At 42.8% G+C, this 72,089-nt stretch overlaps 1 protein-coding gene across 4 annotated transcripts; it reads left to right on the forward strand.

Moving 5' to 3' along the window:
* The first annotated feature begins 9,451 nt into the window (after positions 1 to 9,451).
* TRIM29 (tripartite motif containing 29) lies at positions 9,452 to 46,414 on the forward strand. 4 transcript variants are annotated; one of them, XM_087939166.1, is made up of 9 exons: positions 9,452 to 10,440; positions 25,745 to 25,840; positions 27,841 to 28,074; positions 28,729 to 28,927; positions 33,102 to 33,188; positions 33,976 to 34,104; positions 35,922 to 36,023; positions 37,144 to 37,220; positions 42,972 to 46,414. In XM_087939166.1, exons 1-9 carry the CDS (start codon positions 9,598 to 9,600, stop codon positions 43,032 to 43,034), a joined length of 1,830 nt encoding a protein of 609 aa, XP_087795292.1. In that variant the 5' UTR covers positions 9,452 to 9,597; the 3' UTR covers positions 43,035 to 46,414. The 4 variants fall into 4 exon arrangements, with proteins under 4 accessions (XP_087795292.1, XP_087795294.1, XP_087795293.1 ...); XM_087939167.1 differs by having other exon boundaries at positions 9,466 to 10,440; positions 34,000 to 34,104; positions 42,972 to 46,293; XM_087939168.1 differs by lacking the exon at positions 35,922 to 36,023.
* Positions 46,415 to 72,089: the final 25,675 nt, after the last annotated feature.

Raw genomic sequence — 72,089 nt, forward strand, 5'->3', positions numbered from 1 at the left:
ATGGACAACCTTCCTCCAGGCCTTCCTATCCTCTACCATCTTCTGAAGTCCATTTAAGTTCATGCCAACTGCTTCAGTGACTTCATCCAGCCCCCTCCTTCTCTACTGTCCCCTTCTTCTTCTTCTTTTGCCCTCCATCATTCCCAGAATTAAACTCTTCTCCAGTGAGTCCTTCCTTCTCATTAGGTGGCCAAAGAACCTCTACACAGTGCTAAACCCAAGGTTTGAAGGTCATTGTTCTCTCATACTGGTATTTCCTGAAAACTGGTATTCAGTGGTCTACTACTGCTGGAATCAGAGATTCTACCTAGCCATCGTGACCTGCTCTCCATCTCAAATCCCTGATTGCTATTGTTCTGACCTAGGCTTTCCCCAAAAGCACTAAGCAGACTTTTTGTTCCGGCAAAACCCCTTTTATTAAATGAACATGAATGTCTTGCATTCACCTTCAGCCAAGGGCCTGGCAAACAGTCTTTCAAGGGTCTAATTAGGAGCACAGACCTTATCTAGCTTGGACAGCTGCCAAGTAAATATTTTCAAAGGCAGTGCTGACAAGGAAGGACTCAGCACAGAGTCTCTGAGATGCACAGACAGATCTTCACCCTGCTGCAATGAATGGTTTCCTACAAAAGCCCCTCCCCTTTTGCTCCTCTTTTAATCCCTATGGGAGGGGCCATTCACCATCCACCTGTGGCTTTCCTCCCACATCGACCCTTAGTTTGTAATTGTTCTTTTCTTTTGGCAGCTCTGCACATGAGCAAGCTGGGAACAGGCTCCAGCTGCTCCCCTTCCTCACCGCTTTCCATTGGCAGCTGATGACTGCCAGACTGCCCTGACCCCATCTCGGCCTCTGATGCAGAGCCCTCATCCTAGCCTTCCTCAGCCTCCAGGACTGGCCCATGTTCCTCCCCAACCTCCTCACTGTCCGACTGTGCTGCCAGCTCTGCTAGCCGCTGCCGGGCCACAAAAGCTATCAATGCGATGACTTTGCTATCCTACAGCTTTGTTATCCTCTCATCTTTGGAAAGAGAAATCCACAAGCTAATGACAGGTTAGGAGAAAAAGCATTCTGAGTTCCGATTGTGCTGCCAGCCTGTTGCATTTGCACAACCAAGGAAGGAGAAGGAGGGAAGAATATCTTGACCCAACGCTAGATGAAGAGAGCGGGACTTCTTCTTTTTGCTGTACAAAGCAAGGCTGTTGAGAGAAATCCCGGTGGATTTTTATACCTGGCAGAGCAGGCTAAAAAAACCCTGGGGGAGACATATAGGGGGGGTCTGAGTGGATTCAGAAGCCAGTCCCTCCCTCGCCTTGATGTAGGCCAGGCATAGCCCTGCGGCCATCCTACTGAGCAAACTTTGGGCGTCAGCTAGTCCCATGATGCTTCATGGGGCTGAGTCTGAACTTGATGGAGTGTTTAAGTGATTTGTAATTAGCTGTAGAAAAAACAAAATAGGAATCCACTCCTCTTCACACAAATACAGCCAGGGGACGAGGGCCAAAGAAATAAATCATCGGGATAGTGGAAGATAAAGAGCAGATGATTTTTTTCTACCTTTCCTGCTAAACTTTTAAAGTTTTTTCTAAGTGTGAGATTCAGGGATGTTTTAGTGGAGTTTACTTCAACCTGGTGCCTCCCCCAGATATTGTAGGCCTTATTAGACAGCGGGGACTGCAAGAAGTGAAGCTGCGCTGTGAACATGTGAAGTAGTGAAGTTGCATTGGCACTGATGATGTTCCCTAGTTGGGTCATGAAATGTCTACAAGAAAACAACCAAGCTCAGACAGCACCAAGGACTCCACAGATCTCCATCTCCTCTTCCTCCTCTTCAACCCCACTCCCTTCTAGCACTGATGATGTTACCTAGATGGGTCATGAAATGTCTACAAGAAAACAACCAAGCTCAGAGAGCACCAAGGACTCCACAGATCTCCATCTCCTCTTCCTCCTCTTCAACCCCACTCCCTTCTAGCACTGATGATGTTACCTAGTTGGGTAATGAAACATCTGTAGGAAAAGCACCAAGCTCAGAGAGCACCAAGGACTCCACAGTTCAACTCTGAGCTACAAATATCCTCTTCTATAGGAACTGAAGTGCAAGGCAGGATGGGATGTGCTATATTCTGGGGAAAGCATGGGACATATCTCGGGTCACATTTTGCTCCCAAACCACATCCCAACCAATTACTGAAACTGGTGTGACCCAAAACTAGGTTGTTCTACTGTGAAACAGAGGACACAATGGCTTGTTTTCAAGCTGAATCTGTTTCGTCGTGTTTAGACTGTCCTGATCCGCTTTGACATCAGAACAATTTTGATATGTTTGGATTGGTCACCCCTGGTTGGTAGCAAGTTGAGTTGTTTGGACCTTGAAATGTTTTGAACACTTCTACAGGTTAGAAAGTGGGAGTCAGAAGGAATTTTGAGAGGAGGTCTTAAGCAGGATGATTCCTTTGAAGGAACTCCAAGCAGAAGGGTCACCCAAAAGTAGGGCCAATCATTCTGGATCCAAGAGTTTTCTTAGGGTCTTTAGTAGACATCTACAGAAGTTTGACCTGTTGAGGTTCTCCAAGATGAGAACACCTTGAGAGGGGTTTGGAATTGTTCTGCTAATGTACAAGGAATGGATGAGATAACACATTTGAACTATAGTAGTTGACGTCTCTCTTCCATCTTTAGATGACAATGGATCTTTGGATTGAGGAGTAAGAGGAGAGGAGACCAGAGTTTGATATCTCAGCATTGGAAGCCATTTGCTCCAAAACTGGTTCAAATCCTGGCTCTTTCTCTGGCCCTCATGTCTTTCATCGTCTTCTTTGAAGGACAAAAGGAAAACACTGTAGGTTGCTATGGTCTGCCTGGAAGAAAACTGGAAAATTTATGTAAATGCATGACATAAATAAATATATTTAAGAGGGCATGAGGGCACAGATTGGGATGAAATATGTGCATTTTAATTAATGGCAAAAAGTGCACATTTAGAAATAATTAGAATAATTGAAGCAGAAATAGAATAATGTCCCTGTAGCAGGGAAAACTATGACCTAGGTACTCACTCAATTGACTACCCAGGTGTTAATTCTGAAATAATGTTTTTGCACTTTTGTTATTAATGGGGAAGTTCAAAGCTTTCCCTCTGGAGGGGCCTTCACATGTAAAGAGACCTTCACTGGAAAGTCCTTTAAATAGAAGAAGGTGTCTAGAAGAATAAAGTACCCTAGAAATAAACATCATCATCTGAAATGGAGAGCAATCTCCTGCCATCTTTATACTAGATAAAGGAGACCCCCATGTCTACATCGGGAGTTGGACTAGATGACCTACAAGGTCCCTTCCAACTCTGTTAATCTGTATCTGTATCTTCCATCACCCTGGTCACTGAAGTGCTGCAGAGACAGCTAGGAGTTGGAGTCCAACAATATTGCAAAGACAGCAGACTGTTCTAACTTGGGTTTAGATACAACGAGGAGTTGGAGTCCAACAATATTGCAAAGACAGCAGACTGTTCTAACTTGGATTTAGATACAACGAGGAGTTCGAGTCCAACAATATTGCAAAGACAACAGACTGTTCTAATTTGGGTTTAAAGACACTGAAGCGTCCATAGCAAGTCTATTGTGCTCTCTTCCCCCATTCTTGTTACAACTTCCTGGGCCTTCTTGCTTGGTCTTCTGCATAGGTAGCTCAACATTATTTGCTGATCTAAGGGAAGGAGTTTCCTCCCCCCAGCTGGCTGCTAGAAGAGACCAGTAAGATTTGGGTGTTTTCATCTAAGGATGCTTCCTTGTTAGGAAGAAAGTCATCAGCCACATTTGCTTGCTCTTCTGCCAGGAGTTTTTGCCCGAACATGCTGTTTTCCTTTGATGAGTACTGTTCCCACTGGAAGTTGGCTTCTCGGGAGGCTTGCTCTTGGGAAATCTCTAAATAACTGAACATGTGGAATGAAGCCTGACACATCTGAGAATTAGGGAGGTTGGAGGATCTAACACTTCTAACTTGTATCAGAAAAGATTTGTGATGAACCAGGAAAAAGCAATGTCTTTTCGGCAGATGTTTGGTCTCTGAGCTGGGCGGTTGGCTTGCAGATGTTTCATGACCCAAAAGAGACAACAACTTCAGTGCTCTGATGATGTTCCCTAGTTGGGTAATGAAACATCTGCAAGAAAATCACCGAGCTCACACAGCTCCAAGGACTCCACAGTTCAACCCTGAGCTACAGATATTCTTTTCAATTGGAATGTCTGTTTTGCTACCTAGATAAATGCTTTTGTGGGTTTAAGTTGGTGCCAGCTTGGTTTGTCTTGGTTCATTGCATCCTGAGATCCTCAACCAGCCTTTTATTTATATATATTATTCTATATTCTATAGAGAAGCCTGATGATGGCAGATGTGATTCTGCCAAAACGTTGCTACAACTTTAAAAGCACAACTACAATGATGTGGGAAAATACCCGAACAAAGCTGAATGATATATCTATCTATCTATCTATCTATCTATCTATCTATCTATCTATCTATCTATCCTTTTTTTCTGCGCTCCCTCTCTTCCATGTCTCCTTCCCTTGACTACTTTCTCCCTCCGTTTCTCTTTCAGATGATCTGCTTTCTTTTTTCTTCCTCTGACATCTGCTGGCCTTCTGATCTTCAGCCTCAAGCTCCTGTCTAGTTCCCTTACTGAACTGCAACATCAAAAGAAGAAGAAGAAAAAGAAGAAAGAGAAATCACTTAGAGAGAGGAAGGGGTGGGTGCGGATCCTGGCGCTTTGACTCAGCTGTACTGAAGAAGAACCATCCTCTTGTCTGTACATGTTTTTCCCACGCATTCCCGCTCCTGAATGTTTCTTTCGGAGAGTGAAATTGCCCCAACGAAGGGCGTGGCCACCTCATTTCTTGCACTTCGTAGTCCTGTTTCTGCATCGTTTCATCAGCTACTCTTATACTTCTGAATGTTGCCCCCAAGCCAGCTCCAATAGCACTTGAAACCCAGTAGGATCGCAGGCTTTTCCACTTATTTTTAGCACTTTAATTGAGTCTGAGCTAATGGTCTCGCTTCCTTCCTGCTTCTCCATTCAGAGCATCCCCTTTAAAAAAGAATTTTTTTTTTCCTTGTGGGTAAGAGACACTCATTCTAGCACCCGGGCCAAGCACTGGTGGTGGATGGGATGGGGGTTAATGCGTTTGTATTGGGCCAGCTTAATACTCTGGTTAGCAGCGTTCTGCCTCGATCATCCGTGAAAGAAGAAAGAGCAATGAAAAAAAATCCATATATCTGCTTTCTTTTACAACTTCCCTTAATCTATGGAGATTCTCTATGCAATTTAACATAGGCAGTTTTCCCTATAAATTAGCTGAGAAGCTTCTAAATATGCAAACGACAACAGTCATTTTTTAAAATATATTTTTTTCCTGAAGCAAGCTTTAAACTTGGAGATACCTTCCTCCCTCCCTCCCTCCCTCTCCCTCCCCTTTCCCTCCCTCCCTCTTGTTCTTCTTTTCTCCCTTCCCCCTCCTGTCCTTCCTTCCTTTCTCCCCCCCTCCCTCCTTCCTTTCCTCCCTCTTCCCTCCCTTCTTCCATCCCCTTTGTCCTCCTCTCCCTCCCTTCCTTTTCCTGATTTCTTTCTTTCTTTCTTTCTTTCTTTCTTTCTTTTCTTTCTTTCTTTCTTTCTTTCTTTCTTTCTTTCTTTCTTTCTTTCTTTCTTTCTTTCTCTCTCTCTCTCTCTCTCTCTCTTCTTTCTTTCTTTCTTTCTTTCTTTCTCTCTCTCTCTCTCTCTCTCTCTCTCTCTCTCTCTCTTTCTTTCTTTCTTTCTTTCTTTCTTTCTTTCTTCTTTCCTTTTTTCTTCTTCCCTCCTTCCTTCCTTCTCCATATTGAAAGAAAGGAGCCACCATATAAGCATACATAGTCAGGATAAATATAAATGCAACTCTAAGTGCTGTAAAGATCAAAAGCCTCTTCTTTATATCTTTTTCCTTTTCCTCTTTCATTTAATACTTACGTCTTTTCTTCTTTAAACGTGTACTGTTTTGACCCCATAAAAAAGATGTCTTCTGTACTTAAAAAAATAAAATAAAATTCGGAAAACAAGCTAAAGGAAAGTGGAACTGGCCTAACGTGTTTGTGGGAACTGTTTTCACCCAGCCTTCAGCCTGGGTGGGTCTCATGGGGAATTCCAGTAAAGATTGCTGTGCATTTGTAATAAGTAAGACATCTCCAGATCCTTAGTTTTTCTAAGAGAGAGACAAACTTACGCAAAATCAGAACAACATTAAAGTACAGTATTGTAAAGCACAACAACGAGGCTCAGCAATAAAGGAAGAGTAATGGGTAACAATAGTAGCAATTGATGATCAAAACTTTCTGGAAGTTTTTTTTTTTTTTTAAAAAACAGAATAAAACAGAGGAACTTTGAAGAATTTCATCTTTGAACTTTCCAACTGAAGCCCCCTAAAGCAATGGGTTGGATTAGACTGGATTTATCCAATTTTGTATGTCCCAGGATGTAGTGATACAGTTCTTGAAACAAAAATGCTAAGAAATATATTTGGGACATAAAATGAATTTGAAAAATCCCTTTTTCTGCCCCAGACCAAAAAAAAAAAAAAAAAAACCTCTCTAAAAAAGAGAACCTCCAACTTGTTCCTTAAACAATGGGGCTACTCTGAAACCTGTTTGACATCCTTTGGCATTCCTCAAATAATCTAGAGATAGCTTTTAAGAAATATACAGTGCTGAGTTTAGATTTCGGCAAAATCTGGAGGCAACCTTGATTGAAGGTTACACAACCTTGAAAAACAACACCTCCCCTCGAATGCAGCACAACACAAAAAGTCACACAGGTTTCTTTCACGAACAGGAGAGCTACAAAACACCCTTTTAGGTGATTTTCCACACGCTTTCTTCTGGCTTGAAGCCTGGCGTGACTTGGCCCATGATGATAAATGGAATATTTGCCCGGTGATTATGGTAATGACAGTATTGCATTTAAGAGAGAAAGAGAGGGAGAGAGAGAAAAGAAGAAGAAGAAGAAGAAGAAGAAGAAGAAGAAGAAGAAGAAGAAGAAGAAGAAGAAGAAGAAGAAGAAGAAGAAGAAGAAGAAGAAGAAGAAGAAGAAGAAGAAGAAGAAGAAGAAGCTACTCTAGTGCCACAACCTGGAGGTGTTGACCGGGGCACTTTGTCACTCTCATTCCTAGCACTTCACTCCACCCCACAGTGTCTAGACATGTCTGGCATGGAAGGCAATGACAAGAAGTATCACAGTGCCAGCTGAGACATGAGCCACGGGGTCGCGGTTGACAAATGCCTGCTCTTGGCAACATTCGCAGGAAAGTCAAACACAACGAACCATGTTCCCTGCAGTGCTTTGGCCGATTGTTCAGAGAAGAAGCAGAAGTGTCTCTCTGAAAGCGTCCTCTAAATCTAGATGGTTTGCATACTTCACTGAGCCAGAAGATTAAGTATGACCTATAGACAATTCTCCACACTTCCCCCACACCCATGGAGTGGGATGACACAGTCGTTGCTAGCCTGGGCCATGGTGGTGCAGTGGTTAAGAGCGCAGTACTGCAGGCTACTTCTACTGACTGCAATTTGGTAGTTCGAATTTCACCAGGCTCAAGATTGACTCAGCTTTCTTTCCTTCCGAGGTGGGTAAAATGAGGACCCAGATTGTTGAGGGCTAGAGGCTGACTCTGTAAACTGCTTACAGAGGGCTGTAAAACACTGTGAAGTAGTAAGTTAGTCTAAGTGCTAGTGCTATTCCTTCCTTCCTTCCTTCCTTCCTTCCTTCCTTCCTTCCTTCCTTCCTTCCTTCCTTCCTTCCTTCCTGTTAGAATGCAATATTGCAGGCTAATTCTGTTGACTGCCAGGTGTTCAACCCTGACCAGCTCAAAGTTAACTCAGTCTTCAATCCTTCCCAGGTTGGTAAAATGAGAACCCAGATTGTTGGGGGCAAGAGGCTGACTCTATAAACTGCTGAGAGAGGGCTGTAAGGCACTGTGAAGCAGTATATAAGTGTAAGGGCTATTGCTAGTCCCTTCCTTCCTTCCTTCCTTCCTTCCTTCCTTCCTTCCTTCCTTCCTTCCTTCCTCCCTCCCTCCCTCCCTCCCTCCCTCCCTCCCTCCCTCCCTTTTTACAGGGCCTTTGAAGTTTGAATATCCACTAAACAAATAGCTATAGATTGAGGACTACCTGTGGATCTGAGAAGACAGAACTGAACCCAAGAATCTGAGAAGGTTCTATCATTGTCTTAATGTTACTGCAGGCTACTGTTGGGAGAAAGCAGGTCAACATACAGGGCAGCCCAAGACATCCAACTCTAACGCCCCAAGAGGTGTTTGTTTAAACAATAACTTAATAAGGTGCTCCTTTTCAGAAATTGGAGCATGCCTGATGATTCTGAAGTGGAGCTGGAGGAGATTATGGAGCACCCATGAGGAATTCTTGATGGCCAATTACAAACAAGGACATGCAAGATTCTTATTTACTGAAAAGCCTCACTAGGATGCTAAGTGGATGCTTGCATAAATTAAGGTATTATTTTCAGGAATAGATGAGTGTGTATATGTCACTCATGATGTTAGGGCAGTGGAAATGGAGAAGGTGAGAAGGATACTCTTCATTGTCTCTGGTCCACGAGATGAATTCTTCCAGATCTTCATGAATGTTCATGAAGCTGTATTTTGAACCCTGCTTGTCTGTTTCTGGCCCTTCCTCATTGATTTAAATAGAACTAGCATGAGAGTTTTCAATTATATTCTGGAAATAAAATAGATGAGGGTTAACGTTGAAAGTCTGAAAAGATAATACCTGAAGGAGAATTTCAAAGCCTGAGATGATAAACTTCTACTAAATCTTTGGTTGTCACGGAGAAGCCTGTTGGCATCTGGTGCTGAGGGTGCCATTCTCTCATTCTTGATACTTAGTAGCTGGTTTCTTATTCTCTTCATGTCTTTTAATTGAAAGCTAAATTGCTTATATTCATGCATCCTGCTTAATAAAACTTGCCTGGTGGATATTTTCACCTCTCTGGCTAATTCTACTTATGTATTCCTGCTGTCAAGAAGTAGTTATTTTTCAAAGCAGGTAGCAGGCCTGCTGGCAGCCTCATAATGAAAATAATTTTTGTAAGAGAAAATGAAGGAGGAGGAGGAGGAGAAGGAGAAGGGAGAAGAAGAGGAGGAGGCGGAGGAGGAAGAAGAAGAGAAGAAGAAGAAGAACAAGAAAAAGAAAGTAGTGTGACACATAAATAGCTTTTCACTCCCTAACCTGGTTAGACAGGTATATTTTTGGGTGTGGAGCACCTTCTATAATTAAGCAGGATTCCTTGATGCCTTTTGTAACATCTCTTTGCCTGTCTTCTCTCTGGCTCTACCTGTATAATCTAGGTGTTTCCCTTCTCCTCCCCATTTTCCAGGTGTGGCATTTAGGTAATGCTTTCCCTCTCTTCTTTTTTTCATTCCTCGCTGGGATCAAGGCCTGAGAACTTGGCTGTTTCTGTAAAGAAAGGAGCATATTAGCCTGCAATTTGATTCAATCCTTCACGGAGCGTGGCTGCAAAGAAGAGGCCAGAAAGCCAACGCAGGGGGATAAAGGACCACGAGATGGAAACGGCAAGGACCAACGGGACCACCGGCAAGCAAGAGGAAACCAAGGCCCCCCCTTCACCCAAGAAAGAGACAGAAGAAGGGAAGAAATCCAGCAGCCCAAAGAAAGCTGAGAAAGAAGCCAACAAAAACAATGTGGCGCCAAACCTAGAGACAACCCAACTCAAGAATTCTGTGTATGCCGGAGGTGACTGGAAGAGACCGATCATCCAATTTGTGGAGTCGTCTGATGAGAAGAGGTCAACCTACTTCAATATGGAGGTTGGGGAGTCCAAAAAGTCAGGTTTTCCTGCTGGAGGAGAAACTCGGAGGTCCCAGGTCACTTTTCCAGAGCGCGGAGATTTGAGGAAGCCCCTGTTTAACGTAGAGGCCAAGAAATCTTTTGGCAATGAAGGAGAAGGGAAGAAGTCAATGTTTTCCAGTGGGCAGATCTCAGATCTAAGAAAACCCATTATCACCTTAGGGGAAACTGGAGAGACCAAAAGGACCAACTTCAACCGGGCCAGTAGAGTACCTTCTGGAAGACCCCGGGTGGTTCTGGAAGAGGTCCTTTGTGACTCTTGCATTGACAACAAGCAGAAGGCCGTGAAGTCCTGCCTGGTGTGTCAAGCCAGCTTCTGTGAGCTTCACCTGAAGCCCCACTTTGAAGGGGCTGCTTTTCGAGATCACCAGCTTCTGGATCCCATCAAAGACTTTGAAGCCAGGAAATGCCCCATTCATGGCAAGACCATGGAGCTTTTCTGCCAGACCGACCAAGTCTGCATCTGTTACCTTTGCATGTTCCAAGAACACAAGAACCATACCACCGTGACGGTAGAGATAGAGAAATCCGGAAAGGAGGTATTGTAATTTTATTTTAATTTTTTTGGCATATTGTTGAACCCTTACTCTTTCTTTCCTCACCGGGATTTTTGCAAGGAAACATTTTCACCCAAATGGGACCAAATAACCTAGATTGAATGCTAAGTGGTATTTAGCTAATTAGGTTTTCTGTCTCTGGGCTATACGAAGAGTTAATTGACCTGGCCATATCCATCATTGAATTGCTCAAGGTGTGCTGATTTGTACCCCTGCATGGCTGCATTGCTTGCATTTAAAAGTATTTTCATTTGGCATGGGCAGAATCTGATAGACTAACTTTAGGAATGAAAAATAAGGGGGATTCAGAATATTACGACACTTGGAACAAGTTTTATCTGTGGCTGCAAAAAAGAGGGGAAGGTCAGGACAAAAACAGCTAGGAGGATTGGAAGCAAAATGTAAATATTGTACAAATAATAGAAATTCTTAGCACAAAGATTCTAACCTGAAGTTATGAACCAAAAGTTGAGATGGAGGGAGATGGGGTGGATTTTAGACAGCACTGAGTTTCTTAAAACTGGACCTCTTTGGAAAGATACCAGCAATGCTGGGGTGTGTTTATAAAGAAGTTGCTGGGGAAAAAAAAATCAACATCTGCCTTGGCTTGAAGAGATGAGTAGAGTTTTAGGAAGGACTGGAGCTTCCCCTGATAGACTACTGCAGAAGTGTGTGTAAAAGTCAGAATTGTATTGAGGGTTAGATCTTAGAATAGATATTCAAAAGTTGCTTTCTAAAACTTGGGTGAGGGATATTACTTCAGAAAAGTTGAGGAAAGAGAACAAGATGATCATCTCTGCTGACCATGTATTGAACTGTATGAATAGAATGAATAGAAAGTATTCTTTTCCAATATCCCATCCAATCCCAATCCTTTCCTTTCCTTTCCTTTCCTTTCCTTTCCTTTCCTTTCTTTTCCTTTCCTTTCCTTTCCTTTCCTTTCCTTTCCTTTCCTTTCTTTTTTTTCGTTTCGTTTCGTTTCGTTTCGTTTCCTTTCTTTTCTTTTCGTTTCCTTTCCTTTCCTTTCCTTTCCTTTCCTTTCCTTTCCTTTCCCATTTCTTTATTCCATTTCTTTCTTCCCTTCCCATTTTATTTCTTTCTTTCTTCCCTTCCCATTCCATGTCTTTCTTCCATTTTTTTCTTCCCTTCCCTTCCTTTCTCTTCCCCTCATCATCCTGAAGAATCCTCTCTCAAACACTGGGCTTAAAATGTGAAACATTCAACTTACATAGGACAGTGTAGTCATGCATGTAATATTTATTTATGAAAAGATGGTTAGGGGAAAAAAAATTATCATTCTTTCTTTAATCCCTGCAAAGATAATCTACTGTGAACCAATTACTTCACTGACCTCTTGGCCAAAATGCACTGCAGGAAAAATAATTCTAATTTATTTTAAAGTAACAATTGTGACCTGTATGGTCCTTATCACGAAATATCTGGTAACCTGCTTTTATTTATCCCCATATCCCTAACACCTCCCACACTGCCTGGTTGCAAGGCCTTTGCCCAAGAAGGCATGCAGGGACTCGATTCTAGCTGAATTGTTCTGGAAATCTATCGGCTGCTAATGCAGATACGGATGGGGAAGCATGGGCTGTTTTTCGCTTTATCCCATCTTGAAATCCACGTGAGAGATTTCAAGCTCCTTGAGTGAGAGGTGCTTGAGACAAAGAAATATTTTTTGGGTTTCAGTGCTTCTTTTAGGATGAGAGGCAAAACCCTGGAACCACTTGAAAACTATCGGAGTGTCGAATGATGGCTTTCCTTTTTCTATCCCCCACATTAAGTTTTCAGATTCTGCAGATTATCTGCGCATCCCACTTTTCTCTCTTCCCGGTTTATTCTTGCAACAGTTGATGAAGTTGAGAATGAGCCCACACAGATACATTTTGGGTGTGGGGTATATTGGGCTGTTTTAAGTAATACTTTTTTTAAAAAAAAAATTACTATATAAAGAAAGAGCCACAGTTTCAATGTCTATATGAACAGTGTGTTGTCTGGTTACAGTTAGAGCACTGGTCATCATCATCACCAAAGTAATAATGTTCATTGGTAGTGATCATATAATAACAGTATTTTCTCAACATAATATTAATGCTTACTATTAATACTAAATCATATTAATAATAAATATATCATAATAAACCCTCATAGTACAATTAATCCTTCTCTTATAATTTTAAATGTTCTAACTTCTGTTTCTGTTAGTTAACCACTGATAAAACGAATCCCATGCTTCAAAATATTCCGTATCCCCCTTCTCTTTAATTTCAAGTGTTAATCTATCCATTTCTGCACATTCTTGTATTTTTAAAATTATCTTCTCTTCTGTAGGGATCTCCACACCTTTCCAATGTTGTGCAAATACAATTCTGGGTGCTGTTAACACACGTAGCATTAGATACATAGTCCATTTATTATATTTTTCCGGTATGATACTCAACAGAAATATTTCTGGTTTTAAATCTATATGTACCTTTATTATTTTTTCTATCCAAATATGTATTTTTGTCCAGTATGCTTTCACTTTTGGGCATGTCCACCACATATGGTAGTACGAGCATGTTGGGCTGCTTTAAAAGGGTGTCATATATCTTAAAGCAGAGATGTCCAACTTTGGCAACTTTTAAGACTTGTGGACTTATTCTGGGAGTTGAAGTCCACAAGTCTTAAAAGTTGCCAAAGTTGGAGATCCTTGTTTTAAAGAATTCATTTCTCTAGGCTTTGGTTGGCTTTGCCTCAGACTTGGTTTGCCAACAGTTTATTTAGTAAACCACAGTTAAAGAAGCTGGTTTCAACTTAACTTAGAATAACAGAGTTGGAAGGGACCTTAGAGGTCTTCTAGTCCAATCCCTTGCTTAAGCAGGAAACCCTACACCACTTCAGACAAATGGTTATCCAATCGCTTCTTAAAAACTTCCAGTGTTGGTTTGTAGCACGATGCATGGACTCATTCGCCGACTTGTGAAAAACCAGTAAGCGTTTGCAATTCCACAAGACTTTTTTTTCTGTCTTGTCATCAGCGATGGATGCTTTAAGGATTAGCAGAGAGGCAAATTAGACCAATTTGCTGGAATCAGGCAGGATTACATGGATTTTGGAGCCTCGTGGATGGCAGAGGAAGCATTAAAAAAGCACCAAAGGGTCATATTACCAACCCAACTTACATTTCAAACTGTTGGTTTCTTGTTGTCTTGTTTTCCATTCTCATTGAACATCTAACCTCCTTTCAGTCTTGAAAACCTTTTAACTCCACTCAATTAAAGGGACATTGGCATGGAAGTTTTAAAAACTCCGTAGAGGCTCAATAAAATAAAATAAAATAAAATTTCTTTTTGCCTAAGGGTCCTTTCTCTTTAGGAATTGCAGGCGAAAAAGGTTGGCAAATGGGATTTGTCAAAGGCAAATATGGTTTTGTCTAAAAAAAAAACACCAATACTCCTTGACTTACAATAGTTCATTTAGTGACCGTTCCAAGTTACAACAGCATAGAAAAATGTGACTTAGGACCGTTTTTCACACTTACGACCGTTGAACTATCCTCACGGTCACATGTTCAAAATTCAGACGCTTGGTAACTAGTTTGTATTTATGACAGTCACAGTGTCCCGTGGTTACGTGATTCCACCCTTTTGCCACCATCCAAAGCAAGCTTCATCAATGGGAAAGCCGGATTCACTTAACAACCAAGTTACTAACTTAAGAACTGCAGCGATTCAGTTAACAACGGTGCCAAGAAAAGTCCTAAAAGAAGACAACCTTCACTTAAACAACTGTTTAACTTATCAAGATAAATTTTGGGCTCAAGTATGCTGATGAGTCAAGGGTTAGCTATATTTTTTCCTTCAATAGGCTATTGTGAAGGTTGTATCCTCTTATCGTTCCTCGTCCCCCTCGTCCTCCTCTTCCTCCTCCTCCTCTTCGTCTTCCTCCTTGTCTTCCTGCTCCTTCTCCTCTTCCTCCTAGTCCTCCTCTTCCTCCTTCTGCTCTTCCTCCTCCTCCTCCTTTCTCCTCCTGCTCGTCTTCCTCCTCCTCATCTTCTTCCTTGTCTTCCTGCTCCTCCTCCTCTCCCTCCTTCTCTTCCTCCTCCTCTTCCTCCTCCTCATCTTCTTCCTTGTCTCCCTCCCCCTCCTCCTCCTCCCCCCCCTCCTCCTCCTCCTCTTCTTCTTCCTTATCTCCCCCCTCCTCCTCCTCTTCGTCTTCCTCCTTGTCTTCCTGCTCCTTCTCCTCTTCCTCCTAGTCCTCCTCTTCCTCCTCCTGCTCTTCCTCTCCTCCTCATCTTCTTCCTTGTCTTCCTCCTCCTCCTCCTCTTCCACCTCCTCCTCTTCCTCCTCATCTTCTTCCTTGTCTTCCTGCTCCTCCTCCTCTCCCTCCTCCTCCCCCTCCTCCTCCTCCTCCTCCTCTTCTTCCTTGTCTTCCTCCTCCTCCTCCTCCTCTCCTCTTCTTCTTCCTTCTCCTCAGTTTTTTTTGACAAAATATGATAAATCCTTAAGGATGTCCTTAAGAACGCACCCCTGTTTCTCTAAATAGCAAAGAAATTGTTGTATAAATCTCATCAAATTTCATTCGACGGAGAAGTTAAGGATTTCTCCTCCTGCCCCTACATGCACACCTACTTTATTTAGCCATTCACATCTAAACAAATCAGGGCTCTCTACCTGCGGTGGAGAATCTTACGTGGCTGTGGGGCATGCTCAAGGGAGGGGAAGGCGTTGATCATGCTGGCTAGACCTACAATGTAAATATCTCACTCCCATCTAGGTTCGCCCAACATATTACTCATGGTTAATTGAACCTCAATTTGCTGAATTAATCCAAGATGCTGGGTTCACACACCACCCTGAACTTTCAGCTAGATACAAGGTTTGCCCAACCCCAGCTGGTTGGCTAGTTCTGACATGGATAGAGTCTGTTTCTAGCGGGACCGGGATTTCCTGTATTTTGAGGATTTGCGGGGGACAAGATTTGGGTGTTTTAAGATACCAATGGGTTCTCGCTGTAGCTATTTTAAGAACTACTCAACCTTTTTAGTCTGTCAGAACACCATGTCAATGATTTTACAGAATAACAGATCTGGAAGGGACTGTGGAGGTCTTCTAGTCCAACCCCCTGCCCAAGCAGGAGACCCAATACCATTTCAGATGTCCAATCTCTTCTTAAAAGCCTCCATAACTTTTGAAAGCAACCCATTGCATTAGTTAATTGTCCTCACCGTCAGGAAATATTTCCTTAGTTCCAGGTTGCTTCTCTCCTTGATTGTTTCCATCCATTGCTTCTTGCCTTGCCTTCAGATGCTTTGGAAAATAGGTTGACCGCTTCTTCTTTCTGGAAGCTCCTCAAATATTGGGAGACTGCTACCGTGTCACTCCTAATCCTTCTTTTCTCTAGGCTAAACAACCTAAACATCCCTTAACCATTCGTCATAATAACATTGAATTGAAACAAATAGAATAGCAGAGTTGGAAGAGATCTTGTAGGTCATCTAATCCAACCCTCTGCACAACCAGGAGACCCTATATTTTGAGACAAGCGGCTGTCCAGTCTCTTCTTGAATGCCTCCAGTGATGGAGCACTGGAGGCAAGCTGTTCCACTGGTTAATTGTTCTAATTGTTCTCACTGTTAGGAAGTTTCTCCTTAGTTCTAGGTTGGATCTCTCCTGGATTAGTGTCCATCCATTGCTTCTTGATTCTTTATAGGAGATTTGAACTTAGTTTCCATTGTGGTCCATCCTCAAGTCACCCAACTTTGGGATTCGTGCGTTGCATGAAGAATACCCCAATGTTTTGGTGATAAAAACTACCTGGAAATTTACTGGATGACCTTAGACGAGTAGTTTTTGTTCACCTGAGCAACATTCCCAAAGTTATTTTGAGAAAAGACGAGAAATTTCTATGCAAGCAGAAGGATCAACGGAGTTAACATGATATCTTCAATGGCACGATTGATGTTCTAATCCGTTTTTGTTTGTCACAATGTGTATAACAATATGGGAGGCTTCCATAGCATGGACATAGCTAGTATGCACAACATACACACTTTGGGTGCCACTTGTTTTTAGAGATGCTTTTGTGGGACGGATGGGGACAAATGTGAAGATAATGCTTATGGAAAAGGAAATCCAAGCAGCATCCTAAATTATGATTGAAGGCAAATACATGTGTCCCAAAACAATGTTGCAGGTTCTAAATTCTAATCAGTCACTAGAACTAGACCAGGGGCTTGCAACCTAAACACTCAAAGGGCCATTTGGACCCGTTTCCCACAGAAAAGAAAACACCGGGAGCCAATAATTTAACAACCAGTTTGACTGGGTGGATGTGGCCAACTCACTCCCACCCAGTCACCTCTTGCTTTGGAGTATGGAGCGAGTCTCCATCCCCCACCATCACCCTTACCTTCTCAGGCCAAGTGAGGAGTGATGGGAAGGGGAGGGGCCAGCCAGTGGTGGGATCAGCCATCAGGGAGCCACAACTGAAGGCCAAAAGAGCCGCCTGTGGCTCCAGAGCTGCAGCTTGCAGACCCCTGAACCAGACGTCTTTTGAACTTTCAGACGTTCCTCAGGGAACTTCTCTCTCTACAGATTGTTTTTTTTCTCCAGCTATCCTATGCATAGAATATGAAATGAAGAAGCTTCCTGGATCAGAAATGAAACATGTTCAAAGAAAAACAGTGTCAGCCTCGGAAGCCATACTACTTGGAAGTTTTGAGGCTACCACATTTAGTGCCTGGGGATTTGGGAGGGGGGATTTCATAGAGAGGTGGAAGATTAGACTCAACAACATCCTTTCTCAGAGAGTCAAGGACATGTTTCCCTATACCCGGAGAGGAGTTTCTGGAGGAAGGTCTCCAGTTGGGATAACATTTGATTGGTCCATGTGATGGGCTGATGGGTGCAGGGGATGGATATTTGAATTTCTTTGGGGAAGGGAAAACCCGGAACTCTCAGATTCAGGTTTTCCCAGATGTGCCAATATGACAACTTTAATAAAATGGAACTTTGAGGAAAGGCTTGTCTCGGAGTTAATTGGTTTGGAGTTGGTTAATTGGAACGCTGACAGGCAGAGAAAGTCCAGTTGACTTTTGAGAAAGCATCTTTGGGACTGACTGAAAATCTCCATAGCTCAAAACAGGCAATCTTGTGAGACAGAAGTTCCCCGAGGATGGACTTCAGAGTCCAAAAGCTCAGAAGACTAAACCTCTGGTTCCAGTGACCAACCCACATTGGATCCTGCATCATAAATTAGTCTGTTGACTCTCCATCCCCTCAAAAAACACTGTTCCTCAACTGGACTACTTTAAGATGGCTTGGGAATTCGGGGAATTGAAGTCCACCCATCTTAAAGTGGGCCAGTTTGAGAAACATTGCCAAGACTCTCCAATTTCTTGGCTGCAGAAGGGAGGACAAAGAGACAGAAGGACACAAAAAGGTTTTGAAAAGAGGGCCGAGGCGATGTGGGAATATGTAGGAGGGAGGCTGTTAGGGTAGCAATTAAAAAAGAATTAAGTAATTGCACAGAAGGGAGAGAGAAAGAGCCAGCTTGAATTTCTGGTTCCTTAACAACAAAAGGGAGGCCCTCTCTTGGTCCTCTTCTGAGGCCAGGAGCTGGTGACAATGACCTAGCAAAAGCAGCTGCTGAAGTTAAATTTTTAGGTAACTGGAGAAAATGATTCAAACATCCCAAAGGAGTTGAATGAATGAAATAGAAATGAAATAATATCCTTTTCTCTCCCGCCCATTTCTTCTTCCAAAACAACTAGCTCACCTTGATGGCTCCTTAAGAAAAGAGGATTTGGCCACTGGGGACCCTGGAAGGGAATTATGGTTGCTGTAGTCCAATGCCCATGTTAAACATTGGTAGACCGTCTAGTGGAGATAATAGAAATCCCCCCCGTGTGTGTGTGTGTGTGTGTGTGTGTGTGTTGGTGTAAATCTAGTGGGGCATGAGAGACCTGATTCCATGGGAGTTTCAGTTGTTCTTCAGGCAACAGATGTGACAATCTCCTGCTGAAGTCCCATCTCACTTGCCCTCCTTGGGTTCAAGTTGTTCACTCACCACGGGTCTGAGTTCAGAATGCTAACACCAGTGTCGAGTGAGGAAAACAAGGGCCACATACATTTGGCTCCAGTCTGTGACATTAACCTCAGCGGGCGTCTCCATCTCATCTTAATTCATCTCCTTGAATGAATCTACAGTTGGAGTGATCAGTGGTTCCCAGGTTCTCAGAGATCTGTGTTGGAAAGCAAGATGGAAATCTCAATAAATGGACAAGCTAGAAAGCAGCAATGTCTCAAACGGGGAATAAGTGGTGATGGTGAAGGACAATACAAGAAGGGAAGTGGTGTTTGGAAGTGGCTTAAACCATCATTTCTGGCTTAAAGTAATGGACGTTCTGGATCCATGATGGCTTTGTTGACTAAGTTGTGCTCATTAGTATAATGATGGCAATTCCCATGAGTTACGGACTCGCGATGCTAAGCTGCACATAGATGATGGCTGTATTTGTACTCATGGCACCATCTTGGCATCGTTGTGGTTTGCTCCAGACACTTTTATTGAACCAGATATTTTACTTATTGCAAGTGCTTTTTTGCTGTTTCGGAAAAAAAAGCATTAAAAATGAATCTAGGTGGCCTACAAGAACAGTTATATGAAATGTATGGATGCCTGTTGAACAAACCATGGTTAAAACAAACAGAATTATGTGATAGCTGAACTACTACTAGGTAAATGCTGAGACTGCTCACATGTTTGAACAGTTGCTTAATCTAGTGCATAACCAACGGTTGTGTCTACCATAAACCAAAATTAATCAAATGTGGCTTAGTGTGACATGTGAAGTCAATAAGATTTCGATTTGGCTAATTTATCTCCAATCTTTTTGATATATTCCACACTGTTGAACCAGGGAAAGGAGTGGGTTTCCACCCGCCCCCACTCACTTTAGTAATGTCCCATTTCTCCCTCATTAATCCTTTCTAATATCTCTGAATTTAGTTATAATCTTCATGGTAGTTGGAGTTGTACATTTTCCCAGCAAATATATCTGGTGAGCAATATGTTGTTTTAGTGCAAACTACTTTTGGGGTAAATTGGTTTCGAATAGTAAAATGGGAGTCATCAGTTTTCTGGAAAACAGGTTCCTTGTAGTGATGAAAATGTCTAATATTAGATTTCCTTGTTTTTGTCCTTCCTCAGTTTAAGAGGCTGAAATGGTTCCTACAAAAGTACACACACACACACACACACACATTAGAAAGTCCAACAGAGCAGAAATCTGAAGCTAAGTGCAATATTTTAGAGCAATTAAGAAAACAGAAAAATGAGCTTAAAAGCAATGACTAGAAGGGAATAAAAAATCCAAAACTAACAGAAAAATATTTTGATTCCTGTCTTATTTTGAGAATAAGAAGCTGTAGAATGCAGCTCCACTGATTATCTCATCCCATTTCAGAATATCTGAATATGACATGGAAAGATTTGGCTTTTAGACTCCTTTTTACCTCCATTCATTCATCCTGTCTTGATCAAGACGGAGATGAAATATGTGACAAAAGTAACCTTCATTTTCTTGAGATGTTCTGTCTCTTTATGATTCCTTATGCTCTTGTATATTATTTGCCGCTTCCATGCTCAAAGGCCACATATTCAGGAAGACACCTGTTGAAGCCCTCATGAACTTCATGTCAGATATCTCCTCGCTTGTCCTTCACCCACAGAGGACCTCTCTAAAGTTTGCGAACCGATACTATACACCAGAGTGTTGCCTAGCCTTTAAGAGAATGGTAAGTCAACAGCTGATATGCATGCCAAGGTTAGGTCACCTGATGTTCTCAAGAAGAATGAAGCTTCAGTTCCCACAAAGGTGCTGTGTGAACACACCCTGGGAATCTGGCTAGAAAGAAAGTCAATGCCCAGTGAATTGCTGGGAGGAATTTCCAAGGAGGTCATTTCTGCATCTCTTTAGGTTTCAGGAGACCTCACACGATCTTGCAGAAATCTCTTGCTAGGCATGATCATATATCCTTCCCGTTCTGAACATGGCAGCTTGGAGGAGGCACATTCAGAGCTTGTAGGCATTTGGGAACACACCAAGAACTTTTCTGAACACCAACCACTGAGCGTTGGCTGGCAGTCCGCATGGCTTCTTGGTTTCAGCATGTAGCAGATGTGCCTGTTTAATAAATCAAAGTGTTGCCTGACTTCTAATCTTGCCGGTCCTCCCTTCTAATATGTTCTAGATCTAATTATATGATAGTGTGGCCAAGTTTCACTGAGATGGCCAGACTGATTCTTACTCAGTTGCTCTTCTTTATTTCTGGAGATAAATCAACACGTAATTCTTGAAGAGGGTGAAGATGGACATTTCTGGGCCATTTGAGGCCCAGCCCTAGTTATTCCCTTAAACATTCTGCAGAAGGTCCATTTCCTTAGTCTTCTTCTACAATGGTCAGTATTTTGCCCAGGAGGCCAACTTGAGTTTGTCCGAGGTGGCAGTTGGATGGGTCCTGGTCCCAATTTTTCCTTCTCACCTTTGTTGTCTATGTTGGAAAAGGAAAAGACACCATCCAACAAGCTGCTGTGTGCAAAACATCTTCTCACATCATCTAGGGAGGACAGGAGAGGTGAAAGAAGGAGAGAAATCCCAGAAGCTGGGAAACTATTCATCCCACAAACCTTCAGAGACAAAGCTTCAAATCTATTTCCACAATAAGTCTTCTGAAGTAGGAAACCAACTATCTGGAAGCCAATTTTCCCTAACCTACATCATCTTGAATCTGTGCAACTGAATCTGTGCAACTTCTATGTGTAGATGAAGTTCAAAACCAAGGACATTGTTGGTAACTCCACAGAGCCAATAGTCAAACAAGACTGACTATGCAAAATTGTGACCTAGGGTGGAACTAATTGTATACCTCTTCCTGGTAAGACAAATACTTGGGTGCTGATAGGAATTCTGGCCTTTGGTCGTTTTGATGCTGCGTTTTGATTCCAGTTGAAGAAGGTTGTTCCTGAGTAAGCATTGGGCACACCCATGCAAATATCATAGATCAGGGTTTTCCAATCTTGGCAAATTGAAAGTGCGTGGACTTCAACTTCCAGAATTTTCAACAATGGCTTTGCATCCAGTTATATGAACTAGAAATTGTCAAGGTTGGGAAGCCCTAGATAGACCTTGTAGATATTTGAGAACAGGCAGATGCTGGAACAGTGGAGACACTCCTCATGCTTCCTGCCTTCTCCCCAATATCTACTTTTTGCACAGGTCAATCTGCAACCTGTAACAATGCAGTGGCAGAAAATCCATCATGTAGTTCCCAAGCTAGTGTGCCGTCAGATGCCATTGAATGTGTAAATAATATGTAATTAAATCAAGGGAGTGAATGAGAACATTGCTTGTGTTTGAAGGATGAATAATTCTTCTTTTACAGATGGAGTAAAGCAGTGTTTTGAGAGAGCTTTTGTTCAACTCAAGAGTGGTTCTACACAGGGGGAAAAAATCACTCTGTGATACTTGAAGAGCTTGATTTCCAAGAGAGTTTTTATTGTGCTCCAGAGAGTGTTTGGTAAATGAGTATTATTAAAAAATAACCTAAAGGACAATCTCGTTACTTCAACAGGTCTATTGGAGAAAGAGAGAGACATCTTCTTTATGTGGGAGTGTGATGAAAGAAGGCACCCAATTGTGTCGTTTCTCTTTTCCGTACTGATGTTGTTAAGAGAAGGTCATTTGATCAGAAAGAATTCTTTGGGAATGGTAGCCTGGGAGAAAGTTGTTAAAACTGGAATGACACAAGGCATCACCAATAGGACAGGCCTACGTCTCAACTTCTCCCTGCTGTGTGCCTCCAGCTATAATTAGGACTGCTCCAATTAATCCATTTCATTAGCAGCCACCCAGATCCCGGTGTCAGTAGAACTTCCACCTTCTAAGGCAGAAGTTAGAAGAGATTAATTATTTCTTGATTCTTCCTCAGAATCAAGGTGGGATTCCAAGTTTAGACTTCCACGGAGCTCACAGTACCCCCAAGTGTCCCTCTGTTTTTCTTTCTTTACATGTGGAAAGTATCAGGATTAGCTGGCAGGAAGACTCTACCTCTGTGTTAACACTTCCATTCTCTCCACAATTTGTTTGCACAGTTTTTAAAACAATCACTTCTTCTTATGTGCTTCATTGTTCTTTCTTGCTGGTCCACACATCTTACAAAGTTATATCACCAAGCTTGAGATTTTGGGCTTGGACAACCTTGAACTATGCCACCTAAGGTTAGACGTAAGTGTAGTACACAAAATTATCTGCTACAATGTCCTACCAGTCAATGACTACTTCAGCTTCAACTACAACAATACAAGAGGACACAACAGATACAAACTCAATGTAAACCGCTTCAAACTTGATTGCAGAAAGTACGACTTCAGCAACAGAGTGGTCAATGCCTGGAATGTGCTACCTGACTCTGTTGTTACATCCTCTAATCCCCACTCCTTTAACCTCAAACTAACCACTATTGACCTCACCCCATTCCTAAGACGTCTGTAAGGGGCGTGCATAAGTGCACCATAGTGCCTCCTGTCCCTGTCCTATTGTCCCCATTTATTCATACCTATTTCCTGTATTCTTACTCATGTTTATACTTAAATCTATTATCTTATAAGTGAATGACAAATCAAATAATAAATAAATAAATAAATAAAATAATGTTGGGTGAATAATCCCACTCATTACAGCATCCCATTATGGGAGAACAGGATTGTTACAATTTCCTCAGCAAACCTTCCTTTAAAACTTTCCTGCCCGGGTTGGAACGATGCCAGCCGGTTGCATTGTCTTTGTTGCGGGCTCCTATTGTGCATTATTTTGTATTTTACACCTCCTAGGAGAGGATAAGTTGTTTGACTGCTTTTACTCTTAATGAAATCGAACAGCTTGTAAGGTGATAAAGCACGGAAGAAGAAACGACCTTTTTCGAACCAAGCGTAGTCACTGCAACTCATTACATTAGCTATTAGTCTGTTCACCAACTCTCAAAAAACAAAAAAAGCATTTTGATTGTGTGTTTTTTTTTTGCAAACAGACAAGATGTGTGAGAAAAGCCACTCTCGTTAATGGTGTCGGGGTTGCTTCAGGCAGGCATAATTCTGCAAGTAGTCCAAATGAGTGAGAAACGTTTTTTCAACCCATCCCATCCCTATCTTAAGGGAGAAACTTACAAACATAGCCTTTTATCCTCCTGCCAAGAGGTAGTCTGATCCAAAATAGAAAAGAACTCCTGAGATGGTGTTTGGCTTAGAGATCTGAAATCTGGAAAGATCCCCCTTGTGAGCTGATCCAAGTTTTGAAGAGGGCCTTGAGCCACCTGCAGGCAGTGGGTTGGAGTCTACGAAAAGGAGGTTGTCCCCAGAACCAAGCAGAAGGCAGGTCAAGGCGCAGCATTAAATGGGCATGTAATTTAATTTCCATGCAAATGCAATGATATTAATTTCACACACTTCACATGATTACTCTTCATGCCTTTCATCTTATTCTCTTCTGCCAAATTAAAAATTACAATGAAACAACTTTTTGGAGTGGTTCCCCGGGGGCATGTGCAGCCTGGGGGACCCATTTAGCTGAAGCAAAAATAAGCTCTTCAGCAGAGCTGGGATGTTATCTGAGGCTGGAATGCTAATTTGCATAGAGGAGGTGAATGCAGTGAGTTAAACCTAAGAGCGAATGAATTAATTAGTTAGTTATCGCAATGAAAGGGCACCTCCTTATGTATACAAAGTGTATTCTGTACATCATTAACACGGCAGGTAGTTGGCCTTCAGATATTCAATTTGAGCTCCCTAGGAATCATCTCCAGGTGTCTCTATCCGGAGGCTGGAGTGTATTAACTTTGTTGGTGCAACTAGGTCATGTTGGCTTTGTGAATCCAGGGGCTCATTTGGATGTGAATACATAGAACTGACATGGGACTAACTGTTACCATGGTATATCCATCATACAGGTAAGGAACTGCATATGGTTGGATGCCAAATTCAGTTCCTCAGCTTGCATGAAATGTGAGCACAACCATGGATGCTATAAGGTCCGCTGTGGGCTCCTTAGTGCTGTCTGAGTTTGGCGGTTTGCTTGCAGACATTTCATTACCAAACTAGGTCACATCTTCAGTGCTAGAAGGAAGTGGGGTTTCTGGAGTGGAGGAGAAAGAGAAGGAGAAGGAGGAGGAAGAGGACTGGAGCTTGATTGTTTTCTTGCAGAAGTTTCATGACCAAACTAGGTAACATCATCAGTGCTAGAAGGGAGGGGTCATAGAATAATAGAGTTGGAAGGGACGTTGGAGGTCATCAAGTCCAACTCCCCCGCTTGAGCGAGAGGAGGAGGAGGAGGAGGAGGAGGAGGAGAATGATTGTGGGGTCCTTGGCGGTCTCTGAGCTTAGTGGTTTTCTTGCAGACCTTTTGAGAATGGGGTTTGCTCTCTGTTAATATGTACAGTATAACTTCATTCCCTTCTAACACTGATGAGGTTTCCTACTTAATGAAACATCTGTAAGTAAACAACCAAGCTCAGAGAGTACCAAGGAACCCCACAGTTCAACCCTGAGCCATAGATGCTCTCTACTAAGGTCCTGGGTGTGTTATCAAACTGGCAATTTGCTATGGGCTTGCCAAGGAACCCATCAAGGTGTCTCTAGCTCCCCTCTGCACAGATCACACCTTAAAATGGGGGGAAGGGGCAGCTACATGGATGGATTGAGGTCAAACTCCGCAACAGCCTCCCTCCCTCTCCTCCACCTTCCCTTGAACCCATGCCAAAGGGCCAGGCCCAAAGCCACAGTCATGTTGCAACCACATTTCTACCACAGGCATCTTCCGATCAATTGCAACATTAAGGTGACGTCATCCGGTAATTACCCGAAAAGCATTTCGAGTTGTAAAGGCGCACCCTGGGCACAGTTCTTTGATTCAAACCCAGCTGGGTTTTGAAATCTACCACTTCTCCTTGCCCCTCTTGATGAACAGGTTCACTTGTCCCACTCCCATTTCTTCCCAAGCAATTAATAAAAAATGGATCTGATGGCTTCTAAAGTTCTTTTATTCTTCACAGCTTTGCTTGGGGAGCTCAGAGCTTCGGGCTCTGCTGGAGAACAATCTTTTAATGTGGGTGGTTTCCAAGTCCAACTCAGAACTTGCCAAGAAGCGGTCGCTGGAGGCTCCATGATTCACTCCAGGGCCAAAGACATGAGAGTTGACTAGGCCTGTGTGGTTTTCATCACTCTCCTTCTCTCCCTCCTGTAGACCGAGCTCTCTTTGCAAAAAGAACAGCTGCAGCTGAAGATCGTGGAGCTTGATGATGAAGTGGACAAGTGGCACAAGGAGAGAGACCGTATCAAGGTGAGCACAGTGCCAATGTCCTTCCTCTTTGGTCTTCTCACGCTAGTCCTCGACGTCTCGTTTTTTGAGTTTGCTTAGTTTCAATCAAATCCTCCATGGCAACTGAGCCTTGACCCCTGTTGGTTGGACACCCATCCCATGTCAACGTGGCCCTTTGGGGATTTCACGATGCTGTGTCAAGCACTAGGGAGATCAGAAGATCAAATGGGTATAAATATTTATTGCAAGCTTAATCTCTCTTACAAGAATCTGAACTACTAACACTCCAAGAAAATTGGCAGTAGACAAGAGTCAATGGAATTCAGGGTAGGCTGGACTTAGATCTCTTGTGGGAGCAAAGGAACTCACGACTGATTCTGTGCTTGACTCCTCCCTCAGGCTTAGGTGGTCATCTCCTACATACTGCTTTCTGTTCATCACTCCATCAAGGTTTATCTGACTCAACTGGAGTTTATTGAGAATCGCTGCAAGTTTGGCTTGGATTTGCCGTGCCGGAGTTCCATGGAACTTGGCGTGGTTCATTTTCTCTTTGCTAGAAATACCCACCTCTTCACTCCTTAGTCTCCTCTTTCACCCTAGAGGTGGTGAGTGACATCATGCAGGGATGCTACCAGTCCACATTTTAATTTGTGCCACGTTGGCTTTTCTCAATGTAGCAACAGGACATAACTGGCTTTGTTGATCATAACATTTTGATAGGATTTCCCCACCCCAAGTCATAATCTGGTGCCCTGTAGCTAAAATCCATTTTTTTTCCCCAAATGATTCACCCCAGAACAATGAAGATTAAATGTTAATCTTTTGCTTTGCAGGTATTTAATCTCGCCTCTACTCAAATTTCTCTTTATGTTTCCATTTCCTTTAATCTTTTTGGTGGGATGTCATTGCTACGTCTTTGACTGCTCTGTTCCATACTTGTTCCAGTTTTCTAGGTCCTTCTTAAGGCATGGTGCCCAGAACATACTTCTTTCCATGACATGAGATCTAATCAAAGCAGAATCAATCCAGATCTCTTATTATGATTATTTCCTGTTAATTTTACAATAGTGATATCTCTAGTTTGGGGCTATACACACATACCTAAGAATCCTGAATTCACTCATACCCAAACCTACTCCCAGAATTTCACAACATCATTTACGTATGATCTTCTTGCTGTGACCACAAAGAAACCCTCTGCGTTTTGGGCAAAATTTAGCAGAGAATTTTTATGTGAGAAGAAAAAAGTTCTCAGCAGAAACCAATGGCTTGACATGAATGGGCGATGAGAAGCATTATGAATGAACGAGGAAGCCAGAAGGAGAGAATTCATTAGATCTTGGCTGCATGTCGTAGCATGATATTTGCAGACAACTTCTGTGGTTTCTCCTTGCTTAGCAAATTAAAAATTAAAATACACGGTTGGTTCTTAGGTAGGAGGGTTCCTCCTCTGGGATTCTAAGCTGCTCAGAAGTTTAGTTGCTACAATGAAAGCATTTCTAATGTGAATGACAAAATCAAAATGACCACCTCTGGATTCTTTGTTTATCCCATATTTAAATACATGACTAGGAAAATGAAATTTTGCTGAACTTATTACTGGGAAAAAAAAGCCAAGAGATATTCCTTTATCTCTAAGCCATACTCCAAAAAGTTGCACTCATTTACTATTAAGATTACATCTAGTTAAAGTTTATGCCCCAGTCCTGTGTTTAATAACTTCTCCTGTATGAATACTTTGAAATTACAATTTAATAGCTACTTTTGGAGATCTCTGGCAGTTATGCCCCAAGTCTTCAGGGACTTTGATTTATGGCGAGAATTTTCAGAAAGATTTAAAAATCCCTTGGTTTAAAAGTAAGGATTTTCATAAAAAAGAGAGCTTCACATCCTTACAAAATAGACAAGAGTCCTGTCCTGAAGGAAGATCTTAAAATTAATTTTTTTCCTGTGACCTGGCTGTTTTGGATTTTGAATGGGAAATTGGTTTTTCTCTTCTCCCTTTCGGGGTTTCCATTTAGAATTTTACAGCCAACGAAAAAGCCACGGTAGACCAGCATTTCAAAGAGCTGATCCGTGACATGGAGAAACAGCGTGAAGAGGTGAAAGCTGGTCTGGATCACCGGGAGAAGGTGGCGGTGGAGAACATCAAGGAGATTGTGGAGGAACTGGAAGACAGAGTCAAACTGTTGCAGGAGGATAAGGAAACCAGGGAACAGATTGGTCTAATCAGCGACTCTGTGCTCTTCCTACAGGTACAATATTCTCAGGTGTTTGGGACAACCAAGTCCATCCACAAACATGATTTAAGCCCGATCAATTGCTAATGCATTGACTCCATGATATCATCTCCCTAGACTAAGAAAAGCTTCTATTTCCATGTCAATGTGTCTAGGCTTATCTGGTAGCGATGTTGCCCTCCTACTATTCAAATTGTGAATACATATTAATGGAGATGGTGCATGTTTATTCTGCCTGGCAGTAGGGCAGGATCCACCTGGGATAGCTTGAATAAGTTTAATTAGCCAAGGGAGAATTTAATTTGGTTTACATTAGGGGCAAACCTATCCCATTAAGTATGTGTTGAAATTGGCAGCCTCTTATATTTTTGCAATATAGATTGACATTGGAAAATTTATTTTGTTGTCTCCTCCTCCTCCTCCTCCTCCTCTTCCTCTTCTTCTTTTTCCTCTTTTCTTTCTCTTCTTCTTCCTCTTCCTCCTCTTCTTCCTCTTCTTCCTTTTCCTCTTCTTCCTTTTCCTCTTCTTCCTCTTCTTTTCCTCTTCTTCTTTTTCCTTCTCCTCCTGCTCTTCTTCCTCCTCTCCTTTCCCCCTCTTCCTCCTCCTCCTCCCACTCCCCATTTCCTTCCTTCTCTTCTTTTTTCTTTCTCTTGTCTTCTCTCTTCCTAGGAATTTGGAGCAATGATGAGAAGCTATGTTATCCCTCCATCTCTTCCAACATACAGCATCTTGCTTGAAGGAGAGAACATGAGTCCAGCCATGGGAATACTCAGAGATGACCTCCTGAATGTATGCATGAGGCACGTTGAGAAAATCTGCAAGGCAGACCTTAGCAGGAATTTCATTGAGAGAAACCACATGGAAAACGGTAGGTGTCCATTCAACTGTGGAAAGGGGCCACCTTGGGCCACACAGGTTGGGAGGGGAAAGTAGTTATGGTGAGATGCAGGTGGAGACATTTGTACCATGTTGATCCATTGTTCCCCATAACCGGGAGAACATTGTTGTAGTTGTACAAGTTACAAGTGCCTCAGGCAAGCTGGGGATGATATCATGGGTGGCATCGCATCCGTTGCTTTTTGTAATGTAGATCTAGTAACAATATTTCATTGCTGAGTCTTACTGTTTTTACCTGTGTTGTGCAATCACTCATAATCCCAGCTAATATTTAATATAATTCTTAGTTAGATTGCTATCCTGAGAATCACAATTATGAAGAAGAAGAAAAATGCTGAATGCAATTTTGATCTCTCATTTCTGAGATACTTATCTCTAAAAGAGAGGTAGATATTCACCACCTTCTAGGAGGCAATGAAAACAAAAATGGATTCCTCCAGATACAGGGATAAGAAATCTTGGTAGATGCTTAGCCCAGGGCAAGGGGAGGCTGGGGCAGGTGACCAACGCATGATTTTTATTGACTTTTCATTTGGGAAGGAGATAGGAGGAGACAACTTGTTGAAAAAGTCTTCGATCCATTACTTGTTGAAAGTCATTGTGGAAACTTCTACCCTAATTCTTTGATTAAGATTTTCATCAAAACTACCTTGAGTTATTACTTGGCCAAAAGAAAGGTCTCCAAAGTCCCTCTAACTTCAGGTGCCTCTAAAATGATGGTGATTTGGAGACCCCCCAATGCATCTGGAGAAACGATAGATAGATAGATAGATAGATAGATAGATAGATAGACAGACAGATAAATAGATAGATAGATAGATAATAATAATAATAATAATAGATGATAGTTGGATTGATAAGTAGATGACAGATGATAGATGATATAGATAGATAGATAGATAGATAGATAGATAGATAGATAGATATAGATAGATAGATAGATAGATAGATAGATAGATAGACAGATAAATAGATGATAATAATAATAATAATAATAATAGATGATAGTTGGATTGATGACAGATGATAGATGATATAGATAGATAGATAGATAGATAGGCAATAGATAGTAGTTAGTTGGATTGATGAGTAGATAGATGATAGATAGATAGATAGATAGATAGATAGATAGATAGATAGACAGATAAATAGATGATAATAATAATAATAATAATAATAATAATAATAATAATAATAATAGATGATAGTTGGATTGATGACAGATGATAGATGATATAGATAGATAGATAGATAGGCAATAGATAGTAGTTAGTTGGATTGATGAGTAGATAGATGATAGATAGATAGATAGATAGATAGATAGATAGATAGATAGTAGTTAGATAGATAGTAGTTAGATATGGATAAATGATAGATATAATAGATATGTAGATAGACAGAGAGACAGACACATAAATGTAGATAGATATATGGATATATAAGGGAATATATGAAGGAACAGTGGTGAATGCAATTCCAGGTATCATTTGTTTGCTGGTTTGCTAAGCCAACATTCAGCCACACCAGCAGTTTATACATCAGTATCCTGAGAATGACCATATTGGAGAAAAGTTGGGTTGAAACAGTATGTGTGTCTCCACAATTCACTATAGCCTTCTTCACACTACCTAGAGGAAAGAACTGGAGCTTGCAGTAATAATTATCATCCTGGCGTCTTCCCAGCTTCACCTCTTTTGTCTCTAAACTGGGGGAAATGCTTCTTTGAGCCTACATTACAAGGCTGTTGCACCGTGAGTTGAGATAATGTATGCAGAGCACTGGAAATACATCTTTTTCAAAACATGGAAGCTATTAGGGATGAAGAGACAGATGGTGGGAGTATTCAGATGTGCATCATTAAATAGCTCCCAGCATATATTACATTCCTCAAAGTGTTGTTCTTAAATAAACCAAATCCTCCCAGTTTTGACTGGAAGGGATATAGTTACATTACGCAGGGAAGGGAAAGTAACCTGATATTTGTACTGTGTATTTCTTCATCTGTTTGGCTAATAATTTTGTGAGTTTCTGCCAAGAGGTCAACATCTGCACAATGGCAGGTGCAACACTGCAACAGAATCTCCTCCACTCCTTTGTCCCTGTGTGCGATGTTGCTGCGTAAACAAAAACCAGGGTTCTAAACACAACACTGTGTTTAGCATTTAGTAAATTTCAAATCTCTCCATCCCTGGACACCACTGCTTTTGTGCATGCGTAGCAATTTCAACAATGAAAATGACCTTGACATTTTCATCCCTAACAACGAGGACAAAACCAAGAACTGTAGAAGATAATATTTGCAGCTAAGGGTTGAACTGTGGGGTCCTTGGTGCTCTCTGAGCTAGATTGTTTTCTTACAGATGTTTCACGACCCAACTAGAGAACATCATCATTGCTAGAGGGAAGTGGGTGCAGGGAGGAGGAGGAGGAAGAGGAGGAGGAGGAGGAGGAGGAGGAGGAGGAGGAGGAGGAGGAGGAGGAGGAGGAGGAGGAGGAGGAGGAGGAGGAAGAAAAGAAAGAATTGTGGGGTCCTTGGTGCTCTCTGAATCTGGTTGTTTTCTTGCAGATGTTTTACGACCCAACTAGGGAATATCATCAGTACAGGAGAGAGTGGGGTTTTCTCTTTGTTTATATATGTGGCTTCCCCTGTCAGTGTTGGTGGGAGTGTTCTTGTTGGTTTCTTAATTAGGCTGTAATTTACTGTTTGAGTCGGTATTTCCTTGATTGGTTTATTGTTTACTGTTTATTTGTTGGCCTAGTATTAATCTTGGTGTTAATCCATGCCTATGTGGATGTTGATTCCTGCTGAGGAGTTGGCTTTTTGGGGTCTTTTGGTTTCCTTTTCAGCATTTTGATTGTCTTTTTTGAATGGTGTAGAGAGCAAACCCCACTTCCTTCTAGCGCTGACAATGTGACCTAGTTGGGTCATGAAACATTTGCAAGAAAACGCCAAAGCTCAGAAAGCACCAAGGATCCCACCGTTCAACCCTAAGCTACAAATATTCTCTTCCAAATTAATATTTGCCACACCTAGCTAGCACAACACCCTGCTTACCTCACCTGCTTTTGCCCATAAAAGGACCTTAATATTCATCTCTTTAATTGGCATCTCATTTAAAGACAACTACATAGCAATTTTCATGCTGGATGAATTCAATGGGCGATGCCCAAAGTGATAACTTCCTACCATCTGAGCTGCAACAGCAGGAAAGGCACAGGAAGGAGGCATCTGTTGGGGTTGGTTGATTGATCACAAAGACAGGTCAAACTATAAAATGGCAGCTTCCAATGAGTTTTCTGCAGTCTCATGAATCCATGCAGAGTGCCAACTTCTGCACGCTGAAGTTTGAACAAGTAATATTCTTGGTTCTCTTCATGTTTAAGTTGCCACCTTTGCCCTACTGATTGGGATGCTGGACTAAACAGTTAGAATAACAGAATAACAGAGATGTCTTGGAAGTCTTCTGTCATAGATCTACCTATACCATCCCAGACAAGTGGCTGTCCAGTCTTTTCTTAAAAGCGTCCATTGATGGATCACTCATAGGTTCTGAAGGCAGTCCACACCCATCTTGTCTGGTGATGATCAACCACAACTGTTGACCTTAGATTTCCATGTGCAGGAGGAACTCTGTCTTAGCTAAGAAATATAGATTGCCCTGCTTTTAAAATGCTAATGTCAGCATTCCAACTAACCAACTCCAAACCAATAAACTCCAAGACAAACATTTTCTCAAAGTTCCATTTTACTAGAGTTGTCATATTGGCACATCTGGGAAAACCTGAATCTGAGAGTTCTGGGTTTTCCCTTCCCAAAAGAGAAATCAAAGATCCCTCCCCTGCATCCACCAGTCCATCACATGGCCCAATCAATTCTTCATCCCCACTGGAGACATCCCTCCAGGTGCAGGGCAACATGTCCTTGACTCTCTGAGAAGAATGTTGTTGTGTCTAAATGTTTACCTCACTATGAAGTCCCCCCTCCCAAATTTGCAGGCACTGAATGTGGCAGCCTCAAAGCTTCCAAGTTAAAAAAAAAAAGGCTTCCAAGACTGACAGTTACACTTAATCCTTCCCATTTTGTGGTTGCTGTGTACTTATCTCCTGACAACTACAATTCTTTCTTTGGTGTCCTCATTTTGTAGGTGATCACCGTTACATGATGAACAACTTTTCTGAATGGAACCAGCCAGATAATCTGAAGAGGTTTTCCATGTTCCTGGCTCCAAAAGGTAACAAAGACCATCCCTTCTACACAACCTAGCCCACTGTTCACTTTGGGTGTTTGGAGATGGTTTTCTTCTTCCTTACTTTGATCTGAAGCAAACCCTTGCTCCAGTTTCCCCAGACTAAGAACCAGGAGAGGAGAATGTGAATCTCCTCGCTCCTCGTCCTGGGCAACCCTTTTTTTTGTTTGAACTATTACCATCTGGCAGATGGTACAGGATAATAAAAATGAAGACATATAGGCTGAAAAACAGCTTCTATCCCAGGGCAGTAACTCTGTTGAATTCTACTGTAGAGTGCAATATTAATGCAATATCAGAGGTTTTCAATTCAATGTATAGAATGTGAAGGATGTTTATTTGTGTTCATTTTCATAGTCGTAATGTATGCTGAAGATGGTATTTAATTTCGTTGTACAAGATTCAATGACAATAAAGTAAAGTAAACTAAACTAGACTTCTGCAAGCCACGATTAAATAGACAGGCTAAATATTTTAAATAGAGACAATTCTTCCATTTCTTTATCTGGCTCACCTAGCGCATCTTGACTTGTCTATTTCTCTCTTCCACAATGTAAGTGCCCACCTAACTGGACCAAGGCATAAACCGCGAGTGAGTCATTAAATGTCCACTCAGAGGAACCCATTATGGAAAAAAATGTTTCTGAACAAAATTCCTTCCCCAAAGGGTCAATTATCTCCTTCCAATCTCCTGCTTACCATTGTTTCAATGATGACTCCAGAAGAACCTCACTCATCTTGCTGTCTGGTCTGAATTCTTCTTTTTTTTTAGGAGGAAATTTAGGAGGAAATTTAGGAGGAAATTTAGGAGGAAATTACAACGCTCGAGCTTGGGAGTTTTCTTCCATGCAAACTGCCGAAGAGACACTTACAAGCGGGAACTCAGCATACTCCCTGAAAGGTAATTTGTCCTGCCTCACCTCGAATTTGTCCATCCTTTTGAAAGGCTTCCACCTTTCCTTCAACTTTTGCTTATTGTTCCTTGCCTCAGCTCCTGCCCACCTATTAGTTTGAAAGCATGCAAACGTGAGTAGTTAAATAGGTACCACTTTGGTGGGAAGGTAGCAGCATTCCATGTGCCTTTGGCAGATAGCCATGCTGGCCACATGACCACATTGTCTTCGGACAATGCAGGCTTTGTTAGCTGGGAGAGCTTTCGTATCTTCCTTGGCTAAGAAATGGAGATCAGCAGACCCTACTGGACAGTGAAAACCTTAACTCTCACCTGTGCTCTTTCAAACATTTTGCTAAACCTGCCTTGGGTCAAATGAGAGGCTGTGCTCCTATCAGTGGATTCAGATTAGTTTGATGCTCTATGCATATGTTGATGCTTGGCGGAGCAGCAGTTTAGGTCCAATGGTGTCCCGACTTTAGTCAAGGAGTTCCTCTGTGTTACTGTTTCATTGCTTAGCAAGAAAACAAATTGCTCTGTGCTCTGGAAGGTGACAAAGAGATGTTGCAGTTGAATAGAGCCCCAGGACACCTAGGTCTGGCTGTTATGTATGAATGCCTTCACAAACACAATTCAGTTGGAGTCAAAAAAGGTGAAAGACAGAGAGAGACAGAGAGAGACAGAGACAGAGATTGAGAGAGAGAGACAGAGACAGAGAGATAGAGACAGAGATTGAGAGAGAGAGAGAGAGAGAGAGAGAGACAGAGAGAGACAGAGAGAGACAAGAGAGATACACACAGAGAGAGATGGAGACAGAGGCACATACACAAAGAGATACACACATACAGAGACACACGCACACACACAGAGAGACAGACAGACACAGAGACAGAGAGAGACAGTGGGAGAAATAGAGACACACACAAAGAGACAGAGGGAAAAAGAGAGAAACACACTGAAAGAAACAGAGAGAGAGAGAGAAAGAGAGACCACTTCAGCACAATTTCACATTCAACTTTGCACCAAAGTTTGCTGGAGTGTAGGCTTTCTTATCAAAATTTCAACCAGAAGAGCCAGCCAGGGCAAGTCGGGCACAATCAAGAGAGAAACATTGTTCGTACCCTGCCTAAGACCTTTCAACGGACGGCTAAATATGTATTTCTGAAAAACAGCCTGTTTTGAGATGATGGATACCTTTGTAGCAGCTGTTTTTCCTCTCCAAAAGAAAAGGGATCATGGCCTTTTTTAGAAGATTACAATATGGTGTTAATTATTATTAAGAGACCAAAATGCAAATAAGGAAGAACACCATTATGCACGATTAGATGGTAGATTTCTTTTCTTTTCTTAAAATATCAGCTAATGTGATATTTATTAGTTGACGTCTTTGCAAGAAAAATGTGTACAAATTTAGGGACCCTGGAAAATTTGAGGAGAACTTGGCATCTGGGTTTATGCCAATGGAAACCCCAACATTTCGAAGTGCTGGATATTCCCCCCCACGGTTTCCTGATCTCTATGGAGCTCAGGTGTTCAATTTTTCTCTTCCTGATGTAGCAGGTTAAGATCTTCAGTGCTTCTGTGCAGAAAACCCAACCTGCGTCCTTACATGGTGGTCCTCATGCTAGACTTGACCATTTTTGATCTTCTCCTGATGAAGATTCTGGGGTTTGTCAGCCCAAATTGATGGGCGGCCTACCAATTGAATCCATCAACCAACCAATCAGTCTTCTTTGTTTGGCACTTTGCGGATTGTGCCCAATGGGTTGGAAAGCTTGGAGGGGTCCTACCCATCTCACCATCATGTTGCTTCTTCTATTTTCCAGTTGGCAATGGAACCAAGATGCCATATCAATTTCCCTCAATTGGCCAGAGTTCACCCGGGGATTTCAGCAAGCAGTCTGACGGCAGCCTCTATACTAAGAATGGTATTTCGGGGCTTCTACTTCCTTTGGCCCCTTCCTTCCTATCGTGTCTTTTCCTCTCTGTTTGTTCCTAATAGGTACTCCTCGACTTACGACCACAATTGTCTTAGGGAACAGCAGGGGTTGAGTATGTCCAGTTTAATGAAAAGAAGAAGTAGGGGTGATATGATAGCAGCCTTCCAATATCTCAGGGGCTGCCCCAAAGAAGAGGGAGTCAAGCTATTCTCCAAAGCATTTGAAGGCAGGAGAAGAAGCAACGGATGGAAACTCATCAAGGAGAGAAGCAACTTAGAACTTAGGAGAAATTTCCTGAAAATGAGAACAATTAAACTTGCCTCCAGAAGTTGTGACTGCTCCAACACTGGAAGTTTTTAAGAAGAGACTGGACAACCATTTGTCTGAAGTGGTATAGGGCTTCCTGGTTGAGCAAGGGGTTGGACTAGAAGACCTTCATGGTCCCTCCCAACTCAGTTATGCTGAACAATTCTCAGCCAAAATGGTGGCTACCTAGACTCCATCCGTGTGCTTTTGCATGTTGGAAGGCCTGCTTGTTTGAGTTTCAGGCTAGAGAAATGAGAATTACAAATCATTTATGATCACAGTGGGGAAGCAGAATTTCCACCTCTAAGCAAGGCAGTTGAGAAGTGAGCCGCGCCTGATTCTACGACCTCTCTTTCCCCTGGTTGTTAAGCGAATCACTGCGGCTTTTAAGTGAATCGGGCAGTCATTCAACCAATCCAGCTTCCCCCGTTTATCGGAAGCTGGTTGGGAAGGTCATGAATGGCGATCGTGTGACGGAGAGATGCTGAAATGGTCGTAAGGGCGAGGAGTGTTAAATAAACACGCGCTGGCTGCTAAGCCCATGAATGTTGAGCATGTGGCTGTAGGGATACTGCGGTGCTGTTGCAAGTGCGAGGAGCGGTTTTAAGTCACTTTTTTCAGGTTGCCACTTCGAATGGCCACTCAATGAATGGTTGTAAAAGGAGTACCTGGGTACCAGTCTGCTCGAAAGCTCCTGTGTTGTGGGATTGCTTGACTTTGCTAACTTCCGTGAAGCATACCAGTGCGAGCGAGAAAGCCCATTTTTGGAAGTAACCAAAGCTGCCTTGTGTTTCCTTCGCAGCTTATCCTTCCATCGTGAGGCACCAGACGGCCAAGGCACAGCCACAGACATGGAAATCTTCCAAGCAAAGCATGCTGGTAAATCCCTGTGGTTGTTCAAGGAACCATCCGTTCGTTAAGCGAATCCGGGCTTCCCTCCTTGACTTCTTCATCATTCTTTTGTTTATTTATATCCCGCCTTTATTATATTTACCAATAACGTGGTGAACATATCCAACCACACCTTCCTCCTCCTATTTTCCCCACCACAACAACAACTCTGTTGAGGTGGGTTGGGCTGAGAGAAAACGACTGGCCCAAAGTCACCCAGTTGGCTTTCGTGGATAAAATGGAACTAGAATTCCCGGTCTCCTTGTGATTGGCTCAAAGTCACCCAGTGGCAGGACTAGAACTCCCAGTCTCCTGGTGATCGGCCCAAAGTCACCCAGTTGGCTTTCATGGCTAATGCGGGACTAGAAGTCCTGGTCTCCTTGTGATTGGCTCAAAATCACCCAGTGGCAGGACTAGAACTGCCAGTCTCGTAGTGATCGGTCCAAAGTCACCCAGTTGGCTTTCATGGCTAAGGTAGGACTAGAACTCCTGGTCTCCCGATGATTGGCCCAAAGCCACCCAGTTGGTTTTCATGGCTAAGGCAGAACTAGAACTCCCAGTCTCCTGATCGATCCAAAGTCACCCAGTTGGCTTTCATGGCTAAGGTGGGACTAGAACTCACCATCTCCTGATGAGTGGCTCAAAGTCACCCAGTTGGCTTTCATGGCTAAAATGGAACTAGACTTCCCAGTCTCCTTGTGATCGGCCCAAAATCACCCAGTTGGCTTTCATGGCTAAGGTAGGACTTGAACTCACAGTCTCCTACTTTCTAGCCTAATACCTTAACCTCTAGGCCAAACTGGCTCTCTTAATTTGTGAGAAGCCAGCTGCAAACCCACATGGCCCCGGGGATGGTGCCACGGTGTAAAGGCCAGTCAGAATTCCCTACTTTCAGCGCTGTCTTAACTTTGAACAGTCGCTGAGTGAATCTTTGTAAGTCAAGGACAGCCTATACTTTGGAAACACCCACCTAATATCCCAGCAGTTCCCGGCCCTGAGATTGATTCTCCAATGCATTTTACTCACCAGTCTCTAAGGAAGAAATTGTAGTCAGAGAGGGCTTAGGATTTCCAGAAAACGATTAACGAGGATCAAGGACAAGATACGGTCTAAGCTCTGTTCTTGGAGGAAAATATTGACACTGAAAATAATTAACTGCACAGCATCCCCAGAAACAGCAGAAAATACTAAAGGGATTTAAAAATTTTACATTACACAGTGACTCTAATGCTGAGTTTCTCCATCTCAGCTGCTTTAATCTGTGTGGACTTCAAACCGGAGGTAATATTCAGCAGGTTCTGACCAGTTCTGGAGAACCGGTAGCGGACTGGCCCCACCAACTCCATCTCTTCTCTGTGTCCCATTGAGTCCCAGCTCATTGGCTGGGTCTTCTTTGGTTGCCCTGCACAGAGAGAACGGAGCTGGAAAGCAGGTTAGTGGGGTGGGGAGGGAATGGAGATTTTACATCATCCTTCCCCTGCCACGCCCACCAAGCCACACCCACAGAACCAGTAGTAAAAAAAATTGAATCCCACCACTACTTTGAACTCCTAGAATTCTGGGAATTGAAGTCCACATAGCTTAAAATGGCAGGAGTCGAGAAATACTGCCCTAATATATTCTGAGCTTGGGCATATCTGACCTGTGCAATATGCAGAAAAAGGGTTTTTATTCTGCTGGAAACTTACCTGCTCAGGTGGGTGGCAAATCAAACCAAGAGCAACTTCTTGTGGTAGGAAGTGCCTGTTCTTCCCATACCTCACGTCCTGTTCTGCATTCCAGCATTTTTCCAACCAACTTTACCTTGTTCCTATAGAGGACAGACAAAATAGCAATAGCACTTAGATTTATATACCACTTTATAGTGCTTTACAGCTCTCTCTAAGCAGTTTAGAGAGAGTCAACATATTGCCCTGAACAATCTGGGTCCTCATTTTACCCACCTCGGAAGGACAGAAGGCTGAGTCAACCTTGAGCCTGGTGAGATTCAAACTGCCAAATTGCAGGCAGCTGGCAATCCGCAGAAGTAGCTGCAATACTGCACTCTAACCATTGCACCACTGAGGGAATAACTATTTCAGTATTCTGAAGGGCTACTCTGTCTTTGAAAAGTTCATTTATATTCCCCAGTTAGACACCACAGCAAACAATTGGATGGATAAATAAACAACATTAACTATTCATAGACAAAATATACTTGAACTGGATTTTTCATAGCCGGCAATAGCTTTGGTGGAGTTTTCAAATCACTGGGCTTTTCAAACCACTTGAAAGTAGGCACAGCGTTGAGTAATCTCTATTCTTAAGGTAAGATCTGTAAATGTGAATTCCAGTGGTCCAGCCAGAGAGAAATTATGCCCATTAAGGGTTATTAAAAAGTAGTTTGTTTTACCCATTTGTCAACTAGTTACAAAACTTTCTGGAGCTTTTAGCCAAGGTGAGGAATTAGCGTTTGGAAGGAGTGTTCAAAAAGGCAGGTTCACTAGAGGAAAAGATAATTAAGAAGATACTACTGGACTGTGCAGATACTACTGGACAGGCTTACATTCAAGATTAAACAGAAAGAAGATATAGAATACTACCAAACATGGAATTTATTTTATCAATGGCTGGAAAAAAAGGAGTAAAGATTGGGAACATAATTTGTATTGTTAAACAAACAAAACAACACGACAACATGATGTTTGTTAAGCACTGATTAAATTTAATCGTAGAAAATTAATGAAACTTTATATCTATAAAAAAGGTAGGTTAGGGTAGGTAAAACCTATCAGAACCATTCTCATGGCTCTAAGACAGGGGTCTCCAAATCTTGCAACATTAAAATTTGTGGGCTTCAACTCCCAAAATTGATGGCCGGTTAGGAATTCTGGGAGCTGAAGTCCACAAGGCTTAAAAGTTGCCAGATTTGGAAACCCGTGCTATGAGGGAATAGGAGATAAGGCCTAACAGATTCTAGATCCCTCAAGGTGTCTAGAACCCATTGGATGGTGCTGGAGGAAGAGAGGAAACATCAGTGCAAGTAAAGCTGTCTCTTCAGCACTTCAGGATAGAGAATGAGATAAAGGCGTGTTGGGTGTGGTGATGTCCATAAGAGTTCACCATTTTGTCATCATGAGATGTCCCAATCCATGTAGAAACAGGGAGGGGTCATACTGGGGTGCTGCAATATTGCTGATGGCACAAAAACATGTATTTAAGGGACAAAATTGTGCCACTGTCGTGTATAATTGAGGGCAGGGCCTCCATTTCTTTGAGCTGACATCATATTCCTGGGTTCTTGATGCTCTTCCAAGCTTGCGTGTTTCCTTGTGGACGTTTCTTTACCCACACTAGGTAACAACATGAAAGCATTGATGATGTTACCTAGTTTGGGTGATGAAATGTCTGCAAACCCCACCCTCCCCGCCAAAAAACCAAACCAAACCAAATTCAAACCCCACTCATTTCAACCCTGGGTTACAAATATCCTCCTTTAATGACAGGATATTCCTTGGTTTGAGCCATGTTCCCCAGAAAGAATGGTTTGCATCGGCTCAGAGTTGTGAAAAGAAATAAATTGGGGGCCAAATGTAATTTAAATTTTTAATGTAACCCTCTCGGAATTGATTTGTTGGAGCCTAGCATTAGAAATAACAATAGTATTAATTTTAAAATGTACGAAGCTCTTCCCAGCATCTATCATCTCTTTGCTCTACAAGAAGCTGCCTCAACTCAATTTTTTTTAGGGGCAGACAGGGAGTTGCTGGAGTGTAGGTTTTCTTGGGCCTGGGGATGGAAGGAAATCAAGACAAAAATGAAATGGACTTCATTTCCCTGACATTTAAATTTAATTAAAAATAATACAGTCCATGTGATTACTCTCCAGTCAAGCATTTAATAACTCCCTCCTCCTCCTCCTCCTCTCTCATTCACATTTACAATTTGGAATCTGCCACTGGGAGATTTCTGGAGACTGTGATCGGCCTTTTGAGTGGCCACAGGAAGCATTGAGGATTTAGGCGATGCCTCTTGGATTTGCAGGGCCCCCCAAAGGGCTCTTAGAAAACCCAAATGGAAAGTGAGGCTAGACCAGAGCTTCATTTGGAAGTAGGTCCATTTTCCTGGAAGGACATAAAAAGTTCTGCATGGCTAAAGAGAGTGGGAGATAGCACTTAACCACGGTGGTTTGTCTCTAGGTAATTTAATGTTTTGTGACTGGGCACAATTGTTACATTTAGGTGAGAAGTTCCAAAAGTGGTCTATCTTAAGGGGACCCAGGACTTCTTCTCAGGCCAAGTTGCTCCTCAAATGTTCATTGAGCCAGTTTGGTGTAGTGGTTAAAAGTGGTAGGGTAGAAACCAGGAGGGGGTGAGTTGTAATCCTGCCTTAGGCATGAATACCATCTGGGTGACTCTGAGCCAGTCCTTCTCTCTAAGCCCCATCCACCTCACCAGGGGAAACAGGGGGAGGAAGGAATATTAGATATGGCCACTGCATTAAGTTCTAAAAATAATAAAGGAAGGATAAAAATTGAATTAAATGATAGATAGATGATAGATAGATAGATAGATAGATAGATAGATAGATAGATAGATAGATAGATAGATAGATAGATAGATAGATAGAAAGAAAGAAATAGATGATAGTAGATAAGTTAGATAGAAATAGATATAGATGATGATGATAGATAGAAATGGATATAGAAGATAGATAAATAGATGATAGATGATGGATAGATAAAGATGATAGATAGATAGATAGATAGATAGATAGATAGATAGATAGATAGATAGATAGATAGAAATAGATGATAGTAGATAAGTTAGATAGAAATAGATCTAGATGATGATAGATAGATAGAAATGGATATAGATGATAGATAAATAGATGATAGATGATGGATAGATAAAGATGATAGATAGATAGATAGATAGATAGATAGATAGATAGTAGATAGATAGATAGATAGATAGAAAGAAAGAAAGAAAGAAAGAAAGAAAGAAAGAAAGAAAGAAATAGATGATAGTAGATGTTAGATAGAAATAGATATAGATGATGATGATGATAGAAATGGATATTGATGATAGATAAATAGATGATAGATGATGGATAGATAAAGATGATAGATAGATAGATAGATAGATAGATAGATAGATAGATTGATTGATAGATAGATAGAAATAGATGATAGTAGATAGATGGAAATAGATCTAGATGATGATAGATAGATAGAAATGGATATAGATGATAGATAAATAGATGATAGATGATGGATAGATAAAGATGATAGATAGATAGATAGAGAGATAGATAGATAAGAGATAGATAGATAGATAGATAGATAGATAGATAGAGAGAGAGAGAGAGAGAGAGAGAGAGAGAGAGAGAGAACAAGAGATAATAGGCAAAAAATAATAATTTTTACATGAAAAGAGTAAAATGGCTTTCTTGGTTTGACAGAAGAAATGTGTTTAGCTAATATTATTCAAGCAGTAGAGGAACAAAATTGGGGTCGCCAATGGTGAAGGCCAGGCCATTCAAAAACAAGATACGATGTCAGTTTGTTCTTACCACAAAATTGCTCCAACTACAGCACTGTACTTTTAATGCTTTCACATTTTGCACAGAGTCTCTACCATTCTAGTCCACCAGCAGGCAGGCAGGCAGGCAGGCAGGCAGGCAGGCCAAAGATCAGTTGATGGAGCTCAATGAAGACCATCCCACTCACTGCTGTTTTTCTCTGCTTTCTCCATCCAGTCTCATTACCGCCCCTTCTACGTCAACAAGGGCAACGGTGTCACTTCCAATGAAGCCCCCTGAAAAAAGATGGTGGCGGAAGAGGAAGACAACTAACTAGAATGTCCATGGACATTCCCGCTATTGTATTAATCAAAGCGTCCTAATTCTTTCTTTCTTTCTTTTTTTTTTAAGTGGGGTTGGGGTGGGTGGATGCTCTAAAGGAAAGGGTGTACGTCTCATTCTGGGTAGAAATGAGTCCCACCCTGCTCGTTTCGATCCATGCTTTGCAGCCCTTGAGAAGTAAGTTCACTCCAAATAGATGTTGGTTGACTAATGAATCCCCCTTTCCTCGTGTAACTGCTTTGCTCTTACTAATGCCTTGCCAGTGTTTACTCAGCGTGTTCCCAAGATATGTTGGGTTTAAGCAAACAAGCTGCTGCTTAAAACTGTGACTTGAGCAGCCCACTTCTAGCTGCAGGTCCAACTGTTGTTGACAATTAATGGAGACTTGGTTGGCCGACACCGTTCCAAGGCCATCTGCTTGAACCTAGCAATCAGAATAACAGAATAACAGAATTGGAAGGGATCTTGGAGGTCTTCTAATCCAATCTTCTGCTCAAGCAAGACACCCTATGCTATTTTTGACAAATGGTTGTCCAATCCCTTTTTAAAAACCCTCCAGTGATGCAGCACCCATAACTTCTGAAGGCCAGTTGTTCCACTGGTTGATTGTTCTCACTGTCAGGAAGTCTCTTCTTCATTCCAGGTTGCTTCTCTCTTTGTTCAAGTTTCCATCCATTGCCTCTCATCCTGCCTCCAGGTGTTTTGGAATCAAAGAATCAAAGAAGTGCGCTAAAAATTAATGGCTTCCCTCTGGCCGCTTGTCAGGTGATGGTGGTGGACCTGTAGCTAAAAGGCTCTGTGAATTGCCCATCACCCCAATTTCTCCTCCTCCTGCTGGTTGTTCAAATTGCAGAAGAAAAAGAGGAGGGGGAAATTCCATAGAAGATTGATTAAATGTCATAGCTCTGCTCTTCTCCTCCACTGATGATGCTGGCTGATGTGCTTTGGTTCAGCGGTTCAGTTTACATTTGAGGGGAATTGTTTTTAAAAGTGTGTGCATGTGGGTGCATCTTCCCTCTGGTTTCTTTCGCGTTGGACGCTAAGAATCAGACCAAGGATGATTGGAAGCCTGTGCAAAGTTCCCGATGGAAAGAATGTCTTAGCGTTGCCAGGGGAACCAGATTGGTCCCGAAATTGGTATCTAAACTTCAACATCTACAAGATTGACAGGATCTTAACTGTCTCCAAACTTAGAAGAGCTGGAGATGGTTGGGTGCATCAAGAATTTCTTCCAAGGATAAACTTTTTAAGAAGGGGACAGGGTTGAGAAGTGTATGCTATTCTAGATTACTTCTTTTTTGTTTGTTTGTTTGTTCATGGCAAGGTTTGTTGTCCATTCCAGTTTGTGTTTCTGCAATGAACACAAACCCACATCAGCACCCTTTGATCTGTCAGAGTGAGAGGGAACTGTTTAAAATGACTTGAAGGAATATCTCCTTCCTTCCTTCCCTCCTTCCCTCCTCGCTCCCTCCCTCCCTCTCTCCTTCCTTCCTTCCTTCCTTCCTTCCTTCCTTCCTTCCTTCCTTCCTTCCTTTCCTCCCTCCCTCCCTCCCTCCTTCCTTCCTTCCTTCCTTCCTTCCTTCCTTCCTTCCTTCCTTCCTTCCTTCCTTCCTTCCTTCCTTCCTTCTTTCCTTCCTTCCTTCACTTACTCACTCTCTTTCTCTTTGTCTTTCTCTTTTCATTTCTCTCTTCCTTCCTCTCTTTGTCTTTTCTTCTTCCTCTTCCTCTCTTCTTTTCTCTCTTTCTCTCTTCCTTCCTTCTTGAGCTTTTTGGGTTGGACTCTGCTGTAGAAAAAAACAAACAAAAATAAAACCAGCCTCTTGCAGGTCCCTCCAAGCAAGGGAAAAAGAAAAGGAAAGGTGGCAGGATTGTTCAATTTCTGTTCAATTCCTTCCAAAAAGAAGTCTGACAAGGGTAGAGACAGGATCCTTCCATTGCCAATTTAATCTCGACTGTCAAAAGCAACTGTCTTAGCAATGAACGAAGCCATTTTCAAAAGGCAAGCACACTATCACTTCTTGGCTTGTGTGAACAAAACGATCAAAGACAACATTAGGACTACCCAGTTAGATCCTGACCTAGGAGCTCCGCTGGCCTTATTTGTAAGTAAACTGCACACCAAACCTTGCACTGGAATATCTATTTGCATAATTGAAACGCAAGGAAGATCACGATTCTTAAGATTGTCATCCTCTCCTTTCTGAAAGCTCAAAGACATTTGCAATGTTGAGTTTTCTCTGGGCCGTTTGTTATTATTTTGCTTAAGCGTGGTGGATTAGCCTGCTAGAAAGCGAACCCTTGGAAGGTCAGCCCAGGGCAGCAGTTAAAGTTCCTGCAAAGCTTACCTTTTTTTATTGCAAAAAGGAAAAAAAAAATCCCACAAAATGTTTTTCTTTTTCTTCTTCTTTTTTTAAACGATCCTTTTCCGGCAAGAAATGAAAAAGGAAAGTGTTTTGTAATGTTTCAGGGATAATTAGAGAAAAAGAGAGGGGGGAGGGAAGGTGGGAAAGAAGAGCAGCTGTGCCAAAATAATTCTGACTTGGTTGAGAAATACATTTTCAAGGTTATCTGGCCACCCAAAGTGGAAATATTTTAAAGGTTTCTTTTTTAAATCTCCCCGTGTCTGAATATCGGAGAAATGGAATAATGGCGTGTAACAATACCGTAACCCTCCACTTACAACCATTGGATTCGTAGCCATTCAAAGTTACAATGGCCCTAAAAAAAAGTGACTTACAATGGGTCCTCGCACTTATGACTGTGGCAGCATCCGCACGGTTGTGTGTCCTGGTCATGTAATCGGGGCCGTGCGATCTCTATTTGCAAACTTTCTAGCTGGTTTCTGACAAGTCGAGACAATGGTGAAAACCAGATTTGCTTAATGACTGGCTGGTTCACTTAATAACCGTGGCAAAAAAAACCAACCCCACACACAACTCACTTAACAACAACCTTGCTTGGCACCAGAAATTCTGGTTGTAAGTCGAGGATGACCTTGTAACATGTTCCTCCTTCGTAAGTGCTGAGTCTAGATTTATTCTGGTTCTAACAAAACCCGCATTCTGGTTCCTGCCTTTTCCCAGTTAAAACTGGATCTGCTTCTAAAACCATTGATTTGACTGCTTCCCTTCCCATATCTGAGGCAGGAACGTTGCGATATTCCATTTTCTGACTGTAAATCGCAGGTAGAAACGTTTCTCCGTTTTTTTTTGTTTTTTTTTAAAGAAAAAGATTCAAAACCATTTGCTGTCAGTTGCCTGACACCAGATTGGATCACCAAAAATGCTTCGTTAAAAGGATTCTGGAAAATAAAATGTTGGAATGACCAAGAAACCAGATTTGCATGTGTGTGTGTGTTTATTTTTTCCTTATTATTTTCACGAGGCGTCAAACTGTGCCAAAGGCCATTCCTTTAACAAACGTTAAATTCACCGACGATACAGGGAAGGAGATAGCAACAGCGCTTAGACTTATAATCAGGGCTGGGATGCTGGGGGTTCGCGGGGGTTCAGGGGAGCCCCTAGCTAAGATTCTGTGCAGTTTGGAGAACCCCCAAATCCCATTCCTGGCTGGCCCCACCCATCATGCCCCTCCCTTCCCAGAAGTCCCCCACATAGCCCGTTTTGGATGCAGGATAATGCAGAACGCGCACAGAGGCTCAGGGCGGGTGAAAAATAGGCCTCCCGTAAGTTCGGGAAGGTCAGAAATGGGCCTGTTTCTGGCTTCCAGCCAGCCTTTGGAGACCAGGGAGGCAGTTTTCACCCTCCCGGAGGCTTGAGAAAAGCCCTGGAGCCCAGGAAGGGCAAAAACGCCCCGCCACCATGGTTCAGAAGGCCGATGGTAGGCCATGCCCACCACGGTCACGTCCACTCAGCAACCAGGCAGAAAACCCATGGCTAAAATTTTTGAAGCCCACCCCTGCTTATATCCCGCTTCAACAGTGCTTTACAGCCCTCTCTAAATGGTTTACAGAGTCAGCCTCTTGCTCTCCAACAATCTGGGTCCTCATTTCACCCACCTCAGAAGGATGGAAGGCTGAGTCAACCTTGAGCCAGTCAGGATCGAACTGCTGACAGTCGGCAGAATTAGCAGCCTGAAATACTGCATTCTAACCACCAGGCCACCGGATGGCGAGCAAGCCCTCTTGTCACTGATTTCCATCAGTGCTTTTCATCCCCTGCTTTTTACTTCCCTGCAAAGAAAGAGATAGAAAACACAGATAAGGATGCTGTGTGTCATGCGTCTGTCTATCTGTGTGTCTGTCTTCTGTCAACCTTGAACCTGGTCTGACAGAGGCCATCTTGAGACTTCACTGCTGACACACAGGAGAAGCGGGCTAGGAAGGGGGGAAATAGAGATAGTTGGGGTGTTGCAGTCCAAAATGAAACACTTTGTCGTGGGAACCAAGGACATTCCTGCAGGTGCTCAGAAGGAGGGGACTGGAGTCACCTAGCAACTGGACAGCGTCCTGATTGGACCATGTGATGAATTGTTTTGAGAAAGGGACAAACTTCCACTCTTAATCAGGTGAAAACCGCAGGAATATTCAGAGTCGGTTTTCACCAGCCTGTGCCAATATAACATATCCAATCAATCTACTCTTGGAGGAAGTTGCCTGCCTCAGAGTTTTGCTTGCTATAGGCGTGTTACTTGGAACCCTGAAACTGTCTTTCTGTCTTTCTTTCTGTCTGTCTATCTTTCTGTCTGCTTGCCTGTCTGTCTCTCTGTGTAGGAGGGACAGAAATATGGGTGAGCGCCATTGATCCCCGAAGGTCAGGGACCACTTACTGTAGAAACAAAACTTCCCACCCAGGATTGTAGAAATCTTAGTTTGGAAGAATATGATAAGCCCAGAGAATTTATTTCTTTGAAAAAAGAAAACGCACACCATCTTCCTTTAGAAGCCAGGTTGCCAACTATTTTGTGTGCTCCTGCTTGCTGTGTCTTTGAACAAGAGGTCCCACCAACAGATCAATTCCCAGGGAATCCCGTTGATTGTTCAGTTGTGAAAAGGCTCAGCTGTTGTTTTGGGGGAAACAAAGCTGGTGGCAGGGACGAGGGGATGAGTGGGCTGCCATTTTCTCCCCAGGAAGCAGTTGGGATTCTTCTACCCAGCAGCCCATGTGGGAGGTGGGAGATTTGAGATGCTGGAGGCTGTGAAAATAAAGAAAAGACAACACTCAAAGGAGGGGTGGATTATTCCATGTGATGCAACATAATTTTTATTAAAAAAAAGAGCGATCCTTAGCAGGGAGTCCTTAACTTATGACCACAGTTGAGTCCAAACCCTCTCTCTGCTCAGTGAGACAGTTGCTAAGTGAATTTCGTCCCAGCTGTTAACGTGAATCACTGCAGTTAAGTTAGTTAATATGGTGGTTAAGCTGCGACGGTCATAAATATGAGTCAGTTTTCCAACGGTCCGAATTTTGACCACAGTGTACATGGGGGTGAAAAACGGTCCTAAGTTGCTTTTTTTTTTCCAGTGATGCTGTGACTTTGAACAATCACTAAATGAATTGTTGCAAGACGCTGAACTTGTCGATCAGAAAGGTCGCGTCAGCCTTCGAGACTCCTTTCCTTTCGCTCGCATCTTTCGGCTGCCATAGTAATGGGGGGAGGGTGAAATAATTGGGCTTTGGGGGGTGGTTGGAAGTGTTCTGGAGGTTTTAGAGAATGAACTGCATAACTTTACTTGCTTGTTTCCTGCACAACTGCAGCTCTTTATCAAACCAGGCCAAGGTCAATGGCCAGATGTCTGCATCACCACCTGAAGATGCCCCAAATGACATTATACACAACTTTGATTGGATGGGGTGTTTGAACTATGGTGGGTGGGAACGTTGCCATCACTTTGTATATGTGTTTTTCGTGCATAAATCCTCAAATCTAGAATTCCTTTGATGCTACTACTTGATCTCCAGTCAAAGTTCCTTTTCTCTTTAACATGGAGACTAAGAGTGTCTTTCTTGGATATTGACCGGAGCGCCATCTTGACAGGTCGGCAGTTTGTCCGTTCGAATCCCTAGCGCCGCATAACAGAGTGAGCTCCCATTACTTCTCCCCAGCTTCTGCCAACCTAGCAGTTCGAAAGCACGTAAAACCGCAAATAGAAAAATAGGGACCCCTTTGGTGGGAAGGGAACAGCGTTCCTCCGTGTGTCTTTGGCATTTAGTTATGCTAGCCACATGACCACAGAGATGTCTTCAGACAATGCTGGCTCTTCGGCTTTGTAACGGAGATGAGCAGCGCCCCCTAGAGCTGGAAATGGCTAGCACGGATGTATGAGGGGAACCTTTACCTTCAAGCCAAATACTGCCTGTGCTTGCTTGCATTCGAGACAGAATATTCTTTTAATACAGAAAGAAGACTTTCAAAAGGCAAGCATTTGTTAGAAGAGGAAGAGGGCCTTGCAAACTTGCATCTCCATGTTTGAGCATCTCTTCTTGCAAACAAAGAGTCTTGAAGATAAAAAAATCTTCACCCTGGGAAGCCGATTAACTGAAATCGCTGTAAAATATGCCTCCCCCCCGCAAAAAAACCACCCCCTACTGCTTGAGCTACTGCCCCAAAGCCCCTCAAACCAGGAACATTGAGACAGTCTGGCTAGCAGGCTCTAAGACATTTACCCATTTCCTCCTAAAAATTGGCTGCGTTATTGAAAGCCTGGTTTATTATTTACTAACTTCCCAGGGAAGAAAACAAAATAAATGGATTTTTCAACTCTTTCCCCATACTGGTATTGGCCTTACAACTGTTCATTCAGAGGCTGTTAAAAGTGGCAGCATAATGGGGGGGAAAAGCTACTTATGACTCGCACTTACAATGGTTGCAAGCATCTTCATGGTCACAGGATCAAAATTTGGGTGCTTGGCAACCAGCATTTATTTAAGATGGTTGCAGTGTCCTGGGGTTACGTGACCCTCATTTGCAAACTTCCGAGCCAGTTTCCAACAAGCAAAGTCATAGAGGGAAATTGGATTGGAACAGAACAGAATAAAATATGGAGAAGGGAAGGGAAGGGAAGAATGAAGGGAAGGGAAGAATGAAGAGAAGGGAAAGGAAGAATGAAGGGAAAGGAAGGGAAGGGAAGAGAAGAATGAAGGGAAGGGAAGAATGAAAGAAAGGGAAAGGAAGAGAAGAATGAAGGGAAGGGAATAATGAAGGGAAGGGAGGGGAAGAATGAAGGGAAGGGAAAGGAAAGGAAGAGAAGAATGAAGGGAAGGGAGGGAAAAGAATGAAGGGAAGGGAAGAATGAAGGAAAGGGAAAGGAAGAGAAGAAGGAAGGGAAGGGAAGGGGAGGGAAGAGAGAAGACGAGAGAAGAGAATGGAATATTTGGTCAAATGTGATTAGGCACACAAGGAATTCATCTCTGGTACAGAAGTTCTCAGTGTACATGCAAAACAATAGAATAATAATAATCATAATAATGATATTAATAAGAGGTAATAGAGAAGATGAGGATAATAATACTACTACTACAGCCTTACTACAGGATAAATAGGCTTAGACATGTTACAACTGCTAGGTAGGTTGAGCCAAGGAACGGGAGCTCACCTTGTTGTGTAGCACCCAGATTTGAGACATGGGCTACTGTAACTTGCTATTCCAGCATCACAAAATAAAACAATAACCAATAAAAAAATAAAAATAAAAATTAGGGGTATCTGCAGAGACAGAAATGGACAGCAGATGTCACTACCTCCCTGCAGTTCACACACCGTTCTTGGCTCCGTTCTGCTAGTTTGGATATTTGGGATGTCACATTAGCCGATCTTTCCTCGGATCAAGAGGAAAACATCATTTTTCCCATTTATAGCTGGCGGAGAATGAAAACACGCCTGACAAAGGACAAGAAGAGGATGACAGTGATAGGCGGGGTGTGAAGGTCATAGATTCTATTATTCAGTCTGTGAGAGCCGTTTTTTACGCTCTGTTCTGGGCTGCTCCATCCCTTAATACTTACTGCTACCCCTGATGAATTATTATCAGCAGTATTATGAATTATTATCAGCAGTATTATGCATTCTTAATGAATAGTATATAATACAGGGAGCCTTAGACTTAGAACAGTTCATTTAGTAACCATTCAAAGTTACAACAGCCCTGAAAAAAGTGTTTTGGCCCGCCAGCTGCCAGCAGACCTGGTGGCAGACTCGGACGATGAGGAGGTTGGGGAAGAAATTGAGCCAATTCTGGAGCCTGGGGAAGGCTCTGATGGATGCTCAGCATCGGATGCAGAGATAGAGCCAGGGCCGTCTGACATTTCCCAGCCACCGGAGAGGCAGCTGCCTTTGGAGTCAGAGATGAGTGAGGAGGAGGAACAGCGGGGGCCTGTTCCAGATGCGCGTATGCACAGAGCTGTTAGGAGAAGGGAACAACAGAGGACAATGAGCCAGCTCGGGAAAGCAAAACAAACAGGGACACTGAATGTCCCCTCCCTGGCTGGGGAATAAATAGGAAGAAAGGGAAGTGATTTGGTTGTCACAGACAAACAATTGTATTTCTGGAAAGTTTGCTCTTTGTGTGTTTCGTGCGACAAAGACTGCCTCGCCAGAACTGAGGTTTGACTATTTCTCTGTTTGACCTGACTAAATTTGGAGCCTTCCATCTGGGGGCTCACAGCCTTGCATTTCTCATAACGAGCTGATAAGGACTATTATTTCAGTTAACTTCTTGCAGGACTTGCAGTTAATTCCCAGTGTATAAATAAAGAGACGGGTGGGGTTTCTTTGTGGGGAGCCTTGTTTCTTGCTTCCGCAAAGGCTGAGTCAGAACACTTACAACCGTTTTTCACCCTTATGACTGTTGCAACATTCCCATGGCCACATGGTCAAAATTCAGACATTTGGCAATTTTGATGGGGATCCAAATACTTTGAATTTCCTGCCCCGGCAGTAACTTCTTCAGCTTGCATGGAATTGGTCTGGGATGGTGGCCAGGAACGGTCAATTCTTATCCAAAGAGACTGTCCCTAGCTTGCTTGATGAAACTTGGGCCTCCTAAGAGAACTGGCCCATGGCTGATTGACAGTCGAAGAGATTGGTTCTTTTAATTTACATGGGGGACAAGGCAGGAAGCCCGTATAAATTAATTACTGCTAGTTTCGGCATGTATCGGCTACATTGCTTGACCACTTCCTGGAGGTTAGACTATACATTAACCTCCCGCATTTTCCAAAAATGAGTTTATATCTGTTTAAAGAGATTAAGGTTAATAGAATGCTCTTTAGAATGATTCTTGCTCAGCTGATGGAGGTAGAATAGAAGATTCAGTTCTCAGTTGTTTTAATAGCTCCCCGCTGTTTGGATCTGGAAATAGCTCTGCAATTTAGAACTCGCTCTTTCTTTTGAACTGACCATTACAGATGCCATCATCTGTGGCCAAATTTTGCAGTAAAACGTGAAATCGGCTTAAACAGTTACATGGAGATCTCTGAGTTTTATTCATTCGTTGCACTCAGACCAGGTTGAAAAAACAGTAGAGGCCCCAGGTGATGCTAAGCTAAGCCTGCAAAATAAACCACTATTGACTACATTTGCGGGTAACAGTCTAGCCTGATTTAGAAGTCATGGTTGGGTAGACGGGCTCACAAAACATGACAATTGCGGCTTGGTTGTGTGAACTTGGTTAATAGGGGTGACATCAGAGGTGGAATTCAGGTTCTGGAGAACCGGTAGCAGAAATTTTGAGCAGTTTGCAGAACCGGCAAATACCACCTCTGACTGGAGATTTTACAATATCCATCCCCTGCCACGCCCACCAAGCCACGCCTGCAGAACTGGTAGTAAAAAAAATTGAATCCCACCACTGAGTGACATGATAGCAGTATTCCAGTATCTGAGGGGCTGTCACAAAGAAGACAGGGTCAAATTATTCTCCAAAGCACCTGAAGACAGGACAATAAGCAATGGGTGGAAACTAATTAAAGAGAGAAGCAACCTGGAATTAAGGAAAAACTTTGTAACAGTGAGGACAATGAACCAGTGGAAGAGAGGTTGCCTTCAGAAATTGTGGGAGCTCCATCAGTGGAGGCTTTTAAGAAGAGACTAGATAGTTATTTATCTGAGATGATATAGGTTGTCCAGCTTGAGCAGGGAGCTGGACTAGAAGATCTCTTCTCTTCTCTTCTCTTCTCTTCTCTTCTCTTCTCTTCTCTTCTCTTCTCTTCTCTTCTCTTCTCCTCTACTCTACTCTACTCTACTCTACTCTACTCTACTCTACTCTACTCTACTCTATTCTAATATGTGTGTTATGAAGAAGCAATGGAGATAGTTCCTAATATGCAAATTTACAGCTGCTTTTAAAACTGGAAGAATAAAATAAGAAGGAAGACACAAAACTCATTTGTGACCAGAACAGCACAGAAGCATGATCAAAGAAGATCCATTAATGCATCTATTTCACAGATAAGAAACACGGAAGCAGAGAAATTGATGATTCACACAAGACTAGCTCTCTGTGAAATTTGTATTCTTGGACATTTGGGTTGAACTGGGCCCTGGCTGGTTTCCAGCAACCTTCCAGAAATCTCTTTTACTTTTTAAATGATGGTGGTATTTCCTCTGGAAATAAAAAATAGAAAGATCTGTACAGGTATTTTACGTTGAGAATGCTCTACTTAGAGATATTTGTGTAAATCAACTTTATGTCCTGAAGTATCATCAAGTTCCCAAGATGGATTCTATCTTATTTCCTTCTCCAGAACCACCTGCATCCTGAAATCTTTACTTCTCAATAATGTTGAATGTAGCTCCAAAGACATAATAATAATAAAAAAGATTCATAAATTGGAAGGAATACTAAAGATAATCAAGTTAGAGGACTAGAAACTAAAACATATGAAGAACGGTTACAAGAACTGGGCTTGGATAGTCTAGTGAAGAGAAGGACCGGGGGAGACATGATAACAGTCTTCCAATATTTGAGGGGCTGCCACAGAGAGGAGGAAGGGGTCAAGCTATTTTCTAAAGTGCCTGTAGGCCAGACAAGGAATAATGGATGGAAACTGAACATGGAGAGATTTAACCTGGAAATAAGGAAGAATTTTCTTGACAGGGAGAACAATCAACCAATGGAACAGAAGTTGCCTTTGGAAGTTGTAGGAGCGCCATCACTTGAAACTTTCAAGAAGAGACTGGACTGCCATTTGTCAGAAATGGTGAAGGACCTCCTGCTTGGACAGGGGGTTGGACTAGATGACCTACAAGGTCCCTTCCAACCCTGATTATCTGTTATCTGATGCAAAAACACTTCTGTGACATCATTCAGCAGAGTTGCTTCTTTATGAAAAGGCTGATTACAGTTTCTAAGATTGAAGAACACTGTATTCTACTACTGATGTACCATGTCAAGTATAAACAGATAGTCCTTGACTTACTCTTGGGCCACAACGGAGCCCAAAATTATATGTTGCTAAGCGAAATATCTGTTAAGTGAGTTTTGCCCCATTTTATGAGGGAGCCACCAAGGAGAAGGCCCTTCTTCCTGGTCCCACCAGATGGACCTTCTTAAGAGATGAGACATCCCCTGCCTCCCAGCTCTGACAACTTGACCTCAGGCCATTGAGGGATTTATAGATGACAATGGTACCTTGAATTGGACCGGGAAGGATGTTGCAACAATCAAGATGAGAGTGACTATGACCAGGAATTGTTGATAAAGGAAAGGACATAACTGACACACAACCCACAGTTGATCAAAGGCTCTTGTCAGCGTTCCAAAGAAGCTCCTCAACTCCGTTCAGCACTCAGAGACAAAGTCTATCCAAGTAAAAATTTATTGAAGAAGTCACGTTGGCACATTTGGGGAAACCCGAACCTGAAACTTCTAGGTTTTCTGTTCTGACCCAAACCCTTTTCCAATAAAACAAACATGAACCAAAGAACCCTTTTAATGATTCTTACGAATCTCTGGTTAAAAAGCTGCTGCAAACTAATTAACTTTGATAAGCACAAGCTTTGCCAAAACTGTGTGAGGCTGCCAAGAATCACAGATAAGAAAGATTTCACAATGCAAGAGTTTTCAAATACCAGCTTGAGATACTGTAATGTCCACGAGGCTGGGTTTCAAAACGTCTTTGCTTCCTGCAAAGAACATTCGCTTCACAGCTGGCTTTTATCTCCTTGAAGGAGGGGCCATTACCTTGCAGCTTTACTCTTGAGTCGCCCATGCTGCTGCAGCTGCTCTTTCCTGCAAGTAACCCTGTGCGTGCATGCATACTTGGCACAGGGCCCTTGGGAACCTCCACATCACTGCTGCCAGCCCCGACAATCTCTGAAGGCAGCAGTCTACTCCCTAACGGTCCTGGCCCCTCATCTGAGTCCTCGGCCTCCTCAGCCGTCTGCATCTGCTGCCGGCTAACCACAACAGTTTTCCCTTTCCCAAATGAAAATCAAAGATCTATACCCTGCACCCATCAGTCCATCACATGACCCAATCAAACGCCATCCTATCCCAAGCCAAACCTTCACCCACTCCCATCCAGGTGCAGGCTGACATGTCCTTGACTTTTGAAAAGAATGTTGTTGAGTGTAATCTACTACTCACTAAGAATCCCCCCTCCCAAATTCCCAGGCAAATAACTGTGGCAGCCTCAAAGCTTCTTAAGAAAATATATGGCTAATTCAAATTGGCTGACAGCCCAACTTTGTTGGTGTTTGGATCAGAGCACAATTTTTTTTGGTGGGGTGGGGGGGAGGAAGGTGAACATTCCCATGTTCTAAAAACTTCAGATATTTTCAGTTATCCTTGTGAAAAAAAAACTTTGAGAGAGGAAAAACTCTGAAACTTTCTTTCACTTTTTTTTTTTTTTTTGTTGCTACAAAATAAATCTCTGTGCCACTCTTTCATTTCATGGGTGAATTCAGCTGGTGGCTTCCACAGCTTTTCTATTAAGGAGTCTTGGACCAGAAGTGATCTGACTTGGTACAGCTGTTCTTTCTGTTCTGCTACCCCTGAGGACAGAACCGGGTCTCTAATGGGGAGCTCAGAGCAAAGTCAGCCCTGGATGTAGCTAGAGGTATTTCCCTAAACTCTCAAGAAGCATCCCTGGGAATCGTTCTGTCTTTTCAACATGGGAAGGAAACCTCCCTGCTTGGGTTCACAACGCATGCCAATACCTAAAGCTGGATTAGTAAGGGGTACAGCCACCCAATCAAATGCAGATTAGCAAATGCAATATTTTTTTCTAATTGCTACTTATGGCTGTGAAATTTGGACTCCTATAAAGGCAGATAGGTGGATACTGGAGGTGACTATTACGCATCCCATGGAGTGCAAAACTTGAACCAATGTTCAGAAAGTCCTAGAACAAACAAGTGATGGGATTCAAAAAATTTTATTACCGGTTCTTTGGGCATGGCTTAGTGGGTGTGGTGTGGCTTGGTGGGCGTGGCTTGATGGGTGTGGCAGGGGAAGGGTACTGCTAAATCCCCATCCTCTCCCCACCCCACTAACCTGCTTTCCAGCTCTGTTCTCCTGTGCAGGGCAACCAAAGAAGACCCAGCCGATCAACTGGGACTCAATGGGAGGCAGAGAAGAGATGGAGTTGGTGGCACCAGGCAGAGGTGGGATTGGCCGATTCTCTGAACTACTCACAATTTCTGCTACCGGTTCTCCAGAACTGGTCAGAACCAGCTGAATACCCACCTCTGAACAAACCTTACTAAAAACATCACGCGCAGTCAACATCGCCAAACAGAGGCTGTCATGTCATGAGAGTTGACTCCCTCGAAAAGGCACCCAGGCAGGGAGTGATCTGTGGACGAAGGAGAAGGGGCTGCCCCAACACCCACTGGCTGGACACGATAAAGCAGGGGCGTCAAACTTGATTTCATTGAGGGCTGCATCGGGGTTATGTTTGACCTCGGAGGGCTGGGGTGTGTGCCCAGGGGGCATGGCCATGGTGGGCATGGCAAACTCGACATCACTCGTTTTGGGGGCACCTGTGGTGGCCAAGCGCTAAGGCAGGACTTCCCTGAGACCCTCCCTCATTATAATCTATCTTCCTTCCTTCCTTCCTTCCTTCCTTCCTTCCTTCCTTCCTTCCTTCCTTCCCTCTTCATTCTATTTTCCTCTTCCTTCCCCTCTTCCCTTCTTTTTCTTTGTCTTTCCTCTTTCCCTTTCTCCTTTCCTGTCCTTTCTTTCATGCTCAAATGCAAAAAGGGAAACATTTCTCCTTTTGTTTTGTTTTTAGTTTGTTTTCCTACCCTTCTGTCAGCAAAAACAGGGCCAGAGGGGGCTGTGCGAATCCCGCACCCATGCTCCATTTTCAGCCGCAATGGCCTCCTGCAGCTCTCTGCCAGCAAAAATGGAGCTTAGGTGCGCATACATTACGTGCATGTGCATTAGGTGTGCATGTGTTAGGTGCAGGTGCATTAGGTGTGTGTGCATTAGATGCACATGCATTAGGTGTGCATGCAGGTGTGCATGCATTAGGTGCACGTGCATTAGATGTGCATGCATTAGGTGTGCATGCATTAGGTGCATGTGCATTAGGTGTGCATGTATTAGGTGTGCATACATTAGGTGTGCATGCATTAGGTGCATGTGCATTAGATGTGCATGCATTTGGTGTGCATGCATTAGGTACACATACATTAGGTGCATGTGCATTAGATTTGCATGTGTTAGGTGCATGTGCATTAGGGTGCATGCATTAGGTGCACATGCATTAGGTGTGCATGCATTAGGTATACATACATTAGGTGTGCATGCATTAGGTACACATACATTAGGTGCATGTGCATTAAATGTGCATGTGTTAGGTGCATGTGCATTAGGTGTGCGTGCATTAGATGCACATGCATTAGGTGTGCATGCATTAGATGCACATGCATTACATGTGCATGCATTAGGTACGCATGCATGCATGCATGATAACCGAACCAGTAGTGGAACAGGTAGGATCCCACTGCTGGTTCTGATCCATAAAGTGGCTGAGAGTTGGGCGTGACTGGATGGCTGACAATGATGACATTCACATAATAGGTGATACCTAAACAAGTAAACCCTACTATGGCCTTAATGCAATGCTAAATTTTCTCCATTACCCCACACTGCGTATCCGAAAGTCCTACTGAACTTCAAGAACTGGTTAAAAGTCCCTTCCTTCAGCACTGTTGTAACTTTGAACAATTGCTGAATGGATGGTCACAACTCAAGGACTACCTGTATTTTAAATAGAACATCATGGAATGATCCTTAGATCACTTCAACAAATTCCCATTGGTAATGTCATAGATTTTTGTCTTAATAAGAATACTTTGGGAGTATTCTACTTTTTCAGATAGATATCTCAATCTTTAGGTCAATTTAAAAGTCAATGTGATTGTAGGTAGTTGGTTCATGTCTAGTTAATCAAAGAAAAAACTACTTTTTACTCAATTTGAGGTAAATTTACCCAGGTTTGGAAAGCACTGGCTTAAGGTAATAGTCTGGTTCAAATACCTGATGTTGCTGAGCCACAAACCATTCTATTCTCATTTTAGCTTAACCTGGTCTGTCTTTTGCACCCGCCCTACAATTCAACATCATATTGATCATGATAAAGACATTTCTGAAAAATCTTCCTGCATTCATTCATTGTCTGTGGCTGAAGAGCTGTTTGTTTTGTGGTTGGCTGGATTTATGGCCTGTTTCAAGCCAGCTTCTCGATGGCTGCGTTTTGATGAATGGACTGCGGTGTGAATCTCCTTTAGAAGAGAGTAGAGAAACGCGGGGTGGAGAATTCAATTCAATTCTGGGATCCAACAGCAGAAAAATAGGCTGCCAACTTTGCTTTGATCTAGGATCAAAATCACACATGAATCTTGTGGAATATATTGAGAAGCGTGGTTGGGTACCGGGATGTGGATGTGTTCAGCCTAAAACTCAGTGAGTTTTTCTTCTTAATTCTCTTTCCTAATCCACTACACTGTACTGAATTAACTAATATTTTTTTAAAAAAATTATTGTAGTCCCATCTGAAAAAAAAAATTGAACCACAGTGTCAGCAAAGACCCTAACCTTACCCAGAGTCATTGTGTATGAATTGGGCATCTATATAAATCTATTTAATCAATAAAAGCCGAGCTGAGCAGCATACAAATCTAATAAATAAAATAAAATAAAATAAAATAGGCTGGAGGCCAATCACAAAACCTTAAGGGGTTGTTTACTCATAAATTACTCATTTCAAAATTTCTCTTTCTCTGTTAGACCTTTGGCTTCTGCGTTCCAGACAGGCTGGCAAAACTGTCCAAAATTTCTCCCAAACTACGACCTCATCTGTTTTCTTTTCACCTCTCTCTTTCCTTAAATATCACCAACAAACGCAGAAGATTATAGCAAATTCCTAGCCTGTTTTCCTCTTGAATATTTGCAAATTCTGGTGAATATCCACCTCCTAATCTGTTGACACCAACAACAGACATTATCTAACAAGTTTAATTTATTAGACTCGGATGCTGCCCACCTCGCCTTTTGTTTGTTATCTTAAACTGAATATGGGAGAATCTCCCTTTTCCCAGCCTGTCAAGAAGAGATGGGGCTTGTGGCAGCTCAGCGTAATTCACTTGCCTGCTAATTAAAAGATGTCCATCAATTGCTGGGTGACTCATGTTACAGACCCTGAAAGGCAGAGCTGCTCGTGAACATTAAACATCAAGCATGGAGACGATAGATAAGTAAATAAGTAAATATTTGTAGCTCAGGGTTGAATTCTCTATTAAATGTCTACTATTATATAATACAGAGCAAACCCTGCTCCCTACTAGCACTGATGATATTATCTACTTGTGTATTGAAACGTCTGCAAGAAAACAATACAGCTCAAAAAGCAACAAGGATTTCACAGTTGTCTTCCTCCTCCTCCTCCTCCTCCTCCTCCTCCTCCTCCTCCTCCTCCTCCTCCTCCTCCTCCACCACCTCCTCCTTCTCTTCCTCCTCCTCCTCCCATACCCCACTCTCTTTTAGCATTGAGGGACTCAACCTATTCTCCAAAGCAATGGTTGCCAACTGGTGGGCCAGGGATCATGAGAAAATTTGGGTGGTCCACAGAGAAATGTCCCCCAAAGCACCCCCAAAGCAATCCAGGTTGTGCAGGAATACAATGGCCCACCCACCTGCTGGCCCCCACCCTTCAGCCAAGTGCAAACCTTACCTCGAGTAGAGCCATGCAAGCTGGAACTAGAAGGTAAGACTAATGGCAGGGTAGGGAAATCCACCCCAGGGTGGCTTGGTGATGTTGGTGGGAAAATTGGTCCCATATTCCACAGCTGCAATAGTCCCAGGACTGGCCCTTTGGTCATCCCAGAGCAGCTACTCCTCCACCCGGGTGCACCGGCCTGCCATGGACTGGAGGAGCTACTCCAGGATGACCAAAGGGCCAGTCTTGTGATTCCTGCAGCTCTGGAATAGGGGACCAACTTTCTCACCAAGTCAGCAAGCCACCATCAGTCCAAATTCATATTGGTGGTCTGCGGGATTTAAAATGATGAGTTTGGAATTCCCTGAGGTCCAAAAGGTTGGCGATCCCTGCTCCAAAGCACCTGAAGGCAGGAGAAGAAGCAATGGATGTGTGGAAAAAAAAAAGTCTTTCCTTTGTGGATTCAGATTTCCCGGCTGGGAGATTTTACTGCAAAATGATTGGTCAGCTGCATTGGAAGTCAGAATCAGTTTATTAATAGGAATAAGTAGAGGTCCTACAGCGTTCCTGAGATTAATCTAATCTAGTGAGTAGGAAGACCCCTTTCTTACGCCCTTCAGGTCCTTTGACTTTGTAAGTGTGAATCCTTGAAGTCTTTGATTTCTGTTTGTGTGATGAGTTCCTGTCTCTTTAGATTGGGATCTCTTCCTGGGATCTTGGTAGGAGTAATTGTTTTATAGTAGCTGCTTGTTTACTTTGTAGCTGCAATATCCTGAATTCCCTGTTATGCCTACCCGATTTCTATGGGAAAGGATCTTAGCTAATTCGTAGGCTTTTTCTGTATCCCATGCAAAATGAGGGCTAATGGAGCTGACCCTGCTGGTGTTTTCACCTCTCCTTCCTTTTAGGCGAATTTTCCTTCCCCTTATAATGTTTTAAGATTTCTTTTTCTTTTCCTAGGAGAGGGGTAACTTCCAACAAATGGAAACTAATCAATGAGCGAAGCAACCTGGAACGAAGGAGAAATTTCTTGACAGCTAGAACAATTAAGCAATGGAACCATTTGAGTCCAGAAGTTTTGGGTGCTCCAACGCTGGAAGTTTTCAAGAAGAGACTGAACAAACCATTTGTCCAGAATGATATTGGGTCTCCTACTTGAGCAGGAGGTTGAACTAAAAGACCTTCAAGCTGACTTCCTACTCTGTTATTCTGTATTCTGAAAATGCGTTGAGAACATGGCTGTACTGTAAGAGCCTAAAAGAGAAAGATGAATGGAGTACAACTGGATTAGTATTTCTGTCCACCCATCTGATGTCAATGTCAAGAGAGGATCCCTTCAGATTAAGAAATCAGAAGCAGTTTGCTATCATCTTGTCCAATCAACAAATTTGATTAAAAGGTATCAAATTCCCTAAACTGCACCATCGCTACAAAAATGGCCCTCGCCCAACAGATCTACAGAACAGGCTGAGCTGAGACACAGCTTTGCCCAGATGGTGCTGTTTTATTTGGGTATTTTTTTTTAGCTCAGCAGAAGTTTGTCAACCTGCCAGCGTCCTTTGGTGACTCTCCCACCCACCCCAGCCCCCTCCCCTCAAGTGCAGGGTTCTCAAAGCTCTCCCCTTTTGCAAGAGGTCAGGCACATTTTAAAGAATAAAATGCCTCCCAAGCAGGATTGAAATTTTAATTTAAAGCCAAGCCATACTGGGGGGAACCCTGAGAAAATAGCCAAACACATTTTAATATATTTTTCATACACTGCACAAAAAGGTCTAGATCAAGGTCATGACTAGCCTCCCCTTCCCTATGAGTGGAGCATATGGCATAAACTTTGTCCGATGTGAAGAGTTTTTTTTTTTTTAGTATTTGTGGAAAAGCAGTGAAGTGGTTGGTTGTTTTTTTTTGAGACATTTGCTGGAAAGCAATAATTTTGCCTGGATTCTCACAGTAGCACTAAGGAGATTCATCTCAACTGCTAGCAAACCAAAATGTAGGGGATTTTGCTTCATTGCAATTCACAGATGCTGCATTTGTCTGTGGAGAGAAACTTCCCTTCTTAATAAAAGCTGTCCTCAAGTGATGTTTGACTAGGAGAACATCCTTGAGATTCTCACCCAGTCTTGCAGCCCTCAATGTTGGGGTTGATTCTGCTGACGTCTCATGAATGGTTAGATCCCTTTTGCTAGGTTCTTTGGGCCAATAGCAACAGCCCTTAGACTTATATACCACTTCACAGTGCTTTAAAGCCCTCTCTAAGCGGTTTACAGTGTCAGCCTATTGCCCCCAACAATCTGGCTCCTCATTTTACCCACCTCAAAAGAATGGAATACTGAGTCAACTTTAAGCCTGTTGAGATTCGAACTGTCAAATTGCAGGCAGACAGCAGTCAACAGAAGTCACCTGTATTACTGCACACTAACCACTGCACCACTGCGGCTCAAGCTTGCTGGCTGGGGAATTCTGGGAGTTGAAGTCCACCGTCTTCAAGTTGCCAAGGTTGAGAAATACTCTTCTGGATGATGTGATAGAAAGCTGGATGAGAAAATGAGTGCCTCCTTGGAGATCATGTTGCTGGTCATCTTACATTCCTTCTCTTTTTTTCTTTTAGTGAATTTATTTTTGCTTTCCTTTTCCACTGGATCTTCATCTACTTTGGAATTCTTCGGAGAAGATGTGTAGTTGGGGAGAACCTGTTAAAATTCCTGTCTGGATCTCTCCCCTACTCTTTGATTGGGACCGAATCAAGTGTCCCGCTTTGTACCGAAGGGAGTTTCCTTTTAAATGCTAAAAGGAGTTGCAAACCCAGTGATCTGGTGAGATTCCAGTGGGGTGAACAGAATTAAAATCTCCTGCCTCTTCCATCATTAACCTGATCTCCTTTGGGCCTGCAAGCCTGCTATTTCTACTTTTGAAGTGTAAATGGAATTGCAAATTGCAGACAGAGCTAGGCAGGTAGAGTTTTCTCATCTACTCTTATTTTTTTAAAAAAAAAACAACAACAACCAGGGATTTTGGAGCTGGGGACACAGCCAGAGTGAAGAAATATAGAAGGGATTGTTTCTCACCATATGGACAGTCACTGTGAATGGCTGCTAAAAAGGAACCCAATCAGGGATAGGCTTCAGAAGATGTAGCAACCGGTTCTCTGCTTGGTTGCTGGGTGGGTGTGGCCATGGTGGGCGTGGCCTAGTTGGCCTCCTGCACCACAGCAGGGGGGTCGATTTCACCCTCCCTGGGCTCCAGAGGCTTTCCTTGAGCCTCCGGGAGGCCTGTTTTTTGCCCTCACTGAACCTCTGTGTGGGCCCTGCACTTACCTGGGATCCAAAATGGGCTGACTCCTGGGAGGAGAAGGATAGGGTGGGCGGGCCCAGCCAGTCATTGCAACTACGGGTTCAGCAAACCAGATGTAAAATTAACAACTGTGTCAGCCTTCAAGATCTTCCTCCTTTGCTTCTTTCTGGCTGTCATGAGTAACGGTGGGGTGGAAGGGGGAAATGTATGGGACGTGAGCTGAAAGTGTTACTAACTGATATTGTATAAACTGGGGAGGGTTTCTAATTCCTGCTTAGCTTTCTCTTCTCTGCGCAACTGCAAACCTTTATCTGAGTAAGCCAAGGTCAACTAATCATCACCACCTGGAGATGCCCACATGATGAAGTTCACAACTTTGAATTGGAAGAACCGTTGGAACTATTGGGGGTGGGAACATTTCACTCCCTTGATATATGTGATGTACATGCCTATTTCCCCAGATTCAGAATTTTCTTGTTGCTACCACTGACTTCCAGTAAAAGATATCTTTTCTCTAATTACAAGAGTCTAAGTATTTCTTTCTTGGATTTTGAACGGAGCACCAGCTGACAAACTGGTTCAGGTGAACCGGTGTGAATCGATAGCAGCCTACTCTAGGCTTCATGGTATATTCCTGGCGCATAGGGGAAAAAGAAGACCTCATCTCAGTAACAACTTTGGAGGGCTTACAGTGATGCCACAGTACTGAAGTACTGTATGAGGAATGTGTTTAGCATGGTCAAACTGGGAGAGCTTGTGGCCAAACAACGATGTGGCTCAGTTCAGGGTTGTTGTTTTTTTCAAGCCAGTTGGTCTAGCAGATCACTGACTGTGGGACAGGACAAGAAAGGATGGTGGGATCCTTGGTGCTCTCCAAGTTTGGTTGTTGTCCTGGCAGACATTTCATTACCTAACTAGGTAACATCTTCAGTGCTAGAAGGGAGTGGGGTTTGTGGGGAGAAGAAAGAGGAGGAGGGTGACGATGACTCTGGGGCTCTTTGGGGCTCTCTAAGCTTGATGGTTTTCTTGCAGATGTTTCATTACCCAACTACCCAACATCATCAGTGCTAGGAGGGAAAGGGGTTTGTGGGGAGAAGGAGAAGGGAGGAGGAGGAGGAGGAGGAGGAGGAGGAGGAGGAGGAGGAGGAGGAGGAGGAGGAGGAAGAGAATCCTTTGGTACTTTCTTGTCTTAGTTGTCTTCTTGCAGACATTTCACAACCCAGCTTGATAATGTTAGCAGTGCTAGAAGTTATGTTTGTTCTCTGTTTATATACAAGAGGCTTGCTATCTGCTGAGCAAAGCTTGCCTGCTTTTGTCTGCCAGATCTCCTGCATCTGTGGTCTCCAAATAGCTCAGGTAAAAGAGAAAGCTTCCTTCAACCAAGTCACCTTTATGATGTGGATAGGTCTATTTTATTCTGCAGTAATATTTTTTTTCACTGCCTTCTTCTGAAACTTTCTGGCTTCCACATCAAGCCCATTCTTTGGCCAATAATAGATGGTCTCCAATCCTAGTTCCACCTGCTCAGTTTCTTGAGGTCTTCCAGGTTGACTAAATGCTACCAGCACTGTCTAAGGCAGCCTTTCTCAACTTGGCAGCTTTAAGATGTGTCAACTTCAATTCCCAGAATTCCCTAGCCCGCATGCTCCAGCCATGGAGTCCAACTGGGCAAATCTGGGAGTTGAAGACCACTCATCTTCAAGTTTGCTAAGATTGAGAAACACTTCTCTAGGGATTATAGGGACATTTTTATACAGATAAATGATTTGCTCTTGTGCTCTTGGATTATTATTTTTCTCTTAATCTTAATCCAATGTGCAGCTAAAAAAGAAAATGTATTATAAAGACAGCAATCAGAAATACCTCTCTCTCTCTCTCTCTCTCTCTCTCTCTGTCTCTGTGTCTCTGTGTCTCTCTATCTCTCTGTCTCTCTGTCTCTGTCTCTGTCTCTGTGTCTCTCTGTGTCTCTCTATCTCTCTGTCTCTCTGTCTCTGTCTCTGTCTCTCTCTCTCTCTCTGTATCCTAGGTGTTGAAAAATTAACCTGCTTAAAAGCCAAATAGAAAATCCACTGAATTCCTTCTATTGATCTTAATTGGCTTTTGGCTCCAAGCCACGTTGGAGAAGGAAGAGTGATTAAATCCATAAATGGGATAACCTAATAGATCAATTACACTAATGCAGCTGAGGCTTCCATAAAAATGGAAGAGCGAAGTAGCCTTTCACAGCATGGCAAAGAAACATGGCCCAGTTGAGCCAAGAAGGCAGGATGGAAATACATTTGCATCAAATCCAGGGAAGGCAGAACTTTCAGCTGTGCTGTTCAAAGCTCATTTAAAATAGATGGTCCAATAAACATGGTCTGGGAGGAAGTTGGGCTAGAAAATTGATTCTGGAGTCTGGCGTCACATATGTTGCATTTGCGGGCCTCGGTGCTGAGTTAGACCCATGCTGAAGTCCTTACTTGACCCCAGAGCTCACTGGGTTAAGGTGGGTCAGATTCTCTTCTTTCCTCTGTCTCAGCTCATCAACCTCACTGGTTTTTAGGATGGCTGGCTGGGGAATTCTGGGACTGGAAGTCCACAAGTCTTAAAGTTGCCATGTTTGGATTCTCCATGTCCTACATGAACCCCCAAAGATAGCGTTGCAGATGAACATGCTGAAAATTGGTCTGCCACATGTCCATTATGTTCAGGGGTTGCCACAAAAAAGAAGCAGTCAAGTTATTCTCCAAAGCATCTGAGGGCAGGACAATAAGCAACGGGTGGAAACTCATCAAGGAGAGAAGCAACTAAGAACTAAGGAGAAATTTCCTGACAGTTGGAACAATTAACCAGTGGAACAACTATAACTTCCAGAAATTGTAAATGCTCCAACACTGGAAGTTTTTAAGAAGAAATTGGACAACCATTTATCTGAAACGGTAGAGGGTTTCTTGCCTAAGCAAGAAACTGGAAGACTAGAAGACCTCCAAGGTACCATCTAACTCTGTTATTCTAGTCTATGTTCACCAAGTAAATATTTTGAAAAACATAGAGGTTGATGGGTACACACTGTTGTCCTGCAGAACCTCATTACCTTGTCCCAGGTGAGCGGGCAAGTAATCCCATCATCCGTTTTGGGTCCTCTTCTTATTGAGCCATGTCCCAGAACAGAAATAAAATATCAGGTGGCTCAGGTTTTTAACTGACGTAGGACACTTTTCCCTCTCTAGCTGTAAAATACATGAGATACGTGACATGAAGGCTTCCCATTTATAATTTACCCCTGCACCTGTCCCATGCTGGGCCCCTGCAACTACGTTAATCTTGGAGGAAAGACTTGGAGAAACTACCATTTTCATCTTCCCCCATTTCAGCCGCCCCAAACAAAGCAACTTGGTTTTGTCAGTCCTGTTGGATTTACAAGCTGTGCCTCAGTCACGGGGGTATCATTTATCATTCTAATAGATAGACCCGGCTGTCTATCAAACTACAGTGAGCTTGAAGGAACCCAACTCTGTCCCCAAGGATGGTCTTCTGATTTGCTTCGGTGGACCTCCGGGTGATACCAAAAATGAAGTTGAAATAGTCCTTAATGAGCCAATTTGGGTCTACGATAGTCAGGAGTGCAATTTTTCAAAGTCCTTTCTTTTTACAAGTCTGTCCATCTGAGGGAGAACCTCAAGAAAGGTCAAGAGAAGTCTGCCATTCCACCAAGAGACAGCCAACAGCTTCTCCGCTCGACCGAGATTTATTGTGTTGTGTTCCTATGTACATTAAGTTCCATTAATGCTTATTCTGTATTTGGAGATGTACATTAACATTGGGTCCAGGTGATTGAAGAGCCAATCCCAGGATCAGGATTGATGTTTGTTATTTGTTCAAGGGCCCTTGATTGGTTTTGTAGATTTTGTTACTGGAGAAAATTAATCCAGGCTGCCTTCGGTTCAATATTTTTAGTTCTTTTTATGCTTCTCTTAGTTTTGTGGGCTGCCCATAATTCACTGGAGATGGATGGTCAATCCATTTAAAATACCTAAATAATAATGGCCACCTTCTTTGCTCTCCTTCTTTGGGGGTCAGGGTATCTGAAGCCCCCTCTCCACCTGGAGATCCACTCAGGCACCTTGCAAGATTTGGAGATCAGCAAACCATGAAAATTATTTTGTTCTCTCTGGCTGCTTTCTTCCTTCAGCAAGGCAGAGAGAGAGAGAGAGAGAGAGAGAGAGAGAGAAAAGATGTAAAGAAAGAAAGATGCCAAATAAATTATTGATCCCGAGCAGAATTAAAATGAATATAGAATGAGTATTTACTGCAGCAGATCAAGTATTCATCCAGACAGTATTGTCAGGCGATTTCGAGCAGGATGTGAAAAATCAGCAAATAAGCCTTTTTATCTTGCATGGGATCATTTGCAAGAATTCTGCTCCAAGATACGTGGGTTGGTGGGCTAAGCGGGTGAACAGCAACCCCCGATATAAATGCTGCAAATGGGGAGAATTAGTACACATTGCCCCAATTCGCATATGCGTGACGATTCCTGCTAGCCGGCGTGTGAAAAGATGAGGATAACTCTGCAAAAGACCTTTGTCTTCTCATGGGCCACCACAAAATCCAATTCACCACAATACTGTTATCAGTGTAGCTCACAAAGCTGCATTCTGGAGCCCAGCTTCATTGCCTTAAGGGCTAGAAACTCGTTTTCAAAAATGAGGGAGAGGGGGAGAGAAAGGAGGAGGAATGTGAAATGTCTGCGGAGATGAATTTGACACTGTTATTATCTATTCTATACTCGCCCTGTGCCACATTCGGTAGTGGGTGCAAACTTTAATCTTGCTGGGCTAGACCAAGAGAGATCCATCTAGGACAGGGGTGTCCAATCTTGGTAACCTTAAGACCTGCGGACTTCCTCATGCTGGCTGGGGAATTCTGAGAGCTGAAGCCCACAAGTCTTAAAGTTGGACAGCCTGTTCTAGGATGTCATTCTGCATCTTACAATGGCAATCTTCCATACAGAACTAGGAGGAGGAGGAGGAGGAGGAGGAGGAGGAGGAGGAGGAGGAGGAGGAGGAGGAGGAGGAGAGAAGAAGAAGAAGAAGAAGGAGAAGAAGAAGAAGAAGAAGAAGAAGAAGAAGAAGAAGAAGAAGAAGAAGAAGAAGAAGAAGAAGAAGAAGAAGAAGAAGAAGAAGAAGAAGAAGAGAAGAAGAAGAAGAGGAAGAAGAAGAAGAAGATATCTATTCAGTCATGTCCTACTCCTGGCGATTCTATGGGCCTGGTATCTCCACATCTTCTGATCTTGCACTATTTGTTCAAGTTCTTTTATGTGCTGACTAATGAGACTTGATGCTGAGGTGAACAAGAAGGACCTCCTAATCACACTTTCTCCATGGCTTCTTCTAGATGTCTTGGAGTTTTGCTTTCATTGCCTCCTGGCTATCTAGGTATGCTGGTTGGAGTTTTTGAGTGTTGTAGAGTAACACTTCAAAAGGACACCACTGTACAAAAAAAAAATCTTCTTGGCTTCTTCTAATGTCCTGCATTCCACCAATTATGAGCCAACTTTGGTGGAAAACTCCATCTGGCATGTGTGCACCTATGTGATTCATTCCATAGTGAGTTGAATTCCTTCCACTATTCTCTCTCTCTCTCTCTCTCTCTCTCTCTCTCTCTCTCTCTCTCTCTCTCTCTCTCTCTTCTCTCTCCTCCCTCCTCCTCTCTCTCTCTCTCTCTCTCTGTGTGTGTGTGTGTGTGTGTGTGTGTGTGTGTGTGTATTCTGAAGGAAAGATTAGCAGCTGGCTTCTTTGTAAGAAGCTCAATATCATCCTTAGAGCTTAGTTGCTAAACACCAGGGGGAAGATCTGAAGATACACAACCAGACTAGAGCCCAGAGTGCCTATCAGATCACTGGGCCCCTGCTGAGGAAACAGAATTACAAGCAACCTCCTATGGAGCGAGTGGCTGGAACAGCAGATCCACAACTCAAGGGAGAAAGAGTCTGATGTTCCATGTTGCACACCAGAGTAAATTTAACATGGATTTGATGGGGGAGGGCAGGTCTGAATGAGAGAGAGAACTTACAAGGAGAGAAGGTATGGATTATCTGAGCAAGAAGAGGCAATGAGGAATACCCCACTGTCTGAAAATGGGGCCTCCGATCAAAGTATAGAGCAATCAATCATAGAATCATAGAAATGTTGGAAGAATTTCTGAAAGTCCTTTGTCTTGAAATATGCCACATATCTCCCTGTCTTCAAACAGTCTCTGATTGAGATGCAGAACAATCCATTATAGATTCAATGGAATCATGGATTCACAAAATCATAGAATCATGGAATCATAGATATTTTGGACGAATTTCTGAATGTCCTTTGTCTTGAAATATGCCACATATCTCCCTGTCTTAAAACAGTCTCTGACTGAGATGCAGAACAATCCATTATAGATTCAATGGAATCACGGAATCACAAAATCATAGAATCATGGAATCATAGATATTTTGGATGAATTTCTGAATGTTCTTTGTCTTGAAATACGCCGCTCATCTCACTGAATTTGTTAGATCTGTCCCATTCTTTCCATCCTTAATTTCCTCCAGGTACCTCCGATTTAACTCCCCGTTGGCTGTAGGCGACACACACCCCACAGAAGTGGAGCACCCCTACTTTCAGATATTAGAGGTATTCAGTTCCCTCCTGCAACTCGAAGAGATATCAGTTTGGATTATGCAGTCTGCATCTTCCCTCTTCAGAATGATTATGAGTTGATTTATCTCACTTAACTTGGCCGTTCAACAGGGTAAGAATCTCAGGAAGAAGAATGAAGAGTCTGCTTAGTCATGGACACTTCATAAAATGAGCCACCCCCACCCCCATCCCAGTTTTTCTTTGCAAACTTCACATATAAAAATATTGGCATTGTGCATGCATCTGCATAAATTTAAAAAAAAATCACTGCCCGATACTCCATCGGCTTAGCTTTCAACTCGGTATACATTACACAAGGGGGGAAGCAAGACCAGCCCAGTGCAATTTCTCATTAGGAGGCCTAATTAGCATAGAGTGGCTAAAAAAGAGGCAGAAATTGCCAACAGGGAAACAAGAACTACATACACAAACACACACACACACACACACACACACACAGACACTGTCATGCTTCCTTTTCATGCTTTATGATCTAGTCACGTATATTTCCCACTTTTCTTTTCTTTTTTTAAAAAAAGATACACTCTTGCGTCTGCATTATAAATGATAGCCGAGCTATAAAAACAACCCGAATGCTTTGTTGTTTCTGTTGTCCTGGGATTCTTTTCAGAAAGTCTTTCATTAATCAAAGTTAATTGTAATCAGCTGTTGGGCCCTATAAATAATCAACCGTGTCACCGAGATGTGGAATGAATCCACCCAAATTATGCTAACGAGGATGATTAGGTTGTATGAAATCTAAGTTTTGGGAACAGCCAAGCAATCAGCGGAAAAAATAATTTCCATGCCGTGTCTCTTGTGTGTAGGAATCCGCAGGGCAGGAGGTGAGCCTATTAAATCTCTTTTTTAAGAAAATAATTGTAGTAATTGAGCTTTTGAAAGACAAATGGAAAGATCCTGCAGCCTGGTTTGGTTGTAGACTCAATGGTACAGGCAGGTACCATTGAACAATGAGAATCTCACATGTGTTATGAATACTCCGTGGCCATATATGTGTGCACATATGTGATTCAATCCTCGTCATGACTTGGGAACTGCATGAGAGGGACACAGAAGTCCCCTTCAGTTGTGGAAAATGATTTGATCCTGGAACCACTCTAAGTTGCCTGGAATCGGTGCTGTAATGCCCTTGTTGGAGTCTGATTCTGAGGGGGAGATTGCGCAGCTGACAGGGAGTGGGAGTGTGGCTCCGGTGGCTGTGGAGGAGACGGGAGATGGGCACAGTCCAGCTGGGCATTCAGAGGAAGACTAAGGCCCATCCCTTCTTCATCCTAGGGCACGCAGGGAGGAATCGAGAAGGGAGCAACGCGGCTTATGGGAGAGAAAAAGGCCCTGATCCCTTTCATTAGTTGCAGCTGGGAGAACCGGATATACGAAGGGCGTTTGCACATAGTACCTTACTGGAAGCAAAGCATGCATTATCTTTGTTGAGACTTATCTGGATTTTGGCATCCTCCCAACTGTGGTTGCTGTGTTATCTTGTGGAAGTCTGCAATTTATCATCCTGCCACGTTTAATGACTTCAGCGTGGTTTGTGTTGGTTTTTTTATTTCTAATTTATCTGTACTTTGCATTCGGACTGCATTTCTTCCCTTTGTAGACTGTTTTTGGAAGAGTTTGATCTCCAGCTGAGGATAACTGGACATTGGGGGCCAAGTTGGATGTATTAAAGGGACGTTACCCATTTTTGTTGCTTTTGTGCCACACCCACATCACAGGTTCCCTGGTTTCTTGCCCCTTTGAGTTGAGAAGGATCTGCAAATACAGTGTAGTTCCATGATGGCGAACCTTGGCACGCATGCCAGAGGCGGCACACAGAGCCCTCTTTGTAGACACATGAGCCGTTACCCCAGCTCAGCTCTGCTGCACATGCGCACACAACTTCCACCAGCCATCTGGTCTTCAGGTCTCCG

Source organism: Pseudonaja textilis, chromosome 9, assembly GCF_049901715.1.
Source record: "Pseudonaja textilis isolate UNSWEBS1 chromosome 9, rPseTex1.2, whole genome shotgun sequence".
Taxonomy (NCBI): Eukaryota; Metazoa; Chordata; class Lepidosauria; order Squamata; family Elapidae; genus Pseudonaja; species Pseudonaja textilis.

Bases quoted from the DNA above. Each gene is read 5' to 3' on its own strand.
- TRIM29 (XM_087939166.1), top strand. From the start codon at position 9,598: ATGGAAACGGCAAGGACCAACGGGACCACCGGCAAGCAAGAGGAAACC. The intron at 34,105-35,921 runs GTAATTTGTCCT...TCTATTTTCCAG, and splicing joins CTCAGCATACTCCCTGAAAG to TTGGCAATGGAACCAAGATG. The intron at 37,221-42,971 runs GTAAATCCCTGT...TTCTCCATCCAG, and splicing joins CTTCCAAGCAAAGCATGCTG to TCTCATTACCGCCCCTTCTA.